This window comes from Mesoplodon bidens (genome assembly GCF_964165515.1).
Source record: "Mesoplodon bidens genome assembly, chromosome: 9".
NCBI lineage: Eukaryota > Metazoa > Chordata > Mammalia > Artiodactyla > Ziphiidae > Mesoplodon > Mesoplodon bidens.
In genome coordinates this window covers 41,258,205-41,330,293 of record NC_138166.1, presented here as the reverse complement: position 1 = coordinate 41,330,293, position 72,089 = coordinate 41,258,205, and the positions used below count along the sequence as shown (strand labels likewise).

Sequence of the window (72,089 nt, the reverse complement as noted above, 5' to 3'; positions counted from 1 at the left end):
GTTAGGAATGTCCCTTGGGAGTTCATTTGTGAATCCCCAAACCCAGGCTGGTCATGCTGCAGACTTTCTGTAAGGGTTTCCCAAGAAGTGAACACCAAAACCTGGAATAAGAAATATTGGGGCTCAGGCTTCCCTGGTGGTGCAGTGGTTAAGAATCCAATGCAGGAGACACGGGTTCAAGCCCTGGTCTGGGAAGATCCCACATTCCACAGAGCAACTAAGCCTATGTGCCACAAGTACTGAAGCCTGCGCTCTACAGCCCGCGAGCCACAACTACTGAGCCCGTGTGCCACAACTACTGAAGCCCATGCACCTAGATCCCATGCTCCACAACAAGAGAAGCCGCCGCAATGAGAAGCCTGTACACCACAACAAAGATTAGCCCCCCGCTCACCACAACTAGAGAAAGCCCACGGGCAGCAACAAAGACCAAATGCAGCCAAAAATAGATAAATAAACAAACAAGTCAATTAAAAAAAAAAGAAATACTGGGGCTCACAGTTAAAGAACCTGCCAGAGGGAGATCTTCTTCAAAGCAATGGCACTTTTTCATCATTTCCCATTCCACTTTTGGCATTAATATAATTTTACTGGAAAAGGTAAATGGTAAGTTATACAAATAAGTATTTTTAAAACAGGAAATAAGCAAAGAAAAAAACAAAAACTAGAGTTACCACCCTCCTCTTCATCCTTTTATTCTAACTGTACCCTCCTTAACACTATAGCTCCCACTTTAAACAAAGCCTATGAAATGGTACACAGTAGGTCTCTTGAACTTTAGGCATTGATGTACCACTTTCACGATTGTCATTATTCCCACTGCGGAAGTAAAATTCATATTTTATGGCAAGACAAGAAAACTTTAAACAAAAAATTTTCTCTGCCCTTTGGCCTCCTCTCTCCTACTCTGCACTGTGTATCTGCATTATGCATCAACCACACCTCCCATCAGCAGAAATGCCTGCTTAACCATAAAGAGCAACATTCTCCTGGCGCCAACCAGACAACTCCTTAAAAGATAACATTCCTTCTTAATCTTACAAGGGGCCACAGTGAAGCTTAGATCAAATCAGGATTGTGTAAACTGTCAATAATACATCATTTAAGGTATAGCCCTCTGTCTCAAAAAACTTATATAACTGTGCCTTGACTTCTAATGGGTAGAAGCTTCTCGGAGCTTTCTGAGATGCTATCCCTGAGTTATAATCCTCAATTTGGCTCGGATAAAATTTTCCACTTCTTTCTTAGATTGAGTGATTAATTTTTCGTTGACACCACTGACCCCAGCCACAGAGTCTACCTACTCTAGCCTTCTCCTAAGCAATAATTTCCATAATATCACAGTTTGATTGGGAAATCATATTGTTTTAAAATTATGTAATCACTAAATTTAAATATATTTATGTATAGAGAAAAATTAAGTCCTGTGCCACTGTTAACAAACGTATCACACTTTGGGAAATTCAGGGATGGAAGTTAGAGCATTGGGCTAGCTGTCAGAAGACCAGAGGTCTAGAACTGGCTCTGCCCCTTAAGGAGCTGTGCTTTTGCAAAGTATATAACTTTCAAAGCCTCAGTTTCCTTATCTCTAGAATGAATATAGCATAATTGAGGCCCATGGTATATTTTTCAATAAATGTTAGCAAATGTACCAATAATTTCCTTGTCACCCATTGTGATTTATAATAAAGATATTTGTCATATATTTGTCACTATTTTATGACACAGAGGTCATAAAACCCTTGACATTTCCTAAGTGATGAGTAATAAAACTGCCTTTTGTTATTCATAACAAGCCTCTTTCACTCACACCAGCATTTACGTTAATGACATGATTTTTGAAAAGCCCCTAAGGATGGGGGCCAGTTGCCTCTAATCAACTATGCGATTAGAGGGTTGGAATTTTCAACCCCACCCTTGAGACCTTTAGGGAGGGGAGTGGGGCTAGAGATTGAGTTCAATCACCAGTGGCCAATCATCTAATAAATACTGTCTATGTAATAAAGCCTCCATAAAACCCCCAAAACACAGGTTTCGAAGAGCTTCCAGGTTGGTGAATGCATCCATGTGCTGGGAGGGTGGCGAACCTCAGTTCCACAGGCCAGAGCTCCTGCACTCAGGAGCTTACTCAGTGAATGAATTTATCAGGCTGTTCATCTGTATCCTTTATAACATCCTCTATAATAAGCTGGTAAACATAAGTAAATGTTTCCCTGAGCTCTGTGAGCCATTTTAGCAAATTACTGAATTCAAGGAAGAGGTCATGAGAATCCCAGTTTTTAGCCAGTGAGTCAGAAGTACAGATGACAACCTGGACTTCAGTTGGTGTCTAAAGCAGGGGCAGTCTTATGGGACTGAGCCCTTAACCTGTTGGATCTGATTCTATTGTTACTGAATTAGACAGTCCCTCTCTTGGAGTCCTAGCTGAACTGAAGCCTTCCTGGCTCAGTAAGGGAGTTCTATTCTGCTCAGGTTCACACTTCCAATAACAAAACTGAGTTTGGTGCAAGCAAAACAGGCTTTTATTCAATGGCCAGAGAATGGAGAAGGGAAGCTCATGCTCTAAAAGCACCTCCTCCCTGAGGGATGAAAGTGGGGGACTTTTAAGGCGTAAGAGGCAGACAGGTCATCAGGGCTCTAGGAAAAGGGTGGAGATTTCCAGGTGAAATAGGAGGGAAGGGAGCAGGGCACAACCTTTAAAAGAAAGATATAGCCATAGTACATGAGAAAGACTGGTTAGAACCATCTGGGTCCAAGATGGTGGAAGATTCGACTTCCAGTAGACCTTGAGCCTCATTATATACTCATTGTAAAACATTAGCATATGCTAAATAAAACACCCAGGAGCACCATGACAGTTCTGAGGCCAACCATAAAAGGTCAAAAAGTGGGCAGTGGCCCAGTTCCTGGAAATCCCTGCCCCTTCCCCAAAATAATTGGAATAATCCTCTCACTCATTAGCCTGTGAAATTACCCAGCCCACATAAACTAACCACGCCATATTTTGAAGCCTCTTGCCTTCCGAGATGGCCCATGCTCTGTCTGTGGAGTGTGTTTCTCTCTAAATAAATCCACTTCTCACCTATCACTTCATCTCCGAATTCTTTTGCGACGAAGCAAGAACCTTAAATTCACCAGGAACACAGGGGCAGCTGGGGGCATCTGGGGCATTTGCAGTCTTCCAGGCTCCAGGTTTCCTCTGCACAGGGTATTCCTGTGGTCAAATCAGAGCCGGTTCAGGGCGGTTTACCACTATATATCTCTGAAAGCATGTATCTCTCAAAGTATAGCTGCAAAGCATCTCTGCCAAACACAGGTACAGCTGAAACAAACACAGAGATGAATCAGGGCGTGTCCTTCAGCTCTCGGGGGTTCGTATGGAGACACAGAGATAAATCAAGGCAAGGAAAGTGGTGACCTTTAGCCCACTTGGCCCACTATCTTGGATCTAGCCAGTTCAGTTTGGTTTTTTCATGGGCCTTTGTGGCATCCTGTTGATAAAACACAATTAGGCTACAAGGTTAAAAACAGGTCTGTGGCCTGGGCTGCACAGCATGGGTGACACTGTCTCCAGGTAGAATCAGAATTCAGTTAAATCTGTAGGATACTCAGTACGTGTTCACGGAGAATTGGAGCACTGTTTGGTGGTGTTGGAAAGCAAACCACCCACTGATAACTTTCCATCCCTCAACTATTTTGCCTCTTTTCCCTACCTCTGGAAGGAAGCAAAATGGCCTTCACCTAGAAGGCTTTCTAAAAGCTGGGTGTGGAACTTTCCTCGTGGTCCAGTGGGTAAGACTCCATGCTCCCAGTGCAGGGGGCCTGGGTTCAATCCCTGGTCAGGGAACTAGATCTTGCATGCATGCCTCAACTAAAGATCCCGCGTGTGGCAACAAAGATCTGGCACAGCCTAAATAAGTAAATATTTTTAATAAATAAATAAAAGCTGGTTGAGCCCTATTTCTGCTATGCTGCCTAAAGTGGATAATGGCCAGTAACTCACAAGAGACAGTCCTAGGAAAAATGAGCTAATTTTATAAACCTGTAACGTGAACTCTCAGACACAGAACACTAAAAAGTCAACGTTTTCTGCAGGAGCCATTCAGCACTCCAGGGGAAACTTGATTTGCCTGAATAATAATAAACTATAATGATAATAGCCAAGTGCACCTCACAGGAGTACTAAGCTTTAATGACTCAATATTTGTGGAACCCTTGAGCACCTCCAAAGTTATGTAAGCATAAACGAATAAGTAGGGACACCATATACCATTGTTATTACTACATTAAATCTCTCTTGGCAATTTCTTATCTTATAATAGCCTGTAAGGTAGGTATTGTATGAGACTAATACATGAACAAAATTATGGAAGAAATAAGTATAAAATAATATATAGTAGTGATTTCCAATGAAATAATTATAATCTCATATTAGTGAAAAAGAATGGAGTCCTTAATAGCACCTCTAAAAAGCCATTCCTAGGTTGTAAAGTAGAAAAATGAAAATCTGGAAGAGACCCTTAAGATTTAAATGTCTAAAAAGAGTTTGAAAAAACACTTGCTATTTTTTTTTCTTAGGAAGGAGACAGCTAAGATTTTAGTTGTTTTTTTCACTGTGAAGAAATTATAATGATGTTTACTCTGTTTAATTTATCTCTTAATAGAAATTGTATACATTATTTTCATACATCTTCCATTCTGCCTTTCTATCTTCCCCTCCATCACCAGCATTATTTATGCAATGTGATAATACTTTTAATGTTCCTAGGTTAAAAAAATATCTTCAGAACCCTGTATATTTTCATATTTTCCAAAATGCACCATTGTGATTGTGATATTGTCCCTAATTTCAACTGAGGTAGCTAAAGACAGAATGCGTCGGACCAAACAATGTCTTCAACAAACTTTCTTGTAATACCACAATCTCCACCAATGAAAGATTCATTTCTTCCAGTGAGTTTCATCTATAAAAAATCCTCTGAGAGGATTCTGCTGAAGAGTGCTCTTATTGTTCTTGCTTTTCCCCTTTCACCTAGCTGACATCATTTTCCTCAAGACCAAGGGAGTTTCCAGGGGTGAGAAGGAAAGTAAAAATAATGTTACCTCTTTGATGAGAATAATTCTGAGTGGGACAGCACTGTACCAGGTTTTTTGTTTGTTTGTTTGTTTTTGCGGTATGCGGGCCTCTCACTGTTGTGGCCTTTCCCGCTGCGGAGCACAGGCTCCGGGCACGCAGGCTCAGCAGCCATGGCTCACGGGCCCAGCCGCTCTGCGGCATGTGGGATCTTCCCGGACTGGGACACGAACCCGTGTCCCCTGTATCGGCAGGTGGACTCTCAACCATTGCGCCACCAGGGAAGCCCGTGTACCAGGTTTTGAACAGGTTCTTCATCCTGAGAGAGGGCAGAAGGGACATGGAGAGGTAGGAGGACATTAATATAAAACCCACATGCTTTATTTTCTGCCTAGGACCAGATGTGATTGCCTATAAGCATCAGTCGTAGGATTATTTTCCATTCACTGAGTATTCTTGCCAATGTTCTGCTTTTTGTTTAAAGCATTGACATTTTGTACACAGTTAATATTTTTACATCCTTACATCCTGTTGAACACACTAAATTTTGTCACTCCAATAGTATTGGGAGTGGACTTGGACAATAGGGGCCTCTACCCCAGCAGGTGCTGAAGCTGCCATTTTCCACGTCACTCCGACAGGACCAAGGGCATGTGGCCACCCAGAGACTGTGTTCCACCTTCTAGACCATACCATGGTGACTGGGACTCTGGACTGTCTGTTCCACAAGCGCTGAGCCCACTCTTCATCCCCGTGGGAGCTCTTTCCTGGAGTCTCTCTTCCTGCTGGCCTGCTTGCAGTGGGTGTCTTCCTCCCTAGACCCTAAGGGTAAAGAAATGCTGTTAGCAGAGATGTCTATGGATCCTGGCTGTGAGGGTGCCTGTGGGCATTGCAGACCCCTCAAGTGTGGAGTGATATTGGGGTGGGAAGAGACAGGGAGGAGGAATGGATGGTGGAGTGGGGACAGCTGGAAACAGCTGGATCTGCCATCATCACATTCAGTTGTAGAGCAAAGAAAATTCTGAAAAGTCTCAGTTAAAACCTTGTCTCACGGTCCAGTGGTTAAGACTCAGTGCTTCCACTGCAGACGGCACAACAGGTTCGATCGGTGGGGTGCAGCCAAAAAAAAAAAAACCTTGCCTCAGGCTCAGGTTTCTTCCAGGACTTTTAAAGAAGAGCCCTGGAGGTAGGGCTTGGGGTCATCAAGTGGGCAGAGAATTCCAGGCATGGACCAGAGAGGTACGAACTCCTACTTTCCCAGTACCTGCTCTCCCTGACAGGCCGTGGCAAGGCTCCTTTCTACGGGTCTTGTCAGCGGGGGAGAGGGCGGAGTTCTTGCGGGTTGGCGCAGGCGTGCTGCTCACGGCTCCAGCCGGCAGTGCGGGTGCAGCGCGTCTGCGCACAGCCCACCGCCGCCATCTTGAACTGAGGGGTCGTGCGCGGCCCTTCTGCACACAGCCCGCTAAGCTGAGGTGACGGGTGCAGACGCTCGACCCTGGGAACTCCGGTCTGAAGTGCTGGGTGTGTGGACTCTGCATGCGGCCCCCTGTGAGCAAATGAAACCGGACTAAGCCCAAAGGAGAAAAAAAAGGTTAGACTTGACTTTATTGCCCACATTCTATTTTTATTTCCTGGGAATTGTTAATGGGCTTTGCTGGTGACAGATCCCTCCTCTGCCTTTTGTCCTCCTCCTCATTCTTGAGGGGCGCTGATGGGCGCAGGTTGTTTACTGTAACTGCTTCCCGCTAGGTATGGGTGTTGTCATACCCCGGGGTGGAGGAGCAGGACTTCTCCCCAGCTACTTTTAGGTATGTTTGATGGTCCCAAGGCCTCAGCTCTAACTTTTTGTATCCCTAGTGACCACCTTCTGCCTTACCTTTTGGAGACAAAGGACACTAGATAATTTAATATACCTGGCCCAAAGATTAGGAGAGAATACTGGTCACATGTCAAATTTTCCCAAAAATAAAGGTATCTAGGTCTTTTGCGTGTAGGCAAATGTGACCTGATGTCGAGGCTCTTCGCTCTGGCCCGAATATCCCTGATTACACTTTGGTTGTGGTTTTTTTGGGGGGTGGGGTGGTGGTGGTACGCGGGCCTCTCACTGCTGTGGCCTCTCCCGCTGCGGAGCACAGGCTCCGGACGCGCAGGCTCAGCGGCCATGGCTCACGGGCCCAGCCGCTCCGCGGCATGTGGGATCCTCCCGGACCGTGTCCCCTGCATCGGCAGGCGGACTCTCAACCACTGCGCCACCAGGGAAGCCCTTTGGTTGTGTTTTGGAAGTGAAGCTTCAGGTCAGAGAGAGGTTCACACTAGTAGTCAAGGGGGTCTCTTGTCCTAGGTTGTTTTTCTGGAGGTTAAGGCTCGGGGAGCTCTTCCCTTGAATGCAACCCCCCTTGCGTCACGGTGTTTTGGCAAGAAAGTAAATTAATTTTGAAACTGTGCTGTTCATTTTACTGTTCCTTTACCACATTAAAAAAATGTTGTTATAAAGGTATATTTGTTTGTAGAAAATATTTTATTTAACAGTTTGTTGTCTTGTTTATTGTATCTTTTATATTTGGGTGGGCTGGACCTGTTTATATAGCAGGCCCCTCCCAACTTTCCTGGGTACAATTTTTGGTGTAAGATTGAGAAGACATTACAGATGAGTAAGATGGGTATTTTCAGATGAGTATTTCTGTAATCAGGTACAGTATGCAGTGATGAGCATACTGTAGTCAATCTCTACGTTAATCAAGATATAGAATATTTTCATGCTACATAATGAAAAGGAGAGAGAGAATGGAGATGTAATGCATACCATGACGTTTTCTTAAAGTAGTATTGCCACATATATCAAAATGGCTCTCTTTTCCTCATAGTTAGCAAAGCACTGATCTATATATAAAGTGAAAAAAATGATTCAATTTCTAATAAGTTCACATATGTAAGTGACTAGTATGGAGAAAGTCATAATATAGTATATTAAAAAGTTATTGTGGGACTTTCTCTTAGGCAATATAGTGGAAGAACTTTAGAAATAACCCTTTATTTTATATGTAGGAGTAAGTTGAGACCCAGAGCTTCGGCCAGTGCTCCATGATTAAATAGTGTTGATGCCAGATTCCTAATACAAGGAGCTTTCTGCTATAATCACTCCCAAACGGCTGATCCATCATTAATACAAATGTCCCCAAAGATACTTGATATTACGTACAGATTATATTTCTGTTAAACTAGTGTAAACTTTCCCCGGCTCCATATCTCTAGATTCCTGGTTTGTTATATTATTGCTAAATGGTTTAACTGGAATTGACTGACTAGTACTAAGCAAATATTCTGCAAACCTAAGGAAAACTATATATAAAGCATTAACTGGTAGGTATAGTCTTTTGTTCTTAATTCAAGGATCGTCACTAGACAATGAAGGGACCCCCAAATTAGACATTTTAATTGGGAGACCATATGCAGCAGAAACGTCCATTCAACCCTAAAAATATGTTTGCTTTAGATCTTTGATTAGTGTCACATTCCCACTACTCAATATTTCACAAAAACATTAGACTAGATGGTTCTGTATATACTTGGCAGCAGGCTGATTCAGTTTTTTACAACATGAACAATCAAAAGGAAGCTTAACATTATTATTATGAAAAATATATTAACAATTAAATTTTAAAGGAAAATATGTTTATATTTTGAAGGTAACATTGCTGTTTGGTCCGTGCAGCAGGACAAAAGTTTGATTGTGTGAGGAGCAAAGATTTCAACCTTATATTGAGTTCATTTGGATGGGAGAGGAGAATACGTCTTTTTAAAAAATAGAGATATAACTTACACAAACTAAAGTGCTCAGATCTTAAATGTACAGCTTGATAAAATTGTATGTGTTGATTCACTCGTGTAACCACTACCCTAATCAAGATATAAAACATACTAGGCCTCCCTGAAGATTCCCTCGTGTCCCTACCCAGACAGTAATCCCCACCACACACATACCAGTATCCTGATTTTATCACCATACTAGTTTCTTTTTGAACTTCCTGTAAATAGGCTCATACATCATGTACCCTTTTGTGTCTGGCTTATTTCACTCAACATTAAGTTTGTCAGATTCATACATGTTGTTGTGTGTATCAGTAATAAGTTGTTTTTTATTACTGTGCAGGAATTGGTAGGTCAAGGATTATAGTTATGTATGGCATTTATAGGAAAAGGCAAATATTTTCCCAAATTGGTGATAACAATAAAAGTTCTATTTGCTCCACACCCTCACACATCCTTTTTTGGTCTTTTTCATTTTAGCTATTCTGGTGGATATGGAGTGGTTTTATCTTGCAGTCCTCTGAAAACTAATATTTTTGAGGATCTTTTTATATATTTATTGTCTATTTTGATATTTTCTTTTAGGAAGTATTGTTTAAATCTTACCCATTAACAATTGAATGTTCTTTTTCTCATTTAATGGGAATTCTTTGTATGTTCTGGATATGAGCCTGTTGATACATATGTATTGAGGTTATTTTCTCTCAGTTTTAGCTTACCTTTCATTCTCTTGATAATTTATTTTACTGAACGGTTCTTAATTTTAACAAATGTCAATATTTTTATGGCTACTGCATGGACGTATTTTATTTTTATTTATGTAGAGGCTTTGTTGTTTAACTTTCATATAAGTCTATGACCAATGTCTGAGTAATTTTGTATGTGGTATAAAGTACAGGTCCAGGTTCTTTTAAAGTTAAATATGTGTAGTCCAATTGATCCAGTGCCATTATTGAAAAGATTGTCATCTATGAAACTGCAGTTGAGACACATGCAAGGACCAGTTACAGACATAGCATTTCCTCTGCAGGAGAGTGAACCTGTCAAAAAAAAAAAAAAGAAAGAAAGAAAGAAACAGGGACATTCTGAAAAATGTCTCTTTATTTGGAATTAGGGACATTTTGGTTTTGGATTAGGAGATAAATTCTGAAAAATGTATATTAATATTTTAAAATAAAAAGTTTATTTAAAGATGTATGCAGATTTCCAGTTTTGACTCTGACATGCAAGGAAATTAGAAGTCATCACTCGTAAGAAAAATCATGAAAAATAATCTGAAAATCAATGACTTATCTGGGGCTTGTCGGAGAACTGAGGTTACAGAGCAAACCACCATGCAAAATCTGGAGAGATAGGCAAATATAAAGAATCATGGATAAAATAAGTTTTCTGCTTACAGGAGCAGGAACTGCTGTAGCTACAGACTGGTAGGGACACTTAAATGTCACTTTGATGAACTGTGGGAGGCAGACCTAACTAGTGTGAGAAGGAGTGACTTCTGAGGTCCACAGTCTTAGAGAGGGTCCCCACACTTTTCCTGGGTTTTACTTACGTTTTATCTCCAAATTCACTGAGCTTGTCTTCTCCTCTGGTCAGTGCGCTGTTAAAATTATTCAATAAGTTATTAATTCAGATACTATATTTTGCTGTTCCATTGTCCTAAAATTTCCATTAGGGTATTTTTTATAGATTTTAAACTTCTGCAAAAATCATTCATTTTTCATTCATTTCCTCATTATTTCCCACTACCTTTAATATATATGTATATATATATTTTAACATCTTTCGTGGAGTATAATTGCTTTACAATGGTGTGTTAGTTTCTGCTTTATAACAAAGTGTATCAGCTATACATATCCATATGTCCCCATATCTCTTCCCTCTTGCGTCTCCCTCCCCCCCCCATCCCACCCCTCCAGGCAGTCACAAAGCACCGAGATGATCTCCCTGTGCTATGTGGCTGCTTCCCACTAGCTATCTGTTTTACATTTGGTAGTGTATATATGTCCATGCCACTCTCTCAATTCAACCCAGCTTACCCTTCCCCCTCCCCGTGTCCTCAAGTCCATTCTCTAGTAGGTCTGTGTCTTTATTCCCATCCTGCCCCTAGGTTTTCATGACCATTTTTTTTATAGATTCCATATATATGTGTTAGCATACAGTATTTGTTTTTCTCTTTCTGACTTCACTCTGTATGACAGTCTCTGGGTCCATCCACCTCACTAAAAATAACTCACTTTCATTTCTTTTTATGGCTGAGTAATATTCCATTGTATATATGTGCCACACCTTCTTTATCCATTCATCTGTCAATGGACACTTAGGTTGCCTCCATGTCCTGGCTATTGTAAATAGAGCTGCAGTGAACATTGTGGTACACGACTCTTTTTGAATTATGGTTTTCTCAGGGTATATGCCCAGTAGTGGGATTGCTGGGTCATATGGTAGTTCTATTTGTAGTTTTTTAAGGAACCTCCATACTTCCATACTGTCCTCCATAGTGGCTGTATCAATTTACATTGCCACCAACAGAGCAAGAGGGTTCCCTTTTCTCAACACCCTCTCGAGCATTTGTTTGTAGATTTTATGATGATGGCCATTCTGACTGGTGTGAGGTGATATCTCATTGTAGTTTTGATTTGCATTTCTCTAATGATTAATGTTGTGGAGCATTCTTTCATGTGTTTGTTGACAATCTGTATATCTTTGGAGAAATGTCTGTTTCAGTCTTCTGCCTATTTTTGGATTAGGTTGTTTGCTTTTTGGTATGGAGCTGCATGAGCTGCTTGTAAATTTTGGAAATTAATCCTTTTTCAGTTGCTTGATTTGCAAATATTTTCTCCCATTCTGAGGATTGTCTTTTCATCTTCTTTATGGTTTCCTTTCCTGTGCAAAAGCTGTTGAGTTTCATTAGGTCAGATTTATTTATTTTTGTTTTTATTTCCATTTCTCTAGGAGGTGAGTCAAAAAGGATCTTGCTGTGATTTATGTCATAGAGTGTTCTGCCTATGTTTTCCTCTAAGAGTTTGATGGTGTCTGGCCTTACATTTAGGTCTTTAATCCATTTTGAGGTTATTTTTGTGAATAGTGTTAGGGAGTGTTCTAATTTCATTCTTTTACATGTAGCTGTCCAGTTTTCCCAGCACCACTTCTTGAAGAGGCTGTCTTTTCTCCACTGTATATTCTTGCCTCCTTTATCAAAGATAAGGTGACCATATGTTCATGGGTTTATCTCTGGGCTTTCTATCCTGTTCCATCGATCTATATTTCTGTTTTTGTGCCAGGACCATACTGTCTTGATTACTGTAGCTATGTAGTATAGTCTGAGTCAGGAAGCCTGATTCCTCCAGCTCCGTTTTTCTTTCTCAAGATTGCTTTGGCTATTCAGGGTCTTTTGTGTTTTCATACAAATTGTGCAATTTTTTGTTCTAGTTCTGTGAAAAAGGCCAGTGGTAGTTTGATAGGGATTGCATTGAATCTGTAGATTGCTTTGGGTAGTATATTCATGTTCACAATGTTGATTCTTCCAAACCAAGAACATGATATATCTCTCCATCTGTTTGTATCATCTTTAATTTTGTTCATCAGTGTCTTACAGTTTTCTTCATACACGTCTTTTGTCTGCTTAGGTAGATTTATTCCTAGGTATTTTGTTCTTTTTGTTGCAATGGTAAATGGGAGTGTTTCCTTAATTTCTCTTTCAGATTTTTCATCATTAGTGTATAGGAATGCAAGGATTTCTGTGCATTAATTTTGTATCCTGCTACTTTACCAGATTCATTGATTAGCTCTAGTAGTTTTCTGGTAGCATCTTTAGGATTCTCTATATATAGTATCATGTCATCTGCAAACAGTGACAGCTTTACTTCTTCTTTTCTGATTTGGATTCCTTTTATTTCTTTTTCTTCTCTGATTGCTGTGGCTAAAACTTCCAAAATAATGTTGAATAATAGTGGTGAGAGTGGGCAACCTTGTCTCGTTCCTGATCTTAGTAGAAACGGTTTCAGTTTTTTACCATAGAGAACAATGTTGGCTGTGGGTTTGTCATATATGGCTTGTATTGTGTTAGGTAAGTCCCTCTATGCCTACTTTCTGGAGGGTTTTTATTATAAAGCAGTGTTGAATTTTGTTGAAAGCTTTTTCTGCATCTATTGAGATGATCATATGGTTTTTCTTCTTCAATTTGTTAATATGGTGTATCACATTGATTGATTTGCGTATATTGAAGAATCCTTGCATTCCTGGGATAAGCCCCACTTGATCATGGTGTATGATCCTTTTAGCATGCTGTTGGATTCTGTTTGCCAGTGTTTTGTTGAGGATTTTTCATCTATGTTCATCAGTGATATTGGCCTGTGGTTTTCTTTCTTTGTGACACCTTTGTCTGGTTTTGGTTTCAGGGTGATGGTGGCCTCGTAGAATGAGTTTGGGAGTGTTCCTCCCTCTGCTATATTTTGGAAGAGTCTGAGAAGGATAAGTGTTAGCTCTTCTCTAAATGTTTGATAGAATTCGCCTGTGAAGCCATCTGGTCCTGGCCTTTCGTTTGTTGGAAGATTTTTAGTCACAGTTTCAATTTCAGTGCTTGTGATTGGTCTGTTCATATTTTCTACTTCTTCCTGGTTCATTCTGGGAAGGTTGTGCTTTTCTAAGAATTTGTCCATTTCTTCCAGGTTGTCCATTTTATTGGCATAGAGTTTCTTGTAGTAATCTCTCATGATCCTTTGCATTTCTGCAGTATCAGTTGTTACTTGTCCTTTTTCATTCCTAGTTCTATTGATTTGAGTCTTCTCCCTTTTTTTCTTGATGAGTCTGGCTAATGGTTTATCAATTTTGTTTATCTTCTCAAAGAACCAGCTTTTAGTTTTATTGATCTTTGCTATTGTTACTTTCATTTCTTTTTCATTTATTTCTGATCTGATATTTATGATTTCTTTCCTTCTGCTAACTTTGGGGTTTTTTGTTCTTCCTCTAATTGTTTCAGGTGTAAGGTTAAGTTGTTTATTTGAGATGTTTCTTGTTTCTTGAGGTAGGCTTGTATTGCTATAAACCTCTCTCCTTGAATTGCTTTTGCTGCATCCCATAGGTTTTGGGTCGTCGTGTTTTCATTGTCATTTGTTTCTAGGTATTTTTTAATTTCCTCTTTGATTTCTTCAGTGATCTCTTGGTTATTAAGTAGTGTATTGTTTATCCTCCATGTGTTTGTATTTTTTATTGATTTTTTTCCTGTAATTGATATCTTGTCCCATAGGGTTGTGGTCAGAAAAGATACTTGATACGATTTCAATTTTCTTAAATTTACTAAGGCTTGATTTGTGATCCAAGATATGATCTATCCTGGAGAATGTTCCATGAGCACTTGAGAAGAAAGTGTATTCTGTTGTTTTTGGATGGAATGTCCTATAAATATCAGTTAAGTCCATCTTGTTTAATGTATCATTTAAAGCTTGTGTTTCCTTATTTATTTTCATTTTGGATGATCTGTCTATTGGTTAAAGTGGGGTGTTAAAGTCCCCTATTATGATTATGTTACTGTCGATTTCCCCTTTTATGGCTGTTAGCATTTGCTTTATGTATTGAGGTTCTCCTCTGTTGGGTGCATAAATATTTACAATTTTTATATCTTCTTCTTAGATTGATTCCTTGATCATTATGTAGTGTCCTTCTTTGTCTCTTGTAATAGTCTTTATTTTAAAGTCTATTTTGTCTGATATGAGAATTGCTACTCCAGCTTTCTTGTGATTTCCATTTGCATGGAATATCTTTTTCCATCCCCTCACTTTCAGACTGTATGTGTCCCTAGGTCTGAAGTGGGTCTCTTGTAGACAGCATATATGCGGTTCTTGTTTTTGTATCCATTCAGCCAGTCTATGTCTTTTGATTGTAGCGTATAATCCGTTTACATTTAAGGTAATTATCGATATGTATGTTCCTATTACCATTTTCTTAATTGCTTTGGGTTTGTTATTGTAGGTTCTTTCCTTCTCTTGTGTTTCCTGCCTAGAGAAGTTCCTCTAGCATTTGTTGTAGAGCTGGTTTGGTGGTGCTGAATTCTCTTAACTTTTGCTTTTATGTAAAGGTTTAATTTCTCCGTTGAATCTGAATGAGATCCTTGCTGGGTAGAGTAATCTTGGTTGTAGGTTTTTCCCTTTCATCACTTAAAATGTGTCCTGCCACTCCCTTCTGGCTTGCAGAGTCTCTGCTGAATGATCAGCTGTTAACCTTATGAGGATTCCCTTGTATGTTACTTGTTGTTTTTGCCTTGCTGCTTTTAATATTTTGTCTTTGTATTTAATTTTTGATAGTTTGATTAATATGTGCCTTGGCGTATTTCTCCTTGGATTTATCCTGTATGGGACTCTCTGTGCTTCTGGGACTTGATTAACTATTTCCTTTTTCAACTATAATCTCTTCAAATATTTTCTCAGGCCCTTTCTTTTTCTCCTCTTCTTCTGGGACCCCTATAATTCGAATGTTGGTGCATTTAATGTTGTCCCAGAGGTCTCTGAGACTGTCCTCAATTCTTTTCATTCTTTTTTGTTTATTCTGCTCTGTGGTAGTTATTTCCACTATTTTATCTTCCAGGTCACTTGTCCATTCTTCTGCTTCAGTTATTCTGCTATTGATTCCTTCTAGAGAATTTTTAATTTCATTTATTGTGTTGTTCATCATTGTTTGTTTGCTCTTTAGTTCTTCCAGGTCCTTGTTAAATTTTTCTTGTATTTTCTCCATTCTATTTCCAAGATTTTGGATCATCTTTATTATCATTATTCTGAATTCCTTTTTAGGTAGACTGCCTATTTCCTCTTCATTTGTTTGGTCTGGTGGGTTTTTACCTTGCTCCTTCATCTGCTGTGTGTTTCTCTGTCTTCTCATTTTGCTTAACTTACTGTGTTTGGGGTCTCCTTTTCACAGGTTGCAGGTTCGTACTTCCTGTTGTTTTTGGTGTCTGCCCCTAGTGGGTAAGGTTGGTTCAGTGGGTTGTGTAGGCTTCCTGGTGTAGGGGACTGGTGCCTGTGTTTTGGTGGATGAGGCTGGATGTTGTGTTTCTGGTGGGGAGGTCCGCATCCAGTGGTGTGTTTTGGGGTGTGTGTGACCTTATTATTATTTGAGGCAGCCTTTCTGCTAGTGGGTGGGGTTGTGTTCCTGTCTTGCTAGTTGTTTGGCATGGGGTGTCCAACACTGTATCTTGCTGGTCATTGAGTGGAGCTGGGTCTTGGCATTGAGATGGAGATCTCTGGGAGATTTTTGCCATTTGATATTACGTGGAGCTGGGAGATCTCTGGTGGTCCCATGTCCTGAACTCAGCTCTCCCACCTCAGAGGCATAGGCCTGATGCCTGCCCAGAGCACCAAGACCCTGTCATTCACATGGCTCAGAATAAAACGGAGAACAAAAGAAAGAAAGAAAGAAAAAATAAATAAATAGAATAAAATAAAGATATTAAATTAAAAAATAATTATTAAAAAATTTAAAAAAAATTTTAAGTAATAAAAAGAAAAAACGATAGAAGAGAGGAACCAAACCAAAAAACAAATCCACCAATGATACCAAGCACTAAAAACTGTACTAAGAAAACCCCAAAAAACGGACAGACAGAACCCTAGGACAAATGGTAAAAGCACAGCTATACAGACAAAAATCACATGCAGAAGCATACACACACACACTCACAAAAAGAGAAAAAGGAAAAATATATGTATATCGTTGCTCCCAAAGTCCACTGTCTCAATTTGGGATGATTCTTTGTCTTTTCAGTTATTCCATTGATGCAGGGTACATCAAGTTGACTGTGGAGATTTAATCCGCTGCTCCTGAGGCTGCTGGGAGAGATTTCCCTTTCTCTTCTTTGTTCGCACAGCTCCTGGGGTTCAGCTTTGGATGTGGCCCCGCTTGTGCGTGTAGGTCGCCTGAGGGCGTGTGTTCTTTGCTCAGACAGGACGGGGTTAAAGGAGCAGCTGCTTCGGGGGCTCTGGCTCACAAAGGCTGGGGGGAGGGAGGGGTACGGATGTGGGGTGATCCTGCGGCGGCAGAGGCCGGCGTGACGTTGCACCAGCCTGCGGCATGCCTTACGTTCTCCTGGGGAAGTTGTCCCTGGATCACAGAATGCTGGCAGTGGCGGGCTGCACAGGATCCTGGGAGGGGAGGTGTGGACAGTGACCTCTGTGTGCACACAGGCTTCTTGGTGGCGGCAGCAGCAGCCTTAGCGTCCCATTTCCGTCTCTGGGGTCCGTGCTGATAGCCGCAGCTCATGCCCATCTGTGGAGCTCCTTTAAGCTGCACCCTTAATCCCCTCTCCTCAAGCACCATGAAACAAAGAGGCAAGAAAAAGTCTCTTGACTCTTCGGCAGTTCCAGACCTTTTCCCGGACTCCCGCCCGGCTAGCCGTGGCGCACTAGCCCCTTAGGGCTGTCTTCACACCGCCAGCCCCAGTCCTCTCCCTGGGATCCGACCTCCTGAAGCCCGAGCCTCAGCTCCCAGCCCCCGCCCACCCCGGCGGGTGAGCAGACAAGCCTCTCGGGCTGGTGAGTGCTAGTCGGCACCGGTCCTCTGTGCGGGAATCTCTCCGCTTTGCCCTCCACACCCCTGTTGCTGTGCTCTCCTCCGTGGCTCCGAAGCTTCCCCCCTCCGCCACCCGTTGTCTCCGCCCGCGAAGGGGCTTCGAGTGTGTGGAAACCTTTCCTCCTTAACGGCTCCCTCCCACTGGTGCAGGTCCCGTCCCTATTCTTTTGTCTCTGTTTTTTTTTCTTTTGCCCTACCCAGGTACGTGGGGAGTTTCTTGACTTTTGGGAGGTCTGAGTTCTTCTGCCAGCGTTCAGTAGGTGTTCTGTAGGTGTTGTTCCCCATGTAGATGTATTTCTGATGTATTTGTGGGGTGGAAGGTGATCTCCATGGCTTACTCTTCCGCCATGTTGAAGGTTTCTCTCCCCCTTTATTATATTAATCACAGTAATTCTGAAGTCTTTTTCTGCAACTCCATTTCCTTAATTATATCTGGGTTTGGACCTATTGACTATTTTACATCTCGAATATATGTGACTACCTGTTGTTTCTGTTGTTGTTTTTGCTTGTTTCATAATTTTTAATTTTATGTTAAACAGTGTGAATTCTTGTATGTGGGAGTTCTTGATTATATTATACTCTTCTAGATTTTGTCATATTTTGCTCTGGCAAGCAGTAAATTACCAGCACCTACTTCGAATGACTTAATTTAAGGACATGTAGCCCTGATCTATGCTGGTTATACTCTTACTCCTAGTTTTTTGTCCTCACTTGTAAGGCTGACCTTCCTAGACTAAAAGCCCTGTTTGTGACGGACTTCTCTTCTAGTGGGCCCAAAATCCAGTCTGTGCAGCTTCTAAAATCTCTACCCAACCTTTCAGTATCCCAACAGGTATTCTCTGGTATATCTCCCAGTGCTTCATAATAAACATGCAAACCTTATGTACTGGCCAACGACCAGAGGTAAATTTTTTTTAAAATAAATTTATTTATTTATTTTTGGCTACATTGGGTCTTCGATGCTGTGCACGGGCTTTATCTACTTGCGGCAAGCGGGGCTACTCTTCGTTGCGGTGCGTGGGCTTCTCATTGCGGTGGCTTCTCTTGCTGCGGCTCTAGGCACGTAGGCTTCAGTAGTTGTGGCACACTGGCTCTGTAGTTGCGGCTTGAGGGCTCTAGAGTGTAGGCTCAGTAGTTGTGGTGCACGGGCTTAGTTGCTCCGCGGCATGTGGTATCTTCCCGGACCAGGGCTGAAATCCCTGTTGCCTGCATTGGCAGGTGTATTCTTAACCACTGTGCCCCCAAGGAAGTCCCAGAGGGAAATTTTAATGCATATTTTTGGCCTCCTTGTGTTGGCCTCTTTCTCTTTAGTATTCTGATCCTCAAATCCCAACTGACTATGTAACCCTGAACTGTGATCTTTGTTTTCTTCACCCAGTGAGACTGTACTCTCTGATTGGGCTCTATTTTCCTGGCTAGCAACAGTTTGGAAAATGCCTCAGTAAGAAAGCCAGTGAGTGAGTGCAGGGCTCACCTCATCTTCCTCACTTATCTCAAGGATCATAGATAGCCCTGGGTCGTAGCTTTTCAGTGTCTAAAAATTGTTGTTTTTTAAATTTAGAATTTCTTTCCAGTTTTTATTGTATTCACAATGGGAGTTCAAATCTGTTCCTAGCTACTCCGCGGTAGCCAAAACCAGTCATTAAAATTTGAAAATGAATCTCTTACAAGAGAAAACATATTTTTATTTTAATATGTATTTTCAATCAGATAATATAACATTTTAGCTATGTTTGAAATTTTGTATTTTAGTCTACAACCTTTTTCTCCCTAAAGACTGTAAGATGTAATGGAATAGAGAACAAGAACTCAAATGTTAAATGATAATGCAGAATGTCTGTTTCCTCTGAAATATAAAATAATTACAAGAAAATGTCATTTTAAAACTAGGTCTTCTTGGGACTTCCCTGGTAGTCCAGTGGTTAAGACTCCATGCTTCCTTGGGCTTCCCTGGTGGCGCAGTGGTTGAGAGTCCGCCTGTCAATGCAGGGCACATGGGTTCGTGCCTCGGTCCAGGAAAATCCCACATGCTGCAGAGCGGCTGGGCCCGTGAGCCACGGCCGCTGAGCCTGCGCGTCCGGAGCCTGTTGTGCTCTGCAACAGGAGAGGCCACAACAGTGAGAGGCCCGCGTAACGCAAAAAAAAAAAAAAGACTCCATGCTTCCAATGAAGGGGGCGCAGGTTTGATCCCTGGTTGGGGAACTAAGATCCCACATGCTGGGTGGCATGGCCAAAAATCAAAAAAACAAAAAACAAAAAAACCAGGTCTTCTTATTAAAGATTAATTCTATGTGGTGAATGGTTGGCCCCAAACCATCAAAGTTCTTGAGAAGATAAATGACTGTTTAAGGTAGTCAGGGGCCTAGGAGGAAAAAAAAGTGATAAATTCAAATTGGGTATTTTGAGGAGTGTTTAATAAAATGACTGTTTTTTAAAACTATGTGGACAAAGAATAGGGAAACCACAAGAAGTAGTGCTGTACCTTGAGACTAGTGAATCATGGCACTAATACCACCCTTAGAACAGAAGGAGCAAAAAAACAGAAAGGTCTGTTTTGAGAGGAATTCCTTGATAGGAGCGGAGATCTTTAGTCAAGGGGCTTGCCAACCCATTTCACCCCACAGGAAGAAAGTCGAAGAAAAAACACATTCAGACTTCATTTTCCTCCTTTCCTCTAACCTCCTGCTGGGGCTTACCCAATTGAATAGAGTGTCAGAGGACAAGGGAACTTGTTAATGTAATCCACACAAGTTCAGTCTTCCAGAATACAGAGTAGGGTGGAGATAATAAATAAGGAGTTATCTCTAGTTGGGCAAAGACTGTCCAGCACACCAATGACAGTTTTATTTCCCTTAATAATAATTTCAGCTTGGACTTATTATTTTCTCAAATGAGATAATAAACTTACAACACACAGGTGTAATATTTGTTACACCTCAGTTAAGTATTTAAAGTGAAGTTTAATTTGGAAATATATTAATTATTTAAGAATTTATTAATTACTCACTGAACTAAACCACTTTATAAATTGAAAATGAGAATTACTATTTGCCCTATCTTGACTTTCTAGCTGATTCAAAGGCAGAGTTGTGAAGAAAGTTAAATCTGCCTTCTCCTTACTTTTGAACTCTTTCCACTTTTCCCTTTTATTAGAATCTCAGAGGTTTGAGGCCTGAGCACAGTGGGTCTCTTCCATTATAATCTACTCAGAGTCTTAATACCTAAGAAGACTTCCTATCCTATGAGATCACTTAAAATACAGAGTTACTTTCACAATACAAGTAATCTATACAGAATATTTTGTATTTAAGAAGAAGATTTCACAGGAGGACAAATCCTTAGAGCCAAGGAACCCACTTTAGTGGAGATTAAATTGTTCTCCAAAGCGATGATAATTTGAGTGTTGAGACATCGTATTAAAAAATAAATCATTGTGACCGCCTGGAGGGGTGGGATAGGGAGGGTGGGAGGGAGACGCAAAAGGGAGGGGATATGGAAACATATGTATATGTATAACTGATTAAATTTGTTATAAAGCAAAAAAATAAAAAATAAAAAAAATAAAAATAAAATAAATCACTCAGTGATTCTTCTGATTATGTGAAAAGTTCCAGTTTTTTTTGTAGCCTTTAAGACTTCTCAAACAGTTTCTGATTTCCCCCTTTAAATAAGGAGAGAGCATTCCACAAGTTCAGAATCATCAGGGTCATAGCCATTACCAAATGGAATCTATTAATTCATAAAGTTGTTTTGTTTTCCTTGTATTAATTTCTTTACAATTACAGTCTATTAAGAGCAAATGCTACCTGTTTAAAATGTATTGAACTGATATCTTTTCTTTCTTATATAGATTTAAGTAAAATCGCTTTAAAGAAAATTATTAAGTGAATAATAGTATAGGCAGAATGAATATATATGGCAAACCTTATCAAGGTGATAATGAATGACTACGGTTTCAGGAAAATGGACAAGGTCTTCATTTTTGTTCTCTGTTGACTTCTCAAGTCTTTGAACAAAGTGTGGTACATAGTAGATAATCAAAAAATATTTGAGTGACTGAATCTTTAATTGGAATTTAAGACAGAGTAGCAAGTAGGAGTGTCCTTGGAGAGACATTCTCAAGCTATATCATATAGGCCAATCTATATTTTGTCTACCCAAGAGACTGATCCTGCTGTTAAGAATGTATTGCTTATCTTCAAAATCTGTCACATTATATAATTAAACATTTTTTGAAATATAGCAAATTTGAAATTTGAGCTACTGTTGAGGACTTTTGAATACTTTCAAAGCTTAACAAGTAATGTCTTAACCGACTAGGTATATATCAGAGTAACAAAATATGAATTTCTTTATGTTAAAAAATAATGTCCTTAAATTATTTTATGTCCTTATAAATTATTTTGATCATTTGATTATTTATAAGGTAAATCACTACATATTTCCATTACAGCTAAAATTTTATTACTAAACCACAAAAATAAGGCTGTTGACTACGAAATTTAATTTTATTTCTTGTGGTCATAAAATGATATGAAAATTAACTGCATGAGAGATGCTTGTTTTATCTTTAATTAGGCATAAAAACATCTTTAAACGAGGAAGACAAAAGCCGTTATAGGTCATTAAAGAGCAATTAATTTTCAGGGCTTTATGTAAATTTATCTGTTAAAGAATTTTTTTAAAAAGAAAAAAACAAATGGCAAAAATATAGCCTATATTGTAAATATATATTTTACTGAGGATGCTATCAATGGAAGGATGGTTAAAACAGTTCTGTCTTTTCCTTTTACTCCCTGTTTGATACAGCTAACATTTTACCAGTGGTTTGATGAGTTGAACTCTCTCTAGTAAGTGATATTAAATATGAGATCTTTCTTGCAGCATTAATGAGAAATTAACTTTTGATTATCTTAGGCTACTTAGATTTTACTGTGGTTCCTTCCTACAGCATTGCTAAGTCTATTTTGACTAATATAGTATATGTAATATAATCTAACATATTATAATAGTTATAGTAAAAGGCTTGGCCCAAAAGAAACCTCATATCCATTAATATTCACTTACAATTCTTCCCTCCCCTTGGCCCCTGGCAACCACTAATCTACTTTCTGGCTCTATGGATTTGCTTATTCTGGACATTTCACATGAATAGAATTATACAATATGTGTCTGTTTGCGAATGACTTATTTCACTGAGAATAGTGTTTTCAAGGTTCATTCATGTTGTACTTCAGTCCTCTTAAAGCTGAATAATATTCCATTTTATGCATATATTACATTTTGTCTATCCATTTATTAATTGATGGACATTCGGGTTGTTTCTAGCTTTCGACTATTACGAATAATGCTGTGAACATCTGTGTACAGTTTTTTGTGAATATATATTTTCAGTTCTTTTGCGTCTTTACTGAAAAGGGGGATAGCTGGGTAATATAACTCTAGGTTTAATTATTGAAAAAATGAAACTGTTTCCAAAGTATCTGCACCATTTTTCATCCCCACCAGCAATGTATGAAAATTCCTATATTTCCACATTATTGCTGACACTTGTTATTGTCCATCCTGTTGATTACAGACATCTCAGTGGGTGTAAAGTGGTGTCTCCTTGTGGTTTTGATTTGCATTTTCAGAATAACTAATGATATTGATCATCATTTCATGTGCTTCTTGGCTGTTTTTACATCATCTTTGGAAAAGTATCTCTTCCAATCTTATGTCCATGTTTTAATTGGGTCATTTATCTTTTAATTGTTGAGTTGTAAGTGTTCTTTATATATTTTGGATACTAGTCCCCTATCAGATATATGCTATACAAATATTCTCTCCCTACAATTGAATTTTGATTATAGAAAAACCATTAAAAAAATAGTGTGGGTGGTGAGTCAGGGGAGATGAGGAAGGAAGAAGGAAGAACAATTATGACATTACTGGGGTAATTCAAGAGAGAAATCATGAGGCAATAGTGCTATAGAAATGGAGAGGAAATAGGGGAAATTTAAAGAGTTATTTTCTATACGATTTGATAATAACATAAAAGAGGTAAAAGAGCTGGGCTTTGCTGTGAGACAGTCTAAGTTGTAATCCTTGCTCCTCCTCTTCCTAGCTGTAAAATCATGGTGCTTATGGTATCTGGGGAACATAGGTTGTACACACAATTTTTATTTAAAAAATAACCCTTAAATATTATTTTTTCATTCAGATTAGTTCAAATAGTGACGTTTGTGGGACATTTTAGAAGAAAAAATTTCTAGAGGACCTATGAGCAAATTTTAATGAAAGTTATGTTTCCGGGAATTTTGGAAGAAAAATTGTGTGTTGCACCTATGTTCCCCTCTGACTAGTTGTGTAATCTCGGGCAAGTTAATTAAGCATATTTGGAAATCAGTTCTCTCATCTGTGAAATTGGATAATATTTCTCCCATACGGAGTTAGAACAAAGAAAATGTGGTGGTTAAGAGCATGATTTTTGAATTCAAACTACCTGCATTCAAGTTATGCCAGCTATGATCTGTGTTAACTTTAGGAAATTATATAACTCACTGTGCTTCAGTATCACCTGGGAAAAATGGAGATAATATTTAACATCAAAATGATGTTATGAAGATTGAACTAATACAAATTAAACTCTTAGTGTGGTATCTGATAAATATAATTTCCTAATAAATATTAGCTGTTATTGTAAATGTTACATAAAATAATTTAAGTGGCATACTGATTTTAGAGCCTGGATATAAAGGGTAATCAGTGCATGCTTGGTGCTATCATTATAATAACCATTATTACTAAATGTCAGAGAAAGAAAAAATTGAGAAGTTGGGGATGAACACAGTTTCTAGTTTGATAAGGATCATGCTACCATTCATCATTCAAGAAAAGTAGCAAGCCAGACGGAAAATAGACATTATTTGGGGATATTAAGTCAGATAACTTGGTAAAATGTCCAGTAGATAACTGATCGTGTTCATTTGAGCACTGGTTAAAGGTAGGACTTGAAGACTGCTTAAGATTTTTCCAGACTGAAAGAGTTTGTCATTCTAGGCTTTAGCTGGAGAGAGGGCTGATGTAATGAGAAAATACAGTATGTATAGATCTTTGGTTCACTTGGAAGAAGTAGAGGATGGGAGGAGAGAAGCACAAAAAAGGAGCTCAAGATAAATTGACCATAAAAGTGATGTGAGAAAGTAGGAAAAAAGGTATTTTGTTTGTAAAGGAAAAACTTCAGTCATCCATCTTGGATTTATAAGTGAAGGAGTCTGTGTCTAAGGGAGTTAAGTGCAGTAAGTTATGAATTCAAAAGCAATTATTGGCTTTATAACTTTTCTAGATTTTTATTGTAGGGAAGAGAAATATACTTACAGTAATTACATCAGTCAGGGTCCTGGTAAGACACACATGTGGGTTCAACTTGGCCATGAAGGAGAGTTTAGTAAAATGACTCTTTACGACAGGGAGAGCATGGTTTAGAAAAATCAAGGGGTGATACTCTGTGTCCGTGCAACTAACAATCAGAGTGACGTTACTGGACCTAGGTTGAAAGAGGCCAGGGGAGGTAGCAATGAACAGATCCTGGAGAAGGAAGTTTATAGAGAAGGTGGTGTGTCAGCAGACCACAAACAACCAGAGGTGATGTCACATGAAATATGAAAGAATGAATATCTTCACCGTGACTCTCCCTACTCGCTCTCATCTCCTGGCTTTGTCTCATTGGCTGAAGCCTAAGCCTGTGGTCAAGGGAATCATTGATGCCTCCTGGGTTCAGCACCCTGGGGCACAGAACAGGGTGGAAAAAGATGGAGAAGGTATCTGCAGAGACTATCTGCAAAAGGTAGTCAGCATAACAGTGGAAGCAAAACATAAGTGAATATCTAAAAAAATTACTGCATCACACAGGAGAAAATTAGTTAAATGTGTTAAAATAAAATATAAAATAGTGGTTTAAATGAGGTTTCATCTTAGGCTTAGTTTACTTTATCATACATCTCTGACCTGTCCCACAAAAATAAATTCATGGGAAGTTTTAATCAGAAATATGAAAATTACTTTAGAAAAAAATTAAACTTCTTAATGGCTACATAATAAGCCAACAGACTTTAAAATGTTGCTGCATAATAACCAACTTGCTGTGATTGTCCAAGCCCTCTGGGGTTCAATATGAGTGCTATGAAATGGAATGAAAGGATATGGTGAAACAGAGTTCCTCAACGATTTTAACAACCTTTGAAATTAGAAATAGATGTTCTCTAACAAACAGCTTAAACTTCTCACTTTTCAATTAAAGACTTCTTACGCTGTAGCTTTTCAAACAAGTTCTGGTATTAAAGGAAAGTGGATTTGTATATACAGCTTTATCTCATTTTAGTTGTACATTATCCATAACCCATTTTCTAATTTAAAAAATCATATTCCATAATAATAATGATACTGAAAAGTAATAAGGATAACAAATTTCAACTGAATTTAGAAACTTATTTTTTTCTCAGTATCTTAAAATTCTTTATATCAATCTAGCATCACAGTTGTGAGTTTTTTCCTTACCAGTGTGATAACTGATTGTGCGTGACTTATTGTCCATTCACAGTTACGACTGGAGATGATGAATCAGGAAGAGACATCCAACAGAACCATCTAAGTTTCAGACATATTGTTTCCTGCCTCTATTACTAGCAGCAACCTTATCTGTTTATGATAATCAGGTCTCATTACTCTTCCCAGTATAGTAACTTTCTCTTTGCCTGCTCGTCATTTGGTACCAAAATGTCCAGGTGGCAACCACAGCTGTAGGTTTAGTAACAAACACTTGCTGTGTCCCTTGATAGAAGCATTCCATCCCATACCCCTTCCCAAACCAGTGCCTCTAATCCAGTGGAGCCTGCAGCTGTGGGAGAGTTGAGCAAACATTCCCCAAGTGGTTTAGTAGGAGTGATGATGAGAGAGTCTACCCCTATTCCCATACCTTGGATCCAACCCTATATATTCTAGCTTTTGAGAAAATACCACCATATAATGGCTTTTGGTTTAAAGTACATACTGAATCTTGAAGATCATCCCAACCCCCAACCTCTCAGAATATCATCCTCAGACTGAAGACTCAGCTGGGCATTTAAGAGACCATTAAAAATTTTATTAGCTTGGGAGCTTTTGGGTGATAAAGTATATAGTAGAACGAGAGGAGTCCATGGTCATATGCTCTCTGCTGTACCTCCTATGCCATAAAAAGGGTCCTCAGCATCAATTACAGCTCAACCCTGTATCTAACAGTCCTTGAAGAACCTGTTTTCCACTTTCTTCCATGTGCAGCTATATGGATACGTATCATGGATCCCTCTGGGGGCAGACTGGGGGAATACCTGCTATACCTGCTGTGGGGTTACAGGGTCCTTCCTTAGTGGTACCCACCATCCCTTTCAATTGGGAATCAGAAATGGCTTAGGTCTAGAAACTGAGTAACAGGTCAATGATTTTTCCACCATTGCAGCTGACATCAGCCTTCTTGACATATGCTCTTGATATTTTGGGGTTATATAAGTCAAGAAGTGCTATTACTGGCTGCTCCTCAATCTTGCTCCTAGAACTGCCATGATACATAAGCCCTTCTTCTAATCATCAGCATGTGCATCTCTTTGCCAGAAGTATTTTTCTGGCTTCTCCACTTTGCCCATGCAGATTGGAATGCAAGGGAACTAGTGCCCGCCTCTCATCCGCCCATAACATTCTTCAGACAATGACCAGTGGGAATTTGTAGATAAATACCACTGCCCCCTCAGGTTTTCATTGAATAAGTTTGAACTGTGAGACTACTCTGTTAGATCAGTCTCCAGGTGACCACAGTAGTAAATTTTCTTAGTCGACTTTGCTTCTCTTGTCTCATTTTTCCACTACCCTACGTGTGCTACCTGGGCTCACCTTCCAATACACTACTTGCACTCAAATCCTTGTTTTAGGGTCTAATTGGGATTGGGGGGGCAGTGAAATTAAATGTCAACAGGGTCCCATTTCTGGTGACAAATAGAATGTGATAGTGCCTAGGATGCTGTAGTATCACTAAGACCTTCACCTGTGGCGAATTCGGATGACATTCAGGTAGAAAGTGATGCATGGGCTTATATAATATTACTAGCACTTGTGAGATATGGGGTATGATATAAAGATTGTGGAGTTTGTTGGTTGGTGTAAATTGCCATCAAGTTATGGAAAGAAGAAAATAACAGCTTTAGGTCATCCAATTCTTAAATCGGTGTATAGTGGAACAGCTCAAAAGTATTTAAAGAGACCTTCACCTCCTATAAATCTACTGTATGACATTTCTTTCCATCTTAGCACTGAAAAAGTTCTAAAAAATACCAGTAGATAACCACACTAAAACATAAAAGTTGTGATGATGATAAGCATACGTCAAAATAATGTGAAACAAAAGATCACATGTCAATAAATATGGCTAGGATAACACTCTAAACTCTGTATCACCCATTATGAAGATATAAAATAATCATTTTCTCTCCAAATATAGACTCAACTTTACACACATGAAAATTTTTGTAGTTTCCCTTCGCAATTGTCCACTCTTGGGTAACTCAGAACCTAGAAACAGCATTTAGTTTTTCTGATTGATAGATGACATTTTGTATCTAAAAATTGTGGGAATTTAAACAATGTTCCCTCTAAGAAATATTTCCAAGTTACGGTGAGAACACAATTCTTATAAAGTGACCTGTAATTTGGCCTCAGAGCCTTTGCGACAAAAATCCTACACGCTTGTTAAATTTCAGTATGATGAAAACTAATAAGCCAACAATTTGCACAAGGTAACTGAGAATCCTGCATCTTTTTAAAATCTGTAACAGCACTTGAATGATTAAAAGTTAACATTGGAATCACTTATACTTTTTCTTGTAAAAATTACAGCTAGTTTTTATGTTTCATAATATGTTTTCTAAAAAAGAATGAGATACTCTAAAGATAAGCATCGATTTATCATAATAACCGAGTGTTTATTAAAAAACATTAATTTCTCCATCTGTTTAGGTCATCATTGATTTCTTTCATCAGTGTTTTACAGTTTTCTGAGTACAAGTTTTTCGCCTCCTTAGGCAGGTTTATTCCTAGGTGTTTTATTATTTTTGTTGCAATGGTAAATGGGAGTGTTTCCTTAATTTCTCTTTCTGAGTTTTCGTTGTTGGTGTATAGGAATGCTAGAGATTTCTGTGCATTAATTTTGGATCCTGCAACTTTACCAAATTCATTGATTACTTCTAGTAGTTTTCTGGTGGCATCTTTAGGATTTTCTATGTATAGTATCATGTCATCAGCAAACCGTGACTGTTTTACTTCTTCTTTTCTAATTTGTATTCCTTTTTCTTCTCTGATTACTGTGGCTAGGACTTCCAAAACTATGTTGAATAAGAGTCGTGAGAGTGGACATCCTTGTCTTGTTCCTGATCTTAGTGGAAGTGCTTTCAGTTTTTCACCATTGAGTATGATGCTTGCTGTGGGTTTGTCATATATGGCCTTTATTATGTTGAGGTAGGTTCCCTCTATGCCCATTTTCTGGAGAGTTTTTATCATAAACGGGTGTTGAATTTTGTCAAAAGCTGGCCTTGAGGACATGGGGTGGGAGGGCGATGCTGGGGTGAAGTGAGAGTAGCATCGACATATACACACTACCGAATGTAAAAAAGTTGGCTGGTTGAAAGCAGCAGCGTAGCACAGGGAGATCTGCTTGCTGCTTTGCAGTGACCTAGAGGGGTGGGATAGGGAGGATGGGAGGGAGGCTGCAGAGGGAGGGGATATGGGGACATGTGTATGCATATGGCTGATTTGTTTTGTTGTGTAACAGAAACTAACACAGTATTGTGAAGCAATTATACTCCAATAAAGATCTATTTTTTAAAAAGTGTTAATTTTTAAAATCTTGTGTCAATCTATAGTTTAAGTAGAACTAAAATGCTCTGTTGATTCCTTCATGAATCCACCTGACATTTTCTGATCACCTCCCATACACCAGCATGATGATTGGTGCTAGGAGCTTATAGTAGAGTATGACATCAGAGGCAGTTAAAATATGCACAAGGCTCTAGGAGTGCAGATACTCAAGCTGCCTGAAGGAGCCAGGAAATTACTATTAAGGAAATAAAGCTTGAGCCCAAACTAAAAGTGTTAATAAAAGTTGGTCAGTGGTTTTTCAGTAATTCAACTGCAAGTAGTTCAGCCTGGGAGGATGGGAGAAAGAGAGATAAACCTGGAGAGGAAAGAGGACACCCTGGCTGTTTGGACAAGATCTCGAGGATGGCATACTGTGTCAGGGTTCCTGGGCTATTGGAGAGTCTTCATTATTCTCTTTTTCTTGTTGACATACCCTGTACAGTCCTTCCTGCTATGTCAGGAGTCTGGGCATTAGCCTTCCATCAGTTTCTAGGGCTTACTTGAAGATGTTTCCTTTCTCCTACATTTGGATATTGAGACATAGGTGAAATGGCTTCTGCAAATTCTTGACTTTGATAACAATGACGTTCCTATAATAACTGGCCTGAGAAATTCTTTCCTAACACTCTGTTTTTCAAGCTACTTGTTGATAAAACCTAACCTCTCTTCTACCCATGCCATGATTTTGCCAACATTTTTTTCCCTCAAATGAAAATAGGTGAGAAATATATCATGTGTGATAGACAAATTGTTCCTTTTGGTTTTATTCTCTTTTGAGTGTTTTAATAAATATATGCATTAACTCCATTGTTTTGATTTACCTTAGAATTATTATGTAATGAGCATTTTAATCAAAGTTGCTTTTAAAAATGATGTTGAAAGATTAGGTTTTATTTTTTCCTCTTCCCTTCCATGCATAATTATAAATGTGTACTCATTATTTCCTCAGCTCACTGTGATATTTAATGTATATTTATATACAGTTTTCTATATTTATGAATTAAATGTAATTCCAAAGAAACTTAGCCATCTGTAATAATAATCAGTGGTAACAGTGAAAATAAAGCTATTGATATATTTCAAAACTGAGTGATAGTCAGATTACGACTTTTACATGAAGATGCTGCTTTGAAATGTAAAACTTAGCTGATTGGCAAAATGTGAGAAAACTTTAAAAACAAATAAAAAAATAAAACAAAAAAGTCAGTAAAAGCTCTTTTCAAATTAGAAAGCAAAGTGCAGATTAAAACAAAAAAAGTCTTAAGTTTCTGAAAAATTTACTAGGACTTTGAAACCTAACTCATCAGATGGGACTTAAAAATACAGAACTTTGTATTAGAAGTAGAATTTTTTTCTCCTGTAAATGGAAGGAACATCTGGGCAGACTCAGATGAAAACAGAATGCCACAATCAGCTTATAATACAAGCCAATTCAAATGGAAAGAGACGATTCTCAAAAAAGAAAACCCATTTTGAGAATAAAGGAACATACTCAAAACCTACAATTTATTCTTAATGAGGCTTCATTTTTCATTTGCTTTATAGCAGCCTTCCACCCAAGGGGCAAAGATTGACAGACTACTCCTTAGTCCCTTAATTTTAGCTGTCCCCTTAACTATGACTCTGGGGCTGGAATGCACAAACAGGACAATAAATCAAAGGAACAAAGAACCTTTAAAACTATAAGGTAGAGGGGAGAAGGAAAGTATGCTGAAAAATTCCCTTCACATGCATCCTTAATAATTGATAAAAAGTATCTAGTTTGCTGAGTCCAGTTATACATTTTTCAAGACAGATACATTTGTTCATTGTTTTCCCTGTCTAACTTTCAGCAACACAGAGAGTGCTGTTTCACATTTCCTCTTTGATGTTTTACTCTATCAAGTTATATAAAATAAGAATAAATTGGTTTTGGTTTTAGAAATATTCATACTTGCCATGTCTTCAGCACTTTCAAGACATACAATGTACATCTTTATTGGCTTGAAGCAAACCTTCATTTAAATGTCATCTTTTAAAAAGAAATACACTGATGCTTTCCTCAAATTTAGGGTTTCTCTTTAGATAAATCTAACACTTCTGAGACAAGCTTAATTTGCCAACTCCAAAGCATGAACACCAGTGCTTTTTAGCCTCTTGAATTGTGAGAGACCAGATCGCATTAGATTTTTTTTTTCTGATTTACATGTTTTATACTTTAGTAGTTGAACTGTGCTTTATATGTGCTGAAATATGATAGTTAATTTCCTTTACACAGGTAATAAAATATTCTTGACCTAATAACTAGATGCATGCATATCAAGGCAAACAGTTGTCATCCTAGTGTTCATTACTATTTTATTTCTGTCATTACAGCATGGTTAAAAGCATAGTTAGGTCAGGTGGAAAGCTCAAGAGTGAGCTCTGGATGGTTTTTGGTCTTGGGAAGCTCGAGAATGGTTAGCAGTGCTTTGGAGTGGCCAAACTGACCTAGTTATTTATCATCTCAAGAACCGTGGCAAGACTATGTCATAGTACAGGTTAGGATTAGTAAAATGATCATTGGACAGAACTGAGGAGTTGGTTAAGATTTCCTGCTACTAACTCAAAATAGGGGTGTTGAGCATGAGGAAAGATGCTCTGGAAATGATATACACATGCTTCAATTCCATTGAACTTTGCAGGGAAACTAAAAATGAGCCTGGACTATGGCAGTGCCCATTCTCAGGCTTATTAAATTTAGGTGGTCAGGGAATATTTGTAAAATATAGATGGGGGTGAAGAAGTTTTATCTAATGCAGTAGTTTTTGTGTACAGTATGTAATTCGTTTCCTTAATTTTAAAAATTCTGTTCTTCCTTCTTAAATTTAGAAGTTAACTCACAATCTTTCTACCTTATGTATGTCATTAATATTGTAGTAATTGCATGTAAACAAGTAATAAGATATATAGAAAAGTAGCAAAGCATTTTTATGATTATCGTCCATCTTTTATGTCAGAAGAAAAAAAAAACATGTTAGCTCATAAATTCACTTTTTGACAGTCTTTATTTTTTCCTTTTCTGAAAGCTTTAGATCACATTATGCCAAATCTCTAAATTTCTTTTTTCTTTCTTGTAATCAGATTCTCCATCTTCTTTGAACAATTCCCATTCTGTTAGCACATGTGCTACATCTAAAGAGGATTGCTCTGCCTCTCTTATTTACAGTGGAAAAGGATTTGCTTATTTATCTTTAACATTCTTGAAGCAATTTCACATAAAACACTCAGTGATGATGGCATGGCAATATTCAGGTGATGCAAAAATGATTTGTTTTTCCTGGTTCATTTGGGAATGGTCATGATTCTGAAGAATGCGACTCAGGCTTTCAGAAAAAAACACCCTTTGTGTTTTTGTGTCTTTCATATATCAAGAATAAATGCCACCTTCACAATGAAGTAAAATGTTAACTCTCTTAAAATGCAAGTGTTATGATAACACAGGGAGACAAGGGGGTACTAAATACCCTGACATCTCCCTCCTCTTGAACTTAGATCTGCTGCTGATGACTCCCCTTGTCCTGGCTCCATCAGAAACTATAGGGCAGGGAGCCTAGGTGGGACACTGTAAAGAACAAAAGCAGGGCACAGAGTCAGGCAGAGATGGATTAAATAGCAGATTAGACAAAACTTAAAAGATAATTCGTGATTTAGAGGTAGGTCTGAGGAAATTACTGAGTAGCATAGAGAAACAAGGATTTGGAAAATAGGCAAGATTAGTTAACTGACATGAAGATTGGAATGGAAAAGTGTTCTATATTCCTAATGGGTGTCCTAGAGGAAAGAATACAAATAATGGGGGAGTGGTGGAAATATTAAAGGAGAAGATAATAAAAGTAATCATTATTCAATAACAATAGAAAACACATACATAGTATCTACTATGTGCAGGGTATTGTTCACAGCACTTGACTTTCATTAAGTTAATCCTTGTAACAACCTTATGAGTAGGTATAGGATGAAACCATAGCTACAAGAAACGCAATAATTATTGAGCAGTATAAATTAAAAATAAACTGACATTCAGATACCTTGTAGTCAAACTGCAGAACAAATAAAAAGAGAATTGCTCTCTGGAAAAGAACCAGAATAAAAGAGTTATAACAAAAATTTTAAGAACAGTGAAATAATAGCTTAAATGTATAGAAAGAAAATAACTATAAAGCTAGAATTAAGTATCCAGCAAAACTGTTTTCATGTATGAGGGAATCATAATAATACTTTAAGATAAAAACAATATTTACCATCAATAGTAATTAACTATAGGAACTTCAGAATGAACGTACTTTAGGAGGAAAAAATTGATTCCAAAAAGAAGGTTAAGCAAGAAGGTTAAGCAGCAAGAAAGAATGGAAAGCAAATTGGTAAACATTTAACTAAATTTAATCAGATGTTGTCTTCATAAAGTAATAGTAATAATTTCTAAATTAGAGTATAAAAGAAGATAAAATTAAACAATAGCATGTAGCTTGGAAGGAGTTTGACAGGAATCAAACTGTTGAAAAAGTTATATATATATATATATATATATATATATATATTTTTTTTTTTTTTTTTTGCGGTACGCGGGCCTCTCACAGTTGTGGCCTCTCCCATTGTGGAGCACAGGCTCCGGACGCGCAGGCCCAGCGGCCATGGCTCACGGGCCCAGCCGCTCTGCGGCATGTGGGATCTTCCCGGACCGGGACACGAACCCGTGTCCCCTGCATCGGCAGACGGACTCTCAACTACCGCGCCACCAGGGAAGCCCAAAGTTATATTTTTTGAAATAAGAGTGAAGAGTGACATATTCTGTTCATCAGTTGAGAATCTTGAAGATAATAATCATAAAGATTAAAATATAATATGTGTTATTCCCAAGCCAGTTAAAGAGAAAAGACGTACCAAGAACCAAACAAATACAGCATTTCAATCAATCCAAGAGAAAGCATGAATGGAGAACAAATAGCAAAAGTGGAACTAGCAAAATCCAAACTGCTAGAAATAAGTCAAAATATTTATAATTCACGATACACTTAATTCTTTCCAGTTGAAAGGCAGAATGACTGGTTTTATTTAAAAAAAAAATCAGCCTTACATTGAATTCCAGAAGCACACATAAAACCTAAGGAGACAGAAACATTGAAGGTTACAATAGAAAAAGATTAGTCAGGAAAATATATTTTTTTTCAGGAAAAATTTTTTAAAAGATGGGGTAGTTTTCAAAATAATTTTTAAGTAGCCTTCAATAACTGTTAAGCAAAAAGCATTATTAGGGATAAAGAAGTCAGAACATATGGTGATTTACCAATAGCTATATATCAACTACTGTTGTATGCATGTAAGTATTAACTTGTTTAAACCTCATTTAAATCCAACAGGTAGGCAGTATTTATGTTTCCATTTTTTAGGTGAGGAAATGGAGGGATGGAGGTTAAATAATTTGCTTAAGATCAGACAGATTGTAAGGAATAAGATTAGGATTGAAATCCAGAAGCCAATTTGTCCCCAGAGTCTATCCACCTAATAAAAGGCTTAGTATACTAGAAACTTTTAATGGCCTCAAGTATATAAACGGAAATTTGATAAAACTACAGGGAGAACTAGACAAATAAAAAAGATGATAAAAAGAGATTTCAATAGCTTTCTAAATTATTAGAAGATTAAGCAGGTGAAAAATTAGCAAGATGAAAAATTGAACAACACAATTTAAAAGTGATTTAACAGAAATTAATACACTCTGTGCTCTTTATCAAAACTTTTTAAAGGCAAGGATAATACATTTGTTATCTGCTGCTGACTAACAAATTATTCTAAAACATAGTGGTTCAAAAAAACATGATTTTATATCACATTTCCTGCGGGTCAGGAATTCAGGTATGGTTTAACTGAGTGCTCTGGCTCATGGTGTCTTTTGAGGTTTCAGTGAGGATGATGGTCTCATCTCAAGGCTTGACTTGGGGATGATCCACTCCAAAATCATGCGTAGTTTTTATCAAGATTCAGTTCCTCCTGGGTTTTTGGACTGAGGGCCTCAGTTCTTCCTGGCTGTTTGGCTGGTGGCCTCCCTCAGTTCTTTGCTGTATAAGCCTTCTCATGGGCAAACTGATAGGAAGGTAACTGGCCCTCCTCAAAGACTAAGAGAGGCAAAATGAGAAGGAGAGTGGGAGGAAAGAGAGAAGGGGGAGTGGGGAGAGAAGATAGTTACTTTATAACCTAATTTTAGAAGAGACAGCCATTCCTTCTGTCATATTCTATTTGTTAGAAGTGAATCACTAAGTTCAGCCCACCCTCAAAAGAAGGGGATTTCATAAGGGTGTGAATATCAGGATGTGGTGATTATTGGGGACCATCTTAGAGGTTGTCTAGTGCAGGTTGTAAACACATAATACAGGATAGTAGGTTGGAGTGGGGAGAAGCAGGATTATAAGAGGAGCATAGAAACTGGTGCAACTGTGTTGGCATTGGCATATTTCTGAATTGAATGATTGAATTGTATGTGTCCATTTTGGTATGTTTTATAACTTTAGAGATACAGTGCCATTTTCTTTTGTATGTATCAAATATCACATTTTTTTTTCAAAAAGAAAGTGGTCATTTTCTGAAACAAAACAACTCTGTACCTAGTCAAGACTGACCCTTGATAAGTTTAGATTCTACTGAAAATTAACCATTGCATTTTATCTGATTTATGAGTCTTTGGGGAAGTTTGCTTCATTCCTCCATACCTCACATTATATATATACATTGGATAGTGCATTTTAATTCTATCTTTAAAGTAAAATGTTCATTAATTCATTTTAAACTATAGTTAATTCACATAAGCCTCCAAAATTTTCACATAAAAGGCACTCTACAAACTTATAAATAGAAAAAATATTTTGTGGTTTTTTGCTCCCATGAATTTAGGCAAATGTGAGCTTTTTGCTTGAATTATTCAGGTAGTAAACTCAAGACTTTGCTGTAAATGTGACCTCTAAATGTTAGAACTAATGCAAACAGAAGAACTTGGTTCCATCATTTTTATATGTAGCATATTTCTTTCCTGTCCACCCCCTTGCCTCATATTATCAGAAATAGAGTTTGAGCACATGAATCAAGCTAATAACATTAGCTTATGACTGATTACCTGTCCAGTTTGGCCTCAGATGAAAATTCTGAGCAATTAGTTTTAATCTTATGATAACTCTCATGGGACTGTAGACCATTCTCCTTAATTTAAATACAACAGTTTCCAACTTAAATACATATGCAATAATCAGGAAAATCTTTTACTGTGAAAAGAGTATAAGTACCGCAACTAAAATTTTCTACAAATAACATATTAAATTTTGAATTAATTTTTATTGCTCCTTTTCAGTTAAGATAAACTATGCAGTGGTTCTTTGATTTTCAATTCATATGTATTATTCTGAATGTCTCTTACTTGGTATTTCAAGAGAGCTGCATTGTTTGAGGCTAATCGAAGATTCTGCAAAAATATACATTACAAAAATAATTTAAGATCACTATAAAAATTTTAAGCAATACAAATATATATAAGAAGTTAAAATCCACATATATCACTGCTCAGCTCTTAATCATACTTTCCTAAGGTAACCAATTTTAAAAATTTGATATCTGTCTTTATAGAAATTTTCTATTATTAAAAAAATGCGTGCATGCAAACACATACACATTTTAAAATGAGAGTGTAGTATAATTATTGTCTAAAAATTTGCCTTTTCATATTTTTCATTTAATATAACATAGCCATCTTTAAAAGATATAAAGTTCTGCATGACTTACTCTTTTATATGGTCTATAGAAATTTCATAGCTGGATGTATAATAACTTAACTCTTTTCCTATTGATGCTCACTTAAAATATTTTATTTATTTTTTAGTATTAGAAACTGCCGCAATAAACATTTTTGGCAGTAGAATTATTATTCTACTAATTAAAATAAATTATTAAAAGAGTAATATATCAGAGGTTATTATTTAAAATTTTTGTGTGTTCCCTTAATTGTATCTTTCAAGATTTCCACCGACAGGTCCCATTTCACACCACTGCTCTTTTTTTAAAAAAAAATATTTATTTATTTATTTTTGGCTTTGTTGGGTCTTTGTTGCAGTGCGCAGGCTTTCTCTAGTTGCAGCGAGCGAGGGCTACTCTTCGTTGCCGTGTGCGGGCTTCTCGTTACGGTGGCTTCTCTTGTTGTGGAACATGGGCTCTAGGTGCACAGGCTTCGGTAGTTGTGGCATGCAGGCTCAGTAGTTGTGGCTCGTGGGCTCTAGAGTGCAGGCTCAGTAGTTCTGGTGCACAGGCTTAGTTGCTCTGTGGCATGTGGGATCTTCCTGGACCAGGGCTTGAACCTGTGTCCCCTGCATTGGCAGACGGATTCTTAAACACTGTACTACCAGGGAAGTCCCTCATAGCACTGCTTTTAATAGTGGTTGTGATAATTCTTTAAATTTGGGTCTCAATGAAAGATTACAAATCTTGATTTTAATTTTCAGTTGTTAATTCAGTTATAATTACATGTTAGCTAAAGTGTTCATAATAGTATGCCAAGTTCAACTGAAATGAACAGCTTAAAAATAACAAAGTTCATCTTAAATATTTTATCTCTTTTAGCATAAAAACTATAATATGATAGTGTGAATGTTTTCTCTGACAGTTTTGTAAATTATGATAAAGAATTTGTGTTTTGAAAAATAATGAGTAGCATCTTAATTAATTGCAATGTGGCTTTTGCAAAGAGCTTGAGGCATAATTAGTTAAAATCTCACATATGTATTTTCAGCATGAGAATTATATTAGAAGCTACAAACTGCTTATCCATCTTGGTTTCAACCATGCTTGTCAGTTTAGTTTTCCCTGAGGGATGGGGAATGAAACAACTCTCTTTCTAGCAAGTTGTCTCAATAGGTTAGTTAGTGCTTAGTAATACAGATTGGCAGAGCCTGTAATCAGCCTGCCTATATGGGTTAATAAAGGATTTTTGTGTTTTAGTGGAAACTCAGTAGGTATTCATTTGGAAGACTATCATGATGTTCAAAACAATTAGAAATAGGATTCTCTCTCTCTCTTTTTTTTTTTTTTTTTTCCTGTCTTACCCCTATGTTCTTCATGAAGGATTCTCTCTTAATTCTTTGGTTTAACAGTGACTGGAAGGTAAGGTCACCTAAGCAGAGCTGACAGGTAGTGCTTTTGGGATCTTTGTTCCCTCACTTCAGGAGAAAAACACATTAGTGTATTTCTTGGCAGCCTCCTTTTTAATGTGAATCTAAGACTGGAAGCATTTTAGAATATATTATGCTTCAGGACTTTGTCATTACCTGTAAACTGCCTTCTGTCTGCTCTAACCCTTTGCCCTTCTTGATTCAACCATATGGCTCTAGAAGAATCCCACTTCTGCTCTTCAGAGCCCAGCACACAGCTGTATGCCAACCCTCAAAATGAGCAGTTCAGGTTTTATGTTCTGGTAAGGTCAATTTCCATTTCCTACAGCTGTTTCTTCTTTTATTGGGAGAAAAAGAAAACTAAAATATTTTTCAAAATATTTTTCTGTCACTCATGTGAGACATGATGCATTTTCTCTGAGAAGGTGCCCACATTTTTCACCAAGCTCTGCTGCTGCCTTGTGATTTTTTTCTTGGGTTGAACCATGCTACTCTTCTTTGTAGGCTGCTGTGTAGGAAATGAAGTGGTCACACTCTACACAGCATCTCTGATGCTTTATTTATTTCACTTTGTAATGCCGCAGTCAGGGAATGTTGATGGCATTACACTGAAAATGTCTTGAATCTTTGCTGTGGGAAGATAGGTTTCAGGTCAACTCCAAAGAAAGAATTTACTATTGTCACAAGAAAGGATTTGAAAGAAAAAAAAAAAGCCCTGTTTATTTCCTGAGTCCTCAGAAATTGCAAATCATCATGAGAATGCACCAGCAGAGGACACTGATGTGGCCATGAAGAGGTCAGAGTATCGGGATGAGGCATCCTGCAGCTTGCCTGCTCAATAAACTAACATAGGAGGCATCATCAAGATCTTGCCTAGAAATGAATGACAGGTCTTGGTGGCTAAAAACACAACTTGGAGCCATGGAAAAGCAAATCCTAAGAATTTCCTCTGATTCATAATCAGAGCCCTCAGCCAAGAGAGGAGCATCCCAGCTCAGGCAGCACTGAAACAAAGCAGTAAAGGAAATGCAAATGAAGATCCTGAGATCTTAGAATGAGAATCTAAATTAGACCATATCAGTATCTCTTGGCCACACTAGCAAGTACCACAATTCCTTGGTGAGCAAGATTTAAGTTTGATATCAGAATCTATGTATGTGTTGGGTTTTTTTTTGTTTTTTTTTTTGCGATGCGTGGGCCTCTCACTGTCGTGGCCCCTCCCGTTGCGGAGCACAGGCTCCGGACGCGCAGGCTTAGCGGCCACGGCTCATGGGCCCAGCCGCTCTGCGGCACGCGGGATCTTTCCGGACCGGGGCACGAACCCGTGTCCCCTGCATCAGCAGGCGGACTCTCAACCACTGTGCCACCAGGGAAGCCCTATGTATGTTTGATCTATTTATATTTCTGTCTCTCTGAGGGAATTGGGAAATTAAGTGGAATTATTCTCACTATAATGATTGTGTTCAGTAGGTCTTAATACTTTTCTCAAGTGCCTAGTGTCTCAAGTCAGTGACTTGCTAGGTATTGTCATATGTAAGACATATAACTGGGGGGACCCTACTTACGTCAGATAAAATTATGGTTCCAAGAAGGAGAATATCCATTATCCTTTACAAAGCCTTTTTTTTCCCTCAGGGTGTGCTACATATCCACTTATGATTATTTGTCAGTAACAGGAAAAAAAAAGAGGTATAATTTTGAAATATCTGAAAATACTGGCTATTTTAATTGCTAGAATTTTACAAGTTTAATGTTTGTGTGAAAAACAAAAGGTTTTCTGCTTACCTTAATACTTCTCACAGCAATTTAAATCTCATAGAGATTAAGTCACCAAATCTTCAAATGCAACTCATCCCTTACTAGCACAATGGGAATTGTTAACTGCAGTCAGCCAAGTGGCTGTAATTATTGATTAATCACTAGGTGTAAGGAAGACTTCTAGGCTCACAAGAAAGACTGTTGTGTTAGTGAAGAATTTGTTTTTGAAAAATGTCATTTGCATTAAATATTTAATGTGCTCTCTTACTAAATGGTCATTTTGCACTTCTTGCATGTTACCTGGGAACTGAGGATCTAGCACCATCTGCAGGCAAAACTCTGCTAATTTCATCTGGCAGTAGAAACAATTTTTAAAAACTTTACAGCTGAGTTTGAAATTGTTTTCACAATGATGGACAAGACTGTCCTTACAAAATAAAATATAAATTGAAATGTCATCTAGTTTGTCTCCCCTTTCTTTTATTCTCACGGAGCATCCATAGTTGCTATTTAAGAAATAAATAGGAGGTGTTATCAGCTTAACCCTGGCAAACAGCTTAGAATCAGCTTGGCACACATGGAGTTCACAAATTTTAGTCATTATATGCCTGCCACTTTTAGCCTTTTTAGGCTGGTTCTGAATAACTGTTTGCCAGAGTTGATTTAAAATTTGCATTCACTTATTTTATATTGCTTTTAACGTACATATTGTTTAATCAATGCTTTTTAAAAATAAATTCTTTAATCAGGGAACAAGAAACACCAATATACAGTAATCATTGGAAAACCTAAAATAGGGGAAGTCTACCTGTAATCTTTTCCTCAGCTGGTTCCACAGATTCATTTCTAGCAACAAAAAAACATATAATAAAACCCATGCACTGGGCATTTATTAGATGACAGTCATTGTGAAAAATTATTTATAATTATCTCATTTTTAATTTAAATTTACCCAGTAATCCTCTTAAGTAAGTATTATTTATTCCTATCTTACAAATGAAGGAATTAAATATAGAGGGAGGTAAATCTCTCTCTGCAAGTCCCTATAACTGGGAAGATGTGGAATGAAGATTTGGGGTTGAATTAAAACCTAGGTCTTCCCAACACTAGAGGGCCAAAGAAAGAATAAGAATATTTGATAACTCAAACATTTCATTTAAATGTTAACATGAATAATCACAAAATAGCCAAGTATATTAAACAAGGTTTAAGACCTGAATTCTTTTTTGGAAAATGACTTAAAAGGTAAACATTGAAAATTACACATTTTAAAGTACTTTTGCTTAAAATCTTGAACACTCATTATCTTCAAAATATTTTCCAAATAGATTTTGGTTAAAAAAAATTTCAAGTTAATAGATGTGAAAATATAACCAAGAAGTAAGAAAAAATTAAATTTCTTCATAAATTTATCAAATTACTTGTTTTTCAAAACTCACATTATATTTCTAAAACATTACTTCCATTTGCACGAGTCATTAGCTTTCATAAGGAGTGCTTTTATATAAAATCTGTAAACTGTAAACCATAACATTTCTTCATTATTAGCATATTCAGGTCCATTATATCTATTATAAATGCATAGTCTACTGATTAATATTTTAATTGTAGCTTGGGATTCTTAGTGTGGATCTAGGAAATATTTATGAAGATTTTAAAGTATTGGTTTAGACATTTCAGAATAAATCCTTGAGCTATTATAACTTCTTAACCATAAAAAGTGTACACCGAAGATTAACTTAATAAAACTACTAATAAAATTGCAATGTTGTATACTCAGCAAAGGAGGCAGAAACAGTTTAAAAATTATAGCTATTTCATTTAACTATTTTTGTAGGAATTTCAATTCTAATTATTAACTTTAAAAAAGTATTCACTTTTATCTAGAGTACTTTTTTCTTTCTAGTATTCATATTTTCACAGCAGCTTAAAAATTTAAGCACACACTAATTGTCAAAGGTTTATTTTGCATTTATATTTCTGTATTTTTGGTAATAAAATAAAACATAGTAAAACATGTTATATTCTCTTAAATGATTCTTTAAAACTACCTTTCAGCAAATATGAAATGATAAAATCCCTTTAATTGTGACATTGAATGCTATTACTTAAAAAGATTCTTATCAAAGTTAGCAATAATTTTATTCTAATAATGTCTTACTTTATCTTATAATTTTAGACATGGCTTAGAAATGCTTAGTCTTTCCACTTAAAAGAACAAAATGCGTTTTGTAAACTTACATGATTTAAAATAGGCATGTTCAAATTAAAATGTTTTTTGAAAAAGATAATGAAAACTTTGAGGTCAAATATAAGATAGCAGAGAAAAGGAAGTTTTATAACTCTAGTTAACGTATAATTATTTTCATCTCTGAGACAGATCTTTCAATTAAGTATATTCCCTGTTGACATTCCCACTTCCTCAGCAATAATGTCATTCAAATTTTCTTTTATTAAGCATCCAATTCTCTTTTGATATTTATAGAAGGATTTGATTTTGTGATAGTTTCTCTCTTGCTTCTGCACCAAAACAGATCACAGTACTGAAAGAACGGATAAATAAGAGACATTTTCACGTAAACACAAAGACTAAGTAAGTCTTTTAAAACACCCAATTACAGGGCTTCCCTGGTGGCGCATTGGTTGAGAATCTGCCTGCCAATGAACGGGACACGGTTTCGAGCCCTGGTCTGGGAGGATCCCACATGCCTCGGAGCGGCTAGCCCCGTGAGCCACAATTACTGAGCCTGCGCGTCTGGAGCCTGTGCGTCTGGAGCCTGCGCTCCGCAACAAGAAAGGCCGCGATAGTCAGAGGCCTGCGCACTGCGATGAGGAGTGGCCCCCACTTGCCGCAACTAGAGAAAGCCCTCGCACAGAAACGAAGAGCCAGCACAGCCATAAATTAATTAATTAATTATTTTAAAAAAAGAAATCTTTAAAAAAAAAACCAAAAAACACCCAATTACATTATTTCTTCCCCTCTGTCCAGAAATGGTACAGGTCGGAGCAGCAGAAAGAGTAGAGGTGAAAAATAAACAGATGAAACTAAATATGGTGTTTTTATCAGTGAAAAGTAATAGCTTTATCTCTGGAATACAGTCCAAAGCAATAAGATGCAGAACTTTTAGTATGTCTTGTGTTAGCTCACTTTCATCCCTTTGGCACCACTGTCACTTCCTTCTAAGGCTAGGGTCTACATTTTCCAGAGTCCCCTTCTCTGTGTGGTTCTGGGTTAGAGTTCACCAATGAAAAAATCTTTCTAGAGAGTTAGAAGATGGAAATGAATAGGAAGCCATTATTTTTTCAGAGATGTTTGCAGCTAGATGCTTGGAAACAGGCTGACATCTTCATTCTCAATCTCTGACCTTCAGCAGCTGCTTTACTGACCTCTACCCTATCCTCCCCCATCTCTACCCCAGCTCTTCCAACAGTCCTGAGAGTCCCTAATTCTGCATTAACACTTTATGTCTGGATACATCAAATGGCTTCTGTTATGCTGACTGATCCCTGATGATAAAGACACCATCACAGTAAGGACTGGGAAAATATTCAGTTTATTAAATATTGTGAATGTCAGGAATATCAGAAACATCGTTTCAATATGTAAATATCAAATCACATTTCAAAGTAAATTTTTGATTATCTGGATTTCTTCTTTGCTTTTCTCTAACAATTAAGACCAGTCTGTATTTATTAGTTTCTTCGGCCTTTAAAATAGCTTTAAGGGCTTCCCTGGTGGCGCAGTGGTTGAGAGTCCGCCTGCCGATGCAGGGGACACGGGTTCGTGCCCCGGTCCGGGAAGACCCCACATGCCGCGGAGCGGCTGGGCCCGTGAGCCATGGCCGCTGAGCCTGCGTGTCCGGAGCCTGTGCTCCTCAACAGGAGAGGCCACAGCAGTGAGAGGCCCGCGTACCACAAAAAAAAAAAAAAAAAAAAAGTGTTAGCCTCACACATTTTACAAACTCTATCTAAATGCATGTCACTTGCCACAAAGAAGATTAAGTAAACATAAAGCGATATTTTATTGGAAAGTCACTATTACTATCTAAAAAATGTATGTAGGAATAAAAACTCAATCTGAACCTCCTCTTTTGATTTTTTAGGAGTAAACCACCTGCCACTTCAAAAATTTAAAGGTAGAAACTCTTCTTTGCCATTTCAACAGGAGTTATGGGCAGAGGAACAATTTTGATTAACCTTGCATAAGCTTGAGGAAGGCTTTTCTCTATTAGTATTTCTGATATGAAAGTGAAAACCTGCATTATTATGCCAGCAGCATGGGAAATGAAAGAAAACCTATTATGTAAATGTGAAAATAACTGAAAAGATACATACCTTTATAGTACATGAGTCCTTTTCATAGAGACCATGACTTTGACAAGCCCCATCATGTATGATCATTATTTGGGGATTACTGAACAACATATAACCATCATTAGATACCTGTAAGATGTATGCAGTTCTATAATAAGATAATTTGTTCTAAGTGTAGTTTTGTAAATACATTATGAAATTTTAATATATAAGTGTTTACTTTGTTTGTAAATATGAGGATATCTTTTCTTTTTTACCTTTATTTGCTACTTCACGATTGGTTTCTCACCCATCAGATCCATGGTACCAGACTGCTGAACATCAGCGGGCAGCTGACAATCAACAGTTCTGCTATTTTGAAAAACAGTAGGTGCCTAGATGGTTTCTCCAAGGGCGCATTTACTGCTATTATACTGAAAGCATAATGAGAAAGCAGTTAACCTCTGTTAGATCATGGAAATGCTTTACTAGTGAATTACATATAATCAAAATATAAATTTTAAACTATGTGCCTGGTATAATGAACAAATAAAAGTGACATTGATAGTGAGTTTTATTCAGAATAATGAAAATCATATGCATCCTAATTTGATGTAAACTGCTTCTAATGACTCACGCATTTTTTGTGAGTTCAAATCAACTAAGTTACCAATATTGGCCTTATATAATAGGTCACTAGTAATGACTTTTGTAGCAAGAAGAAACATATATGTAGTTGACACATAGCAGACTGATTTTCTACCCAGAAAATCCTTCATTTCTCCAGATCCCACCTTCTACTTGAAACCACGCTTTCTACCTCCATATACATGGTTCTCACAGGACCTCTCATGTTCTTATATGACCCACCTTCCTGACTACATTTGACTGGTCCAGGGGTGGAACCTAAGCTATGCCAATGCTTCAGTTACTTCGGATATCTTAACTTTGTATCAGAGGGGATGTTGAGCCATTCTGCCTATGGTGGACTGAGTTGCAAGATCAAAAGCTATGGAGCTGGGATTCCCTGGTGGCACAGTGGTTAAGAATCCGCCTGCCAATGCAGGGGACACGGGTTCGAGCCCTGGTCCAGGAAGATCCCACATGCCGCGGAGCAGCTAAGCCCATGCACCACAACTACTGAGCCTGCGCTCTAGAGCCTGTGAGCCACAACTACTGAGTCTGTGTGCCACAACTACTGAAGCCCATGCACCTAGAGCCCGTGCTCTGCAACAAGAGAAGCCACCGTGATGAGAAGCACGTGCACCACAACAAAGAGTAGCCCCTGCTCACCGCAACTAGAGAAAGCCCGTGCACAGCAACCAACACAGCCAAAAATAAAAATAAATTTATTTAAAAAAAAGTTATGGAGCTGTTGATGGCCACGTTTCTCACTATGTGGAGAAAGCTAATATCTAGTGAAAGGGAAAAATGAAGCCCACAAACAGAGAAAAGCAGAACCGTGACAGACAGATACACACACACACACACACACACACACACACAAATGTAGACAACCTGAGTCTTCATGGTGTTCAAGTCCCAAGTTTAAGTTTTTTTTCCTGAGAATTCAGCAGTCATATTCTATCCTGATTCTGTGAAAAATGCATTATCCTCATAATAAATATCATTTTTGCTCAAACTAGTTCAATTGAATCTATGTAACTTAAACTAAATAAATTCTAACCAGTTCACCCTATTTAATAACTCAATGGCATATCATATTTAAACGTTGAGTACTGTTTTTCAGTATTGAAATGCATTGTTGTCTAAAGAAGAAAAGCAAGGATAATGTCTGGGTACTGATAACTACACAGAAGACTAAAAAGATGTATCTTATTACCAAAATTCAGATTCAGATCTTTAAAAAATTTATGACTGTGTAATTCTTTCAGTGGCTCGGAAATAGTAAGTGTGCTGATGCTTCAATATTGTAGGTCAGCAGGAAAAAGAATGGAAGGCAAGAACACACTAGTCTGTGGCTAGTAGAAACTATGTTACTGAAAGAGTGAGCCCCAGAACAAATCTCCATATTTAAGGGAGTGTATACAGTCTGGTCTAGCAGATATATCAGTGGTTCCCTTCTAGCAGAGGGGAATGACAACAATGTCTCAGGGTAGTCATGATGTCGACATTTAGATGGATACAGGGTCCCTTGGTTTTGTGTGTAGAAACAAGACAAGGCAATGACTGGGAATTTAGGGGTTATTTCCACCCCTCTGTGTGGAGAGCCTACCCCAAATGAGGAATAAACAGGGTTCTATTTCTTTTCCATTCATCAATATTTTGGGAATATCTATATGTACTGAGGATATTCTGATGAAAAGAGATCACAGAGGAAAAGACAAACAAATAAAACATTTTCTTATTCCTATAACCAAGATTCAAATAAGGTGTAATGAGAGAGAAAGAAGCCACTAAGTATAACCAGCACCGTCACGAAGGCTTTGAAAAAGAAGACAGCACTTCTCTTGAAAGTAAAAAAGGAGCCTGCCATTTGGACACTGGGAGCAGAAACAGAGTGAGTGCGATTTAGCAAGGCTGGAGTGAACACCATGTGAAAAGACAGCAATGCATGAAATAGCATGGGATTTTCCTAGAGCACATGCAGGAAGTTCAAGCCTGCAAAAACAGACAAGAGCTGGATCATGAAGGGCCATTTGTTTCTAGGATAACAACTTGGATTTAATCCTGGAAGTAAGTTGTTTAAAAATTGGATTCTGTAAAGTCCTAGCAGCTTTTGGGGAGAGTGAAGGAAATGATTGGGTGGTTGGTGCTCTGGCTAAAAACTTGTCAAATTACTACTGCAAAAGTAGAAAAGCACATACATAATGTGCTAGTATTCGTATAAAAAAGAAGGAATTTACCTTCTCCTTTGTGCAAAAGAAACACAGTAAGGATAAACTAGAAAATAATGAGAGTGGATACCTTCAGGGGATGGATGGGAATAGGATGCAAAGAAGGGGTAATGGGAAGAGGGAGGTAGGGATGAGAAGACAGTGACATTTCTCTGTGTTGTATACCTGTTGTATGGCATCAAGTGTTAGAACCATGATAATATTTCACATACCTTCCAAATAAGTATATAACGAAAATCAACCAGAGTGTGAAGGAATATAAATATTAAAAAATAAACCTAATTGTATTACAAATAAAATACATAAACATTCTAAATGGGGTGAGAAAGAAAATAGTTAATCTATGTAAGATTGTTTTGGCTAGTGAATATATTTTCTTCCTTTCTATAGTTTTGTACAGTGTTAATGAATTCTAGAGTGTACTCTTTATTGATAAACTATTTGGAGGAGGGAAGTAGTATGAGAAAAAATATCACAGGAAAATATATATCTGAAAGTAAGAATAAAATGTACTTTCCAAGAAAATATAAACCTATAAAATTCTCTCTTGTCAGATCGCTTAATTATAGTGTGATGTCATATGGTTTATTCTGCCAAGAACAATGTAATGACAACTCTCTTGAGCGACACTGAAGTGAATGAAATAATACATATATATTACATTTCCTATTATGTGTCTTATTTCATTGGGGTTAGAATATTTCATGGCTCATTTAGAAAGGCTCTGCTCATAAAATCAGGAAAAAAACATAATTCTTGTGTATAACTATTTGATAAAGACACAAACAAAAGTTATTTCCTCCTTAAATTCTCAATCTCAGAATCAATTTAGAGAAAAGGTAAAAAGAATGCCAAAATATGATTTTCTGTTGTAAGTTTTTATCTTATCCATGTAATAAGTACTTTCTAAATTCAAAGTGCTTTCCTTAAAATAAAATTCCACTTAAATAAAGAGAAGGAAGACCATATAAATAATCATCAAAAATAAGGTGTACACAATGTTCATTGAAGCTCTATTTACAATAGCCAGGACATGGAAGCAACCTAAGTGTCTATCGACAGACGAATGGGTAAAGAAGATGTGGCACATATATACAATGGAACATTACTCAGCCATAAAAAGAAACGAAATTGAGTTATTTGTAGTGAGGTGGATGGACCTAGAGTCTGTCATACAGAGTAAAGTAAGTGAGAAAGAGAAAAGTACCGTATGCTAACACATATATATGGAATCAAATTTTTTTTAAATGGTCATGAAGAACCTAGGGGCAGGACGTGAATAAAGACGCAGACCTACTAGAGAATGGACTTGAGGACACGGGGAGGGGGAAGGGTAAGCTGGGACAAAGTGAGAGAGTGCCATGGACATATATACACTACCAAACGTAAAATAGATAGCCAATGGGAAGCAGCCGCATAGCACAGGGAGATCAGCTCGGTGCTTTGTGACCACCTAGAGGGGTGGGAGGGAGGGAGACGTAAGAGGGAAGAGATATGGGGATATATGTATATGTATAGCTGATTCACTTTGTTATAAAGCAGAAACTAACACACCATTGTAAAGCAATTATACTCCAATGAAGATGTTAAAAAAAAAATAAGGTGTAATTTGATACACCAGAGTTCAAACTGAGTGATCTTGTCTGTCTTTGGTGGTCTCCAGAAAGAAAAACACTATTTTTTTTGATAATTCTCCCATATGAAATCCATAGTAAAGGAAATATAAAGGATGAGCACAATTTGTCCAAACTTTTTGGTTTGTAAAAGGGAATTGTTCCTATCTCTAAATCCTATAATTCATGCACAGAGTCTTAGATAAAAATGACCTCCGTTCTTTGTGTTTTTACATTTCAATAAATACAGAAGCTTATATATCAAGTTTGATATTATTTTAATTTCTGATTATGGCTTAAATAGTGAGTCAGTACCTCAATAAAAATTATATAAAACAGTTTAATAGAGTTGGCAAATAGGGAAGCTTTAGGGTTAAGCAACTTAATAATTTTCCTGTTCAGCTCTCTGAGGATATGACATCCTTTGGGATTATGTTGCTAATTGATACTCCAAATTCATCTAAGAAAATTAATCTGAATAACTCATAAACTTAATTGTTTTCAACATTATAATTAACATACCTTCAGTTTAGTAACTTCACATTTAATTGAAGGTGATTCTTTGAAGCGTTGACCAAAAACTCTCACCATCATACAGTTATATTTTTGAATATTACACAATCCAGCATTCTCAAGTTCTATAATTTCAGGAACCTTGTCTTTGGAAAAAATGATTTAAAAATAGGACATATTTGCTTTAATTCCAGAAAAAAACTCATTGTTTTCAAGGCCAAAATTAAAAGCGTATATAAACTAATATTTTAAAGTCTACCCCCAATAATATTTAGTACATTAATTAAACTATTACATGTTAAGAGTGATCTGGTATTAAAAGAAGAAGTGTTACCCACTATTCAACTCAATAGAAATAGCATTACAGATACTACCAGTGCCTAACTATTCAGGTTTAATTAATTTTTTAATAATATTTGATACCAAATAAGTACGAGTACTAACAAAGTACTCCTACCATGGCCTATGTTTTGGTTTTACCATTTTGCTTTATGTCATAGAGATAGGTTATAGAAAAAGTGCTTTTGTAATAATATAGTGTCCTTAGCAATGTGATGTATTAAAATTTTTAAAATAAATTCTTAATTTGTTTTAGAAAAGAATTATCAAAATTTGTGCATGCTGTTGTCCCAAGTATTGTTGATATTTTTGTGTATTATTGCTATCCTACATGCTACCATAATCTTAGGTGTACTTCTCAGTCATAGGAGAAAAAATTAATTTTATCAGTCAGAGTTAACTGACCTTCATATGGTTATTTCTGTGGTTCTGGTCTTGGTAAGATCATTCATTATCTCTATGAGCAAGATCTGGTGGTCAAAATAGATAAATGCAGTATAAAAACAATTGAGTCCTTTGTCTAAGTAGTGGCAAAATCCAAATGAATATAACTTTAATAGCAATAGGATATAAATCCTGTTACATGTATTCAGAACCCTAAAATATTTACGAAAAATTTTAAAAACACGTATTATTCTTTCATATATTCAACAAATGTTTACTGAGCAACATCTATTTTTCTGGTGTTATTCCAAATATTGGAGATATAGTAATGAACAAAATAGTCCCTGCCTTCACGTAACTTACATTCTAATATGGGAGGACAAAAAAATAAACCAATGAAAAAATAAAGTGTATCACGTAAGTGTTTTTGAGGTAATGGGGAAATATTAACTATGTTAAGGGAGATAAAGGCCATGGGGTTGTGTGAGAAAAACTATTTAGAATGACGATGGAAGGATTCTATGATAATATGATATTTGAATAGAGAAGGAAGTCAGTCATGAAGATATGTGGTAGAATGTGCCAGTGAGGGAGCAGTAAGTGCAAATGTCCTGAGGTAGAAGCAGGCTTGGCCTTTTTTGAGGAACAGCAAAGCAACCATTAGAGAACTCTGGAAAGTAATGACCTATGGAGACAATGGTAGATGAATTCAGTGAGAGAGGAGTCTCAGACTACATAGAATCTTCTAGGCCATAGTAGGGCCTGCCAACTTTATGCTGAAGGAGATGAGGAGCTAACAGAGGGATTTAAGCAGGGGAGTAATACGATCTGACTTACATTTCAAAGGAATCACTTTAGCTGCTGCATGGAGAATAAACTTTGAGAGAATCTATAATCAGGGAGAGAGAATAGTGGCTTGGACTAAGTTGATAGCAGGGAAAGATATGAAATTCTTTGAAGCTAGAGCTGGATTTGCTGCTAATGGATCAAGCATGAGGCTTGATATAAAAAGAAAAGTCAAAGTGACTACAAGTTTTTAATGTGAACAATTAGAGGAATGAAGTTTGCATTTACTGAGATGGAAAGGGGCAGATTGGTGGTGGTAGGAGTAAAATCAGGAGTTACTGGTTTAATAGTTAAGAGAATCAAATTCACTTTTTGAAATGTCTTTATCTAATATATTGGGACAAAATAATTTGTACCGTTTAGGTAGGTTAGAGAAAAAAATTAAGCATATTAGTAAAATTAGCAAAATATAAACATGCTTTAAAAATACTAAATTTGAGTTCTAGAAGAATGATTATCCTCTGCAAGTAGAGGGATCAGCTATGTGCAAAGGCCCTGAGGTCAAGAGAACTGCACATTGTAAGGAACAGCACAGAAACCAAAGTGGGTGGAGTGGAATGAGTGAGGGTGATAGTAGTAGGGGATGAGTCTCAAGAGATATTGTGTGCCTGATCACATTGTGTCTTATAGGCCATTATAAGTACTTCAGCTTTTATTCTAAGATGAGACTGTTTTGGAATATTATTAACATATTGATTAATATAATTTGGGTTCTTTTCCATATATAATCTGAATAAAGCCTGTTAGGATACTGAAGGTAAAAAAGAACAAAGAAATTTTCATAATTAAATAACATACACAAGATCAAAGTTGGAGTGTATTTACTTACCGTGTGAATCACTGCAATCATAGGAACTGAAGCTTGGGGAGCATTCACACCCCCATTCCATACACTGCCCATGGCCACTGCATAAATTGGGGCATTTTAATGACAAGAGAATGTCTTTAATTGACTTGCTGTATTCTTCTCTGTTATATTTCCCCTCTTCCAAAATCCTCTTTTTACATTCATTTTCTAAAAGGGCCACACCTGCTTCTGCCCAGCTAAGATCATCTTTTAGGAGAACATCCTTAAAACACATCTCTATCACACCGTCTAGTCTCTTGCCAAGAAAGGCAAGACAGTGCATTCCTATGCTGGAGTTGGCAAGAGTGTGCTGACATAGTGCCGATGTGCTGTATTCGGTGTGGCCAGATGGTGTGGGCCACGTGGGGACAAACTCTTGGTGGACATCTTCAGTGTGGTCCTCAGGGAAAAAGTAAGTAAACTCTTCTAGGTCACTTGGGCTGAGACTTTGAAAAAGCAAACAAAGGAAGAAACTCACTGAAGTTTTGCTGTTTCCATCTGTTTTGTCGATCCCACCTTGTTTCTTGGCTGTGATTACCCTGGTCCTTTGTAGGTTTCCCCTTGTCCAAAGTTTTTGATGCATCTTGTTTTTCATTCCCAGGATGTTTTTGTAAATTTAAGTCCAGATTGGTTAGATTCACATGCTTTTTTTCTTGAGGAAAGAAATCCAAATTATTTTTTTCTCGAGATGTATGCTTGTTTATTCCTCTGACAGGAGCTTCTGAATTAATATATTCAGAGGTGACATCTAGCTCTGGTATCAAGGAAGTGAATTTGACATGTTTGGGGTCTTTGCAAGCTGAAACAATCTCTGATTGAGAAACACTTTACAGATGATTAGAAGATGGATACAGTGAAGTAGTGTCCATTGAGCAGCTACAATAGGACTGTTTTCTAGGTGATGGCAGAGAAACTGTCATTGTGTCAAACATGCTTTTTCCTGGTAAAATCCTTCCAGATGGAAAACAGAAAAGAATAGTAATTTGGACAAGAACAATTTTTTCTCAGTAACGTGTTGCAAAAAAAAGCAGAGCGTTGAGTCACCCACCACTCATGTTAAGTCAAATATTAATACAATAACAAACGAAAATAAGTTACTTTCTTACCTCCATTCATTAATAAAAGCAACACAATTATTAAAAGTTTGCTCAATTTTGGGGCTTCCCTGATGGCACAGTGGTTGAGCGTCTGCCTGCCGATGCAGGGGACACGGGTTCGTGCCCCAGTCCGGGAAGATCCCACATGCCATGGAGCGGCTGGGCCCGTGAGCCATGGCCGCTGAGCCTGCGCATCCGGAGCCTGTGCTCCGCAACGGGAGGGGCCACGACAGTGGGGGGCCCGCGTACCGCAAAAAACAAAACAAAGCAAAAAAAACTAAGAAATTGACTTTAGGACTCTACTCCTAAATAAACTGAAGACTCTGTTCAGATTTTATCAGTTTTCCATGAATGTTCTTCTCTGTTTCAGTTATCCAATCCAGGATATCTTCATAATGTATTACTCGTGTTTCCTTAGTCCTCTCCAATCTTTGACAATTTCTTACTCTTTCATGGTTTTCCATGATTTTGACACTTTTGAATAGTACTATTCACATATTTTGTAGAATGTTTCTCAATTTGGGTTTATATGAATTTGCTCGTGATTAGACTGGGATTATGACTTTGAGGAAGAATACAACAAAGGAGAAGTGTCCTTCTTATTGAGTGTTATTAGTAGATAAATGGTATCACTATACATTATCACTGCTGATATTTACTGTTGATACTTTCACATTAACAAATACTTTTGGGGATTTGAACATCTTGGCAAAGAACCCTGAACAAATCTGGCCAATTTAAACCAGAAATTTAGCCTCATTTTAGCAATAATAGCAAACCAAATCTCTTACTGAGATTTGCATTAGCTCCATACATCCCATCCAGAGGATGGCACGAACACACCAACACACAGAATTCCATCACTAGCAGTTCATGTGTATTACACATTTTCTTACCTTCTGCACAATATCCCATACATCCCTGAGTGAGTTGTAGTAAGTACACAAAAAACTTGCCACAGTTTCTTATGGACACTGGGATTTGAAAAAGACAGCAGTCTTTTGTAGTGCTAAACAAAAACTGCCATGTGTATAGCTATAATCACTCCTTCTATTCAACATTTTCCTGGAAACCCTAACCAATATAGTAAGTTGAGAATAATTTTTAATTTATAAGGATTGAAAGGAAGAAATAAACTTTTATTATTCTCTGATGATAAGATTGGCTCTGTTGAAAATGCAAAAGAATATATAGAGAATTACAGGGAATTTAGCAAGTTTGCTAGGTACAAAAATCAATGTAAAATCAACTATAATTCTATACAATAGTACCAGTTAGGAAGTAAATTTTTTAAAAAAATAGTATTTACAATAGTGCCAATAAAAATACAAATAGGAATAAATTAAACAAAAGGTATAAAACACCTTTAAGGCGAAAATTATGAAACTTTATGAACAATGTTAAAGAAAATCTGAATAAGTAGAGGAGCATACTGTATTAATGGATTGGAAGACTCAATATCCTAAAGTTGACAACTCTTTCCAAATCCTCTATCAATTGAGAACAATTTCAATCATTGATATGTGGTATTTTATTTTTTATTTATTTTTTAAATGGAAGTATAGTTGATTCACAATGTTGTGTTAGTTTCAGGCATACAGCAAAGTGATTCAGCTATACATCTATAAATATATTTATTCTTTTCCAGATTCTTTTCCCTTATAGGTTATTACAAAATATTGAGTATAGATCCCTGTGCTGTACAGTAGGTCCTTGTTAGTTACCTATTTTATATATAGTACTATGTATATGTCAATCCCAAACTCCTAATTTATCTCCCTCCTTTCCCCTTTGGTAACCATAAGTTTGTTTTCTATGTCTGTGGGTCTATTTCTGTTTTGTAAATAAGTTCTTTTGTAACATTAAAAAAATATTTGTAGATGTGTCTTACCCCTTTCGCCCCCAGAGTGAGATTTTTGACAGTGTTTTCACCCCATTTTGTCAAATTATAAGCATATTTTTCTTAAGACATGGCATAAACTTTGTTTAATGTAAAACTTGTTTCTGAACATGTTTTGAAGGGAGTTTTTTGTATTTTGCGGTACGCGGGCCTCTTATTGTTGTGGCCTCTCCCGTTGCGGAGCACAGGCTCTGGACGCGCAGGCTCAGCAGCCATGGCTCACAGGCCCAGCCGCCCCGCAGCATGTGGGATCTTCCCGGACCGGGGCACGAACCCGTGTCCCCCGCATCGGCAGGCGGACTCTCAAGCACTGTGCCACCAGGGAAGCCCTGAAGGGAGTTTTTAAAAAACAAAAACATGTTTATACCTGAAAATAAAGTGCTATAAACAAACAAACAAAAAACCCTGCCATTTGGCACAAGCTGTCAATTGCTTGATCTCCCCAGGTGGAGGTAGTGTTTCTGAATCGTTCAGAGACAGGCAGATGGGGACCTGTGTTGTGCAGTGGTTCATCCTTTGGATCAGAGAAAACAAAAGTTGAAAAGCCAATTTTTTTCATACATGGTAGATAAATCAACTTTGCATTTTCTTTTACACAACCTTTAAAATATTAAAGTATCAATCATTTAAAAAAATCTAATAACTTGTACCCATACCGTAAAAGAAGCAGTAACTTCATGGAATAGTAAATTTAAGGGTACATCCCTCATAATTAATATAATCTTTTTCAATTAAAATACCTTTATTCCATTTATTACATTTGTATTGTGAACAAGAGAAATTCAGTATCAGTTAACTCATGAAATAGCTGATACATCTAAGACAAGTCAATCTGAAGTCATCTTAATATACAGCACAAAGATAAACTGATCTTCGAGATTTCTTGAAAAATTTCTGGAAATAGTATATGTAAGAAGTCAGTGCACAGTAGAGGAGGCATCAAAAATCGGGAGGAAGACAGGATTGCTCAAAATTTGGTGATGGACCAACAGGCTGGCAATTTGGGAAAAAAATGAGGTTAAAGCCTCACTTGAAGCCAAATTTGGACATCTTTCCTGAGTTCTTTTTACATTACATACCTAAAAAGGAAAATAATTCCCACTTCTGCATAATTTTTTAAATGTGGGTATCGATAAGGAAAATGAGCCTTCTATTAAGACATAATCCTTCTATTAAGCAGACAAGAACTGAAGCACTTAAAATATGCAGTGTTTTAATGTTTGAAAGTTACTGAGGTTAAGTACCTGAGCCCTGGAGAGTGACAGCCTGTGATCAAAACTTGGCTATCTAACCTGCTATCCAGGTGACTCTAGGTGTGTTACGCCTAAAAATATGTTTTCTGTATTATATGGTGGAAATCACGATGATAGACTGTCTTCTATAAGATATTGTAAGTTAAAACACTTGGTGGACTGTTGAACATTACATTAACAATTACTATTATTGTCAGAATAGAGAACCTTGGAATACTCCCTTTGATTAACTTAATCTTGATGCAAAATTAAAATAATATTGCAGCGTGAGAAATAAATTGGTTGTAACAAGATTCAATCCTTATATGAAAAAATACTTAAGAAAAAGCACGTGTAGTTCACATTAGTGAGTTGATACCTCAACACATTTGGTTGGCATCTTAGTAGGTCTGTCAAAGAGGAGAAATAGATACCATCGGGGAGAAAGGGAGTGGTCACATATCAGGTCTTGAATGGCTAACTGCTGGAGGCGCAGGGAGTCAAAATGGACACTTCTATAAGGGCTCTGAAGAAACTGGTGTCCCCCAGGAGAGCACTCCTGAGCTAGAATGGAAAGACAGATGATGTTATGTATTTTCTTCATTGACATAGTTCAGCCCTCAATTAAAACTGACTACTGAAATAAAAACAGAGCAAATAAACCTACAAGTGCACATGAAGGCCATCTGAAATGTCATGATCTCTTAGTAAAACAAAGATGACAATATGCACTTTCCATAAATACAATAAGCCAATCAACAAACTCTTTAGAATGTATTTTTGAGGTATTTGAGCTTCAAGGACTTTATTTTCATTTAATTTGGACAGGCAAAATTGCTGATTGCTGTTGAGTCAGGATTTGTTTATTCCTACCATCAGAAGGCATAGGCCTTACAAGGACTCCTCTTGAGAGTGATCCTCCAGATTTGAATGCAAATTACTGACCCTCCATGACCTGCTTTCTGCCACAGTAGCCATGTGCCCCCCCAAATCCCATCTCTGCCAGGTCCTGGAATGCGACAAACTAAACCAAACGTGTAATGCTAATATAATTTTTGTAAAATGCCCTCCTAGTGAAGTTTCTTGCATTTTTTTTACTGCAGGAAAAAATATAAAGTTTTCACATTTTTTCTTATTTTTAAATATAAAAGTAGTGAAGTTCATTTTCATTTCTAAGCATAGGAAAATGAATGGGGTAGAGGGGATCAGTTTTGAAGGAAAAACAAGAAAAAAAAACATGGAGAAAGAGCTAGTTCTGTAGATTTTTTAGGAAAGCCATTTTCTGAGCCGTAGTTGGCCTGGAAGATACTTCTTTCTGTCAAATCCGCAGAGGGGGAACATAAAGCACCTCTTCCCAGCAAGAAGAGAGAAGGGAAGAGGAGGCAATAAAAACAGTTATCCTGGAAATACAGCTCTTGTTTGAGGCTACTGTCTCCCTAATAATAAGAAACACATGGAACTGTCCTTGTTTGGAATATCTTATTGACACAATAGGCAGAAAATCTCCCAATATTAGATATTGTATTTGTTCAAGGAAAACACTATAGTAAAGATAATATCTTTGAAATAGAAATGGGAAAGAAAAATTTAATCATTACTAAAGTACCTCACTATGGAAAAAAATCTATCTAACTGAACAAAACTCTCAAATGTTTATTACATAATTTTAAGTTACACAGTGTTTACAAACAAAAATCAGTTTCCAAACAAATTAATAAGGAGCACAATAAACTAGAGATAATAATTTGTGTGTCAGTCTCACAAAGGTAGCTTATAAAATTGTCTTTACTATATAGGTTTTTGCTTTTTATTTTGTTTGTAGTTACAGCAGTTAAACTGTAAAAAAGGTATTGTTTTGCAAGATAAAAGATCTCCCTAAAGAATTTTTTTTAGTAAAAGATTTTAGGAATGACCACAAAAGGTTCTTCTTCCTTTTGTCTCTAGTTTCACCAGTTATAAATGTCCCCAAAGGCTCTAGTGACTTTGACAATCTCAATTTGTCAACACTAGATAAATATTTTATAAAATGTATGTGGATAGAAGTCAGAGGATGTGCTATCATTTCATTTAATTTTGAAATAATTCTAACCCCCTGTCAATATCAGAAGATTGCATGTGGTTAGAAACTAAGGAAGATATTTTAAAAGAGATTACTAGTGAGGTTTGTATAAATTATTGAAATGTTTTCTCTGATCTTATCCTACAACAGAATTTTGTCTTGGGAAAAAAGTCAATAACTCCATCTTTATTCTGTGCATATTTCTCCTTGCTAAGCACTTCTGAAGTTCTCACATTTCCTCTGATTTTGCTGCTTTGAATAACTGTTTTCTAATCCAAAGCTAAAGATGTCATAAATGTAGAAGCAATCACAGTGTGACATCAACAGTACTAGGAACTGTATAATATTTAAACAGAAATTTTAAATTTATTTAATATTAATTTTAGAGGAAAATTCTTAATTTGTATAATTAATAATAGCTCATATTTTGTATCATTTATTTCACAATTTTTCCCTCCAAATTGACTTGTCACTCATTAAATGTTCAAGGTCTCTGTAGAAAAATTTAAATCTTACTAGCAGTGAATAAGCCACACTCTTAAAAATCTCATTACAGCCTTAACTCTAGAAGGGAGGATATAGTTAACTATGGTTGGTTTGGGCTCCCATTTGGGAATCTGGGGGCCTAGCTCCTGAAGTACTAAAAGAATAACTCTACAAGCCCATTTCACACATCAGTCAATTTCATGACATGAATGATGTGCAAAGCTTTCTAGCAAATGTCCAATAAAAATTTTTTCCCTCAAAACAAAAGTACGTATAAAATATACATTAAAATTTACATTTCTATTTATTCTGTCTTCTTAATAGGATTTAAAGAAGCTAGGTAGTATATAACAGAATCTGCAATATTTGCATTTCAGATACTTTGGGAAAACGTGTCAAGTTATAAATAATAGATACATAATGATACAATATGCAGATAGTTTTCTAGTTTTGTTTGTAGGTATAAGTAACCTGTATTAGATTAATACATTGGTTAATAAAATGGCTAAGACTAGTATGCTTTAAGATTCATAATTGGGTGACAGACAAATATGTTAAGAAACTAAATAAATAACTGTATTTTTAAGAGATGAATACGCTTAATGCCTAAAGACAGGTACATCATAATATCTGAGTTTATAATTATAAAACCTTTGGTATATTGCTCTATGGGAATTTCAAATATCTGTGAATTTAAAAAAATTGTATAACTTCCCCAAAGATGTGGAAAAGAGAAAAACCACCTTTTACCTCCAAATTCAGTGAGAAATAAAAAGTTAATCATTAAGCTTCTAATATTCAAAATTGTATTATGGATTCTGCAACAACACAAAAGTCTGAAAAGCAAGGTCAAGTAGAGAGTGATGGACTTAATAAGTCTCTTTACTTTGTCATACTTTATATATTAAAGGACGAATGCTCTTGAAAAGAATACAAATAGACTGAAAGTAAAAGGATGGACAATAACATGCAAACAGTAACCACAAGAAAACTGGACTGGCTGTACTAATATCAGACAAAAATATCTTAAAACAAAAAAAAAAATGTTACCAGAGACAGACACATTTTACAACAATAGAAGTTTCAATCCATGAGGAAGATATACACCTAATAACAGAGCACAAAAATACATGAAGCAAAATCTGAGAGAAACAAAGGGAAAAAATATATATACTTCAACAGTAATAGTTGGGGACTTCAATACTCCACTTTCAACATGAATAGAAAAATGGGCAGAAAATCATCAAGGAAACAGAGCCAAAACAACACACTATAAACCAACTTGAATTAACGGACATCTATAGAACACTCTACCCAACAACAGCAGAATATAAATTCTTCTGGAGTGCACATGGAACATTTTCCAGGATGGACAATACATTAGACCATAAGACAAACCTCAATAAATTTGAAAATATAAAAATTATACAAAGTATGTTCTCTGACTGCAATAGAATGAATATATAAATCAATAGCAGAAAGAAATTTAAGAAACTTACAAATACGTGGAAATTAACCTAGAAAAGCAAGAGGTCAAAGAAATGAAAATAGAAATGAGAAAATACATTGAAAAGGATTAAAAGAAAGATACAACACACCAAAATTTATGGGATGCTGCTAAAGTAGTGTTTAGAAGAAAATTATAGATATATATACCTATATTAAAAAAGAAAAAGATCCCAATATAATGAACTAATCTTTGGCCTGAAGATTGGAAAAAGAAGAACATACTAAATCAAAAGGAAGAAGGTAAGAAATTTGCAAATGATATGATGGATAAGGGGTTAATATCCAAAATAGGCAGAACACTCTTTAACATAAATCATAGTAATATTTTTTTTGGATCTGTCTCCTAAGGCAAAATAAACAAATGGGGCCTACTTAAACTTAAAAGCTTTTGCACAGCAAAGGAAACCATTGGTGAAACGAAAAGACAACCTACTGAATGGGAGAAAATATTTGCAAATGATATGATGGATAAGGGGTTAATATCCAAAATATATAAACAGCTCATATAACTCAATATCAAAAAACCAAATAATCCTATTAAAATTTTTCCAGAGATAATATACAGGTGGCCAAAGGACACATGAAAAGATGCTCAACATCACTAATCATCAGAGAAATGCAAATCAAACCCATAGTGAGCTATCACCTCACACCTGTCAGAATGCCTCTCATCAAAAAGTCTGCAAATAGGGTTTCCCTGGTGGCGCAGTGGTTGGGAGTCTTCCTGCCGATGCAGGGGACACGGGTTCGTGCCCCGGTCTGGGAGGATCCCACATGCCGCGGAGCGGCTGGGCCCGTGAGCCATGGCCGTTGAGCCTGCGTGTCCAGAGCCTGTGCTCCGCAACAGGAGAGGCCACAGCAGTGAGAGGCCAGTGTACCACAAAAAAAAAAAAAAAAAAAAAAAAAAGTCTGCAAGTAACAAGTGTTGCTAAGGATGTGAAGAAAAGGGAATCCTGTTGGTGGGAATGTAAATTGGTGCAGTCACTATGGAAAACAGTATGGAGGTTCCTCAAAAAACTAAAAATAGAGCAACAATATGAGCCAGCAATTCCACTCCTGGGTATCTATCTGAAGAAAACAAAAACACTACTTTGAAAACGTACATTCCCCGCAATGTTCACAGCAGCATTATTTACAGTTGCCAAGATATGGAAGCAACCTAAGTGTCCCGTCAACAGATAAATGGATAAAGAAGATGTGGTGCATGTATATATATATATATATATATATATATATATATATATATATATATATAATTATATATATAATTGAATATTACTCAGCCAAAAAATAGAATGAAATTCTGCCATTTGCAACAACATGGGTGACCTAGAGGGTAATATGCTTAGTGAAATAAGTCATAAGTGAAATAAGTCATGAGAAAGACAAATACTGTATGTTATCACTTTTAAATGTATGTGGAATTTAAAAGATAAAATATACTGTATGTTATAACTGTTAAATATATCTGGAATTAAAAAAAATAAAACAAATGAATATAGCAGAACAGAAACAGACTCACAGATAAAGAGAACAAACTAGTGGTTACCAGTGGGGAGAAGGAAGGGGAGAGGGACAAAACAGGAACAGGGGATTAAGAGGTACAAACTACTATGTATAAAATAAATAAGCAACAAAGATATATTGTTCAGCACAGGGAAATATAGCCGTTATTTTATAATAACTTTAAATGGAGTATAATCTATACAAATACTGAATCACTTGGTGCATAGCTGAAACTAATATTGTAAATCAACTATGCTTACATTTAAAAAGTAAAATAAAATCAGATAAAATAAAAAGAACGTATCTTTCACTCATCGGCTAGAAAGGAAGCCCTTTATTTCAACATATCTCAATGTCATTGGCCCTAAGGAGGTTTCTTGAAAATGTTCAGCAGAGTAGAAATGGTTCTACTAAGAGTAGAAATGGTTCTAAGCAGAGTAGAAATGGTTCTAAGCAGAGTAGAAATGGTTCTAAGCCCTGACTGAGCTTACTTTTGACATAAATTCATATAGAGGTGACAACCTGATTACCTATCAATCAACCATGCAAAATCACATAGATTGCAACACGGTGACCATGTTTTACCACTTAAGCAGTTTTTCTGTCTTGTAGATCAGTATATTTTACAGAAGACTGAGAAATTACTCCTTTTCAAAGATTTTGTTATTTTTGTACAATAAAAACAACTTTATTATTTTTCTTCCAGTTTTATTGAAATATAGTTGACATATAGCACTGTATAATTTTAAGGTATATAGCATAGTGATGTGATTTACATCATGAAATGATTATCATAGTAAGTTTAGTGAACGTGTGTCATCTCACATAGATACAAAATAAAAGAAAAAAAATTTTTCCCTTGTTTTGAGAACTCTTAGGATTTACTCTCTTAGTAACTTCCATACATAACATATAGCAGTGTTAATTATATTTATCATGTTGTACATTACATCCGTAGTACTTATTTATTCTATAACTGGAAATTTGGGGGGGGGGGGTTGTTTTATTTTATTAGTTTTGGCCATGCGGCTTGTGGGATCTTCATTCCCCGACCAGGGATTGAACCCGTGCCCCCTGTATTGGGAGCATGGAGTCTTAACCACTGGACTGCCAGGGAAGTTCCTGGAAGTTTGTGGTTTTTTTTTTGTTTGTTTGTTTGTTTGCGATACGCGGGCCTCTCACTGTTGTGGCCTCTCCCGTTGTGGAGCACGGGCTCCGGACACGCACGCTCCGCGGCCATGGCTCACGGGCCTAGCCGCTCCGCGGCATGTGGGATCTTCCCAGACCAGGGCACAAACCCGCGTCCCCTGCATCGGCAGGTGGACTCCCAACCACTGCGCCACCAGGGAAGCCCTGGAAGTTTGTATTTTTGACTACCTTCATCCAATTCCTAATTCCCCCACCCCCACCTCCAGTAACCACAAATATAATCTCTTTTCCTAAGAGTCTGCGTGTTTGTTTGTTTGTTTGAAGTATAATTGACCTACAACACTATGCTAGTTTCTGGTGCACGAAGATAAAAGCAACTTTTAAAAATCATAATTTTCATACAAAAATTAACTTGTTTCAACTTACTATCTTTCACAATGTAGTTTAAAAATAAAATTGGAGGGCTTCCCTGGTGGCGCAGTGGTTGAGAGTCCGCCTGCCGATGCGGGGGACGCGGGTTTGTGCCCCAGTCTGGGAGGATCCCACATGCCGCGGAGCGGCTGGGCCCATGAGCCATGGCCACTGAGCCTGCGTGTCTGGAGCCTGTGCTCCGCCATGGGAAAGGCCACAACAGTGAGAGGCCCGTGTACCCCCCCAAAAAAATTAATAAATAAAAAAATAAAAATAAGATTGGAATACTAAAATTCCTTTGAATGGAGTTGGAAAAGGTGTATATTTTCCCTTTCAACAGCCATCCATATATGTAAGAAATAATGTTTGCATCTGAAGTATATATTATACAATACCTTTATAATTGAAATGTCTGGCTAGTGTCATGATTATACTTAAATGTTATTTAGGTTCTTCTGGAAGCCTTAAATAAAACGTTGTAGCAGGTGGTAAAGCTATGTGACCTTTCTGGTTTTGTGTATATGATTTATGTTGTCATCCCTTTCTAAATCTCAAAGCATTTTGATCCTCAAAATTCTAACTTGTAATATATAATTAGTTAAATTATTTAACTCTAGAAGGAATGCTTGGTAATATTGGAGCAGTAATTTCATTATTTATGAAATTGTTAGATTTACAAAACAATCTAATAGATGTCAGAATATTTCATTTTTGCCCAACTGTCCCAAACACCCACCCTAGTCCAATTTGAAATAAGCCAGATTTTTACAAGATGTAAAGTCATTTTAAAAAATAGCTTTATTTAGATATAATTTACATAACAAAGAACTGACCTGTTTTTAGTGTATAATTCAGTGAATACTAGCATAGTTACAGGGCTGTACAAACATTACAACAATCTAATTTTAGAACATTTCTATCACTCTAAAGATAAACCTCATGCCAACTTATAGTCTTTCTCCATCTCCAATCTCAAGCAACAACTAATCTCCTTTCTGTCTCTATATATTTGTCTTTTTTGGATATTCCACATAAATTGATCATATATGTTCTTTTGTGACTGGTTTCTTTCACTTTTTGAGATTATCTGTATTGTAGCTTTATCAGTACCTTATTCCTTTTTTTTTTTTTTTTGGTTTTCACCCTTATATTTTTTAAAGTATTGTAAAATGTATTTATTATTTAAATCACATGTAATTATAATGAAGAGTATTTTAAAAGATTTATAAAAGCACTCACAATCTTACCAACTGGACACAATGGTGTTCGTTTTTCTTTCCAATCTTAATTCCTCCTTATGTATATTTTACTTTGCTGTTAGGTTCTATACTTTTCATCCAAACTCATTGTATAAATGCTTCTCCATATTAGCTGCTGTCTTTGCCTGCATTGTTGTTGTTGTTTTTTAACTTTTATTGGAGTATAGTTAATTTACAATGTTGTGTTAGTTTCATGTGTACAGCAAAGTGAATCAGTTATACATATACATATATCCAATCTTTTTTAGGTTCTTTTCCCATACAGGCCATTACAGAGTACTGAGTGGAGTTCCTTTAGAGGCTGCATCCCATTCCCGCTGAGGGAGATTTGTTATGGGCCAATGAACTGAACATGATTAGCAAGGGTGACTCAGGTCTGTTGTGGTCCTGTCACCCCTTGGTGAATAGGTAAGGCTCTGGGGGAAGCTGAACCTGACCCCTCCCGGCTCTGGGGAACTGTATCTGCCCTTGCTGCCCTACTGGGGATGAAGCCCTCAGGGTGCTTCATAAATGTTTGTAGCTGCCAGCAGGAAATACTCTTTCTTTAAGCGGGGAGGCAAGCCAAGTATTTTCCTCTTCTCTTCAACCTTGCAAGGAGCTGTTGGTTTCTTAAATCAGTTAAGCTAGGGCACAAAGGTTTAGATTTCTCATCTCTTACAGAGGTTTCCATTTCTTCCGGAAAGGGGATTTAATTTTACTGCTGTAGCAATTTTTCACCACAAGAATCGCTTACTTCTTTTCCTGATACTGAAATGCCAGGTTTGGCACATTCTGGGCAGGTAGAGGGCACCCCCCTCGAGCTACATTGCCCTCTGCTCTCCACCCATTTAAATCCCATTTCACATCATTCCATGCCCTCCTGGAAACTATCCTTGGCCTTTCACCTACACCCAGGTTTCTGACATCCTAAAACATTTACTACTTGCTTACAGTCACATTCTCCTAGAGGGCAGCATGATGTCATAAACAGACCCTTAACTGGAAAGCAGGATACTTCAAATCTTGTCCCATTGCTAACCCTCTGTGTGACCTCGGCTAGGTCTTTGCACCCCTTGGGCTTTATATGCTCCAATCCTTATTCCTTTTTATTGGCAATATTCGGTTGTATGGATATACTATATTTTGTTTGTACACTCTTCAGTTGATGGACATTTTGGGTTGTTTCCACTTTTTGGTCATTGTGAATAATGCTGCCATTAACATTTGAGTGTAAGTCTTTGGGTGTACACATATGCTCGTTATTTTGGATAGAGTTCTAGGAATGGAGTTGCTGGGTCATATTATAAGCCTGTGTTTCATTTTTAAAGAAATTTCCATATTGTTTTCTAAACAAACTTGCTGTCGGAGGGAAAGTAAATTTGTATATCATATGTGTGTTCTTGGCTTGTGTTTATTTTTCTCTGAAATAAAAATCTCTCAGAAATATTTTGATCAAAAATTAGGTCTCATTTTTTCCATGACTCAATTTTGAAATTTTATTGGCAAAATTGTTGTAATACTTTAAGCCATGATTTTAAAAAAATGAATTGCCTCAAAAATGTCAATGCATTTCATTTGATATTAGGTGAAGTAAAGTAAAACCTCTTGAAGATTTGTTTGTATAAAATTGGGATGACAAATTTTGATGTCAATCTGTAGAAGATTCTCAAACTTTTATGAATACTGCACATGAAAATTACTGTCAACATTTTTGAAATTTTCAGCAGCTTTTCTTCATGAATGATTCATCTATTAGCAACCCTTTCAGACCTCAAATAATGCTTAGAACATTAAAAGAAAATCCAAAGGCTTTAGCGTACTTAATTAAACTCCTGGATTTCCTGATACTTTAGGAATCAGGAAATTAGATTTTGTGCACACATGTGAATTTCGTGATATAAAAAAAAGAATAAACATTACTGGATGAGACCAACTTTGATTCAAAATTGGAATCTGATTTTAAAAGCTGTATGTCTTTGGGCAAGTTATTTAATAGTTCAGATAATTAATTTCTTGATTTGTAAAGTGAGGCTCAATAACTCAATGACTGTCTAAATAGAGAGGGGTCCAAGAATCTCTAACTGATGGCCACATTCATCCCTGTGACTTCCTAATGTTTTGAATCTGTCGACTCTTTTACTTTGATATTCCCGTCTATACGAATAATGAGCAATAACTACGAACGACTAATGAACACTGTCCTTGTTTTAATTGCACTGTGTATTAGCTATGTTTTCTTTGCCTAGATTAAATGAGTTGGGGGCGGGAGGGTCTTGCCTCAAAAGAGATCTAATTTACAGTAGCAAAAGGAATTGGAACAGAATAAGTGTCTGATTATCCTTTTTGCTAATTATAATTTCCTTGCCGCTAGAATGCCTGGCAGGCTCTAGAAGTTACATACAGATTAGTGAGGGAATTTTAAGGAGCAGGACATCAGCAGCAAAAATACAAGACCTCCCTCTCCTCGGGGAGAAGACAACTGCCAGTACGCAAAGGAAAACTAAAACCACTGGAAGAAAAGTGACCACTGCAAAGGCCGGAGCGAGGAAGGGTGGCCGTCGGTCAGGGTCAGTCACAAGCTCCAGCTGTACATTAAGATGCTCAGCTACACTGCGCTTACCTTCTGACAGATAGAGCCTCCCACCTCCGCACCCAGCGGCATCCCCCTACCTCTCCGACCTTCCTCGTGGCTAGAAGCACCAGCCGGTGCCCAGGCTCCAAAGACCTCAGGGAGCCCAAGCCGCGGGGACGGGAAGGATGGGGCCATCCCGGGCTTCCCTGTCTCTTCCTGCTGCAAGTTCAGTTTGGCCACGGGTCTTCGCGCATGTCTCGGCCAGCCCTCCTCTTGGACAGCGATGTCAGCCTGTGCGCTGTCCCTCCTGTCTGCGACCCCGATCCGCGGGTCCGAAAGCTGCGCCGTCGCGCCCGCTCCCTCTCGCGGTGTTTCCAGTTCCCGCATCCCGCCGTCCGCGCGCACCTAGCGCCAGCGTTCACAGGAAGTAGCGTGGCTCCGCGTCCCTCTCTAAGTGCAGTTGTTTTGGGGGAAGACTTGGTAGTTTTAGAAACTTCAAAGATGGACTTTCAGTAGAGGAAGCCAGGTATGGTTCAGTTGGAAGGAGCACCGTCCCTGATTATCCCTGCACACAGATTCTTCAGCCTCTATTGGTTCCTGTTGGATTGTCCACGAACAGCGTGCTTCTCAGAAGATGCTCTTGCGGCCTTACGTCTCAGTGAGGAAAGGTAGGAGGAGGGAGTAGACGGTTAATGTAGCAGCAACATTCCTCTTGCCCTGCAGCTTTCACAACGTTTCGGAATTGAAAAGAGCAACCTGAGCCACTTTTCAAACACGTGGCACCAGTAACCACTGTATGATGACGTTTCCAGAGTTCCCTCAGCAGAATCTCTCTCCTGACTCCATGCCCGTAAAACCAAATGCAGATTGAATAGCTAGCCCGTGGTCTCCACATCCCAACTCTGCGTATCTGCACCATCCACACCCTTACTTTTCAAAATTCTTCTCCATGATTTTCTGTCTCAGGAATAATTCCCTCATTTCCTCTCAGCTGAAAGTCTGCAGGTCATCCTCACTTCCCTCCGCTGTACCTCCCACAGCTAGGCAGTCCCCCAGACCTGTCTGCTCCTTTAACATCCCTCAATTCCATTCATTTTCTTCCTTCCCTCCTGACGCCACATGGGCATATAGCCATCACTTCTCACCTAGTTTATGGACAATAACTTCTTTTCTTTGTTTTCATTTTTGCCTACATGTCTATTTAAATCCATCAATTCATCCCCATCATCCTTTGCATGAGGCCCCATGTTCAAAAGATAAGCTACAAGAGTCTTCAGAGTGGCCCCCCTCCATCCTCACTTATCCTCTTCTTCCACAAAAATGCACGCCTCCACTCACACAACAGCTCACAATTCTCTGATGTGACCAGGCTCTTATTCATTTCTTTCATGTGATAGATCCCTGGCCTGAAGGCTTTCTGTTCCTTATCTTTTACCTGACTATCACCTACTCAGGCTTGGCTTTCAGCTGAGACATCACTTTTTCCAGTGTTTTCTTGACAAACCGAGGATTCCCATAGCTCCATGTACTTAACATTCTCACAGCTCTTTTTTTTTTTTTGTAACCATTTTTTAAAATTGGTGTATAGTTAATTTATAATGTGTTAGTTTCAGGTGTACAGCAAAGTGATTCATATATATATATATATATATATATATATATATATATACACACATATATATGTATGTATTCTTTTTCAGATTCTTTTAAATTCTAGGTTATTAGAAGATATTGAATATAGTTCCCTGTGCTATACAGTAGGTCCTTTATCTACTTTACATGTAGTAGTGTGTACATGTTAATCCCAAACACCTAATTTATCTCCCCACTGCCCGCTATCCCCTTTGGTAACCGTAAGTTTGTTTTCTATGTTTGTGAGTCTATTTCTGTTTTGTAAATAGGTTCATTTGTATCACTTTTTTAGATTCCACATATAAGTGATATCATATGGTATTAGTCTTTCTCTGTCTGACTTAATATGGTAATCTCTAGGTCCATCCATGTTGCTACAAATGACATTATTTCATTCTTTTTTATGTCTGAGTAATATTCCATTGTGTATATATACACACCACATCTTCTTTATCCTTTCAACTGTTGATGGACATTTACCCATCATATGGAAGTTCCCCACTTCCCTAACTGCCTACCTCACCAAACTGTGAGGTCCTTGAAGGTAAAGATTGTCTGGATCAACATGTTCGCAGAAGATGGCTCAGTAACAGACAGTGATGACACTCAAAAGGTACTTGCTTGATTAAATTGAATCCAGTAAAAGTATGAATTATGCTGATGAGGAAAGGTAGGTCAAGGGTCTGAATGGTTATAGTTATTCACTAGGTTCATGAGGGAGTTAGGCTCATTATAGGTCTCAGAAGACAGAGTAGCTTCTGCACCCCCAGCTGACCGACCTGGCTTTGATACATGAAGGTGCCAGAATAACCTACTTTCAAAAACTGCTTTGTCCTTTCATTTTTCCCCTCAAATATTTAAAAAACAAAAGATACAACCTAAGTTGATATACAGTTGTAGCCATTTGGCTCTAATTGTCTATCTGGTCAGTGAAATGCTCACTAATTAATCATATTCTCAAAAATTTGTCTAGCATTTTTTTTTTGAAGACACAGTATAATCTATTCCAGTTACACTTGCTTAGCATGACATAACTCAGTGTTATTATGTCTAGACTGCAGAATATCAGATGATAGGGGGGTCTTGTATTTGAATTAGGAAATTGAGATTGATGCACATCCTTTTCTGTAATTACACTGTATTGCACTGTGACATCAAAATGTACCACATGGCCATACCCTTGTTCTCACTGTTTCTTTTGCCTAAACTGTCTTTCCCCTTATTTCTTACTGCAAAGAGCATCTTCATGATTCAGCTGAAATATATCCAGTGATACAGAAGTTATAAATTCCATGCCAAGAAAAGTAAGTCATCTCCAGGGTGTCACATGCATCGCTCTCTATGCTCCCTCATTGTTGCAACCATTAATCTTCATTTATACTCACATAGTGATTGTCAAGCTGTATTTTAATAAACTTATATGTCTCTTCCCAACATTAAAAATGATTTATTTCTTGTAAATAAGCAGCAATGGCAGGCTGTGTTTGGAAAAAAATGTTGCTGAACAGGCAGCACTAGAGCTGTAAAGCAAATATGGCATTTTTCTAAGGATTAGTCTCAGTTGCATTATAATACATGAAAGTAGACAGACTTAAATGACTACATACTCTTTGATTCCATTTATATGAATTATTGCAAGGCAATACTATCTGCTCAGAGAACAAATAAGTAGCTTCCAGGCGTTGGCAGTGTTATATTTGTTGATTTCAAATGGATAAATAAGTACATTTTGGGGTGAGACATCTGGTCTATATTTTCCTTGTAGAGGTAGGTGCACAGTGATTATGTTTATGAAAACTCTCAGAACTGTGCACAAAGAGGGTACGTTTAGTGTGTGGAAATAATGTTATTTTGAAAGGAGCAAGAAAAAAGAATTGGAAACAGCCATATTGTTGTTTTTATACCCATAAACCCAGACCTTATTTGTGGTTAAGCTTTCCAGCTGTTCGAGGAGTGAGGAGGTTGAGGAGAACTTGCTGTTAATACTCCTTCTCTTGACTAAGGCGCTGTAACAGGAAGATCACTTTGTACTCATATCACAGATCACTGTGTAACTCTGGTTTATTCATGTTTATGTATGTGTGTTATATGTGACATTAAAAAGTTCACAAAAATTTAAAAAATCTAAGCCACAAATAACTTTGTTCCTAAATATCAACCTTTGAAAAATACATGCCAAATTTAGTAAAATATGGAACAAATAAATGGCAAATTCTGAGATAATATGCATAGCTCTATACATTTTGAGTAGCTCACAGAATTCAGTAGAAATAAAGAGCAGCAACTGAAGTGTCAGTGTATTATTTCTCACCTGAAATGACAAAGTGAGGGATGTGGTATGCGCTAATTTTTACTAAGTCCACAAAACGATGTGGGGCATATTTGGGCTAAATGAGGAAACGTATCATCAATATAACAGAATGGTTATTAATGTGTATGTGTGTGTGTGTGTGTGTGTGTGTGTGTATTTGACACAAGGGTTTTTTGGAAGACATGAGAGTGCTTGCTTCTTGTGTTATAACCCTGGTACTGTCAAGGTACTGGGGGCCCTGCAGAGTAGCAAGGCTTTGTCAGGATGGGGGCCCTGCCCTTCTGCTTATCCTCTGCAACAGACATTGCCTTGCTTGTCATGCACCCTCAAGTCCTCTCAGCTTGCTGCTGCTTCACAGCCATATTTGGAGCACTGAAAACTTTCTTCAAGGCTGATCCTGGTCTTTTTGCCTAGATCTGCCCTATAGCCACTCCTTTAAAGACTCTGTTCCTACCTCTCTCTTCTCCCTTTTCCAAATCTAGAGTAGTCTGGTTGGGGCGTGGCCATGTATCTTTGTGTTTGATGTGGCGACAGGGGAAGGGGAACATACTGTTCTTGTCATCTTTCTCCCAAAGATATTTCATTCAGTCTGCAAATACTCTCTCTCCTCCAAGGTTTAAGCTTTTCAAAATAAAAAGCTAGAACATATGGAACAAATTTCTGTTATCTTCCTGTTTTATCCATTCTCTCAGAGGTTATACAAAGAGGCTAACTGAAGGAAAGAAAGGAGGGAAAAAATGAAGGAAACAAAGATTAACACCTTAATATATTATATTTGCATAATTATTGGCAGGTTAAATTGCCTAAAAACCAAATAAATGTGCAGCATGTGAAAGAAGAAAACTCTACTGAATATATAAAAGAGAGTTTAATTAAATATTCATGTATGTTTTTCTGTGGATATGAGGCATCATTAAAAAAAAGTCAACTTTCCCTATGATAATCTATAAAATTATTATTAAACCAATAAAAATCTTAATAGTAGGTTTAACTGGGGCTATGGAAGAAAC

The 72,089-nt window shown here is 37.3% G+C and overlaps 1 protein-coding gene across 1 annotated transcript; it reads right to left on the bottom strand.

Moving 5' to 3' along the window:
• Positions 1-44,466: 44,466 nt before the first annotated feature.
• VWDE (von Willebrand factor D and EGF domains) lies at positions 44,467-67,523 on the bottom strand (the record flags this gene model as incomplete). Its single annotated transcript, XM_081243659.1, is given in 13 exon segments — positions 44,467-44,766; positions 44,874-44,972; positions 44,976-45,011; positions 49,571-49,707; positions 51,960-52,431; positions 52,433-52,804; positions 52,808-52,928; positions 53,084-53,142; positions 53,713-53,792; positions 53,971-54,094; positions 55,380-55,487; positions 56,586-56,770; positions 67,235-67,523. Coding segments are annotated over 13 exon segments (2,265 nt in total). The 3' UTR covers positions 44,467-44,583.
• Positions 67,524-72,089: the final 4,566 nt, after the last annotated feature.